The 72,089-nt window shown below is 41.0% G+C and overlaps 1 protein-coding gene, 2 long non-coding RNA genes and 1 other non-coding gene across 5 annotated transcripts; 2 read left to right on the forward strand and 2 right to left on the reverse strand.

The window, feature by feature from the left end:
- Positions 1-287: 287 nt before the first annotated feature.
- Positions 288-32,832, reverse strand: LTA4H (leukotriene A4 hydrolase). Its single transcript, XM_004451530.4, has 19 exons — positions 32,567-32,832; positions 25,203-25,333; positions 23,841-23,961; positions 21,521-21,589; positions 20,472-20,576; positions 19,609-19,661; positions 17,668-17,740; positions 17,274-17,414; positions 16,403-16,426; positions 15,550-15,620; positions 14,962-15,073; positions 14,223-14,367; positions 12,676-12,779; positions 12,168-12,238; positions 9,163-9,217; positions 6,222-6,317; positions 3,997-4,079; positions 3,220-3,324; positions 288-678 (listed from the first exon to the last, which is right to left on the reverse strand). The coding sequence occupies exons 1-19, from the start codon at positions 32,723-32,725 to the stop codon at positions 561-563; spliced, it is 1,836 nt and encodes a 611-aa protein (XP_004451587.1). The 5' UTR covers positions 32,726-32,832; the 3' UTR covers positions 288-560.
- A 387-nt stretch (positions 32,833-33,219) lies between these two features.
- Positions 33,220-33,291, forward strand: TRNAD-GUC (transfer RNA aspartic acid (anticodon GUC)). Its single transcript has one exon. It is a non-coding gene; the product is annotated as a tRNA-Asp (tRNA).
- A 6,328-nt stretch (positions 33,292-39,619) lies between these two features.
- On the reverse strand, positions 39,620-66,086 carry LOC131280638 (uncharacterized). The gene is made up of 3 exons (XR_011650287.1): positions 65,771-66,086; positions 50,948-51,121; positions 39,620-41,083 (listed from the first exon to the last, which is right to left on the reverse strand). It is a non-coding gene; the product is annotated as an uncharacterized lncRNA (long non-coding RNA).
- Positions 66,087-68,474: 2,388 nt separating this feature from the next.
- LOC111762567 (uncharacterized) lies at positions 68,475-70,572 on the forward strand. 2 transcript variants are annotated; one of them, XR_011650286.1, is made up of 3 exons: positions 68,475-69,111; positions 69,751-69,937; positions 70,385-70,572. It is a non-coding gene; the product is annotated as an uncharacterized lncRNA (long non-coding RNA). The 2 variants fall into 2 exon arrangements; XR_002795659.3 differs by having other exon boundaries at positions 68,477-68,684.
- Positions 70,573-72,089: the final 1,517 nt, after the last annotated feature.

Raw genomic sequence — 72,089 nt, forward strand, 5'->3', positions numbered from 1 at the left:
ATTAGTTTATGCATTTCAGTGAGGGTGCTGATCCTATGTCCACTAGGCGGATGGGAAACAAATCCAACCAAGTGCTCATGTTTAAAGTCCTTTTAAAAAGCAAAACCCTTATCATATTGAATTTTTGGTTTGCAGAACATTCAAATTAAAGAGCTTAAATAAAACCTCAGGTCAGTAATGTGCTGACATTTTGTGATCATACTGGGGAAAAAACGAACATGAAGCTAACAATTTAAATCTGTGAAACAAACAATTATACTTTGCTAAAATTCATCTTACGAAGAATGTACCATGTAAAAAAATGTAGCTCAGCTTTATTTTAGCAAAACCACTGATACAATAAAAAGCCCAAACTAAAAAGACATTTTTAATTACAATGTGAGACAAAGTTTCATATTTTTTTATGAATTCACTTTTAAAAAGAGAAATTTCCAAAATCAGCAGTCAGCAGGTCCTTAATCCACTTTTTTTTTTCCTCTTCAGGAGGTACCAGAGATTGAATCTGGGACCTCGTGCATGCGAAGCAGATGCTCAACCACTGAGCTACACCCACTCCTCCCCTAATCCACCTGTAAATCTTTCCCCACCAGCATTGCGGTCACGGGATGCATGCATGCTTTGTGCTGTTGGTAGGTACGGATAGCTTGATCACGAGATTTGTCAAATGCAGCAAGATCCCTGTAAAGAAAAGAAAAGAAAGGAGAATGTAAGTCAACACCCCAGCTTAGGTTAATGAGTGTGGGCATGGGTAACAGTCAAATTATTTAACCATCCTTAAAGCAGGGGTCCAAACATCAGATGGCCATCGTCCCACAGCAGGGTCCTAGAGGACATGGGAGCTATGGGAGGATTCTGAATAGAGGAGTGGCATGACTAACAGGATTACTTTAACTGCTGTGAGGAGAACAGACTGAAGCAGGCAAGGGTAGGGAAACAAGCTGGAAGCTACTGCAATAATTCAGGCAAGAAATGATGCTGATTTGGATCAGGGTAGAGGTGGTGAGAAATGATCAGATTCTAGATATATATACAGATATATGTCTTCCAATTCAATAAAAACTTGTCAAGGAAATTTTCAAACAAACACAAAGGTGGAAAGAATATCATTTATAATGAACCTCTGTGGATTCTCACCTAGCTTCAACAGTTACTAACCTTGTGTCAATCTTACTTATCTGTCCTCCACTTTTCTTTTTCTTAAAGTACTTTATTATTATTTTTTAAATATTTATTTTATTTATTTCTCTCCCTGTGACCTCCCCATCCCCCATTTCCCCTGGTGTCTACTCTCTGTGTCCATTTGCGGTGTATTCTTCTGTGTCTGCCTGTATTCTCATTAGGCAGCTCTGGGAACTGATCCTGGGACCTTCCGGAGTGGGAGTGAGGCAATTACTCTCTTGTGCCACCTCAGCTCCATTTTCTGCTACGTCTTCTTATTTTCTCTCATCTCTTTGAATGCATCAATGATGTCTTTTGGTCTGAAGTTCAGGGGAGAGTTCCAGCTGGGAAAGACAATTCGGGAGCCCTCAGCAAACAGATGGCATTTAAAGTGCTGAAGTGCAATCAAATCAAGGGAGTAGGTATAAAGAGTAAAAGAAAGAGCTTCAAGGACTGAGTCCTGGGTCTTGGAGACTGAGAAGGAGCGTCTACCAGGCAGGAGGAAACCAGGCTTATAGGAGTAAGCCAGAGGAAAGGAGTGTTTCAAAGAGGGTTTCAAGTAGGAAGATGATGAAGAATTGTAAATTGTATTCTGCAACTGAAAGGTCACTGGGGATTTGACGAGGTAGTTTTTGATAGAGTAGTGGGGACTAAGACTTAATTGGAATGTATTCAATACAGAATGGGAGGAGAGGGATCGAAGTTAATGAAAAGAAATGATACTTTTTAGGAGTGGTGTCATAAAAGGAAGGAGAAAATTAACACAGTAACTGGGGAGGGAAATGGTCAAGATGTGTCATGTGTAAAGTGACTGAGTGATTGATATCCCAATGGAATAATCCAGTGGAGAAAGAAAAAATACTGCTTCAAGAGTAAGAGGGAAGGGCAAGCTTGCTGGAGCAAGGTATCAAGAAGCGGGCCAAATGGAAAGAAACCTAATGCAGAAGAGGGATGGCCTTAACTGGGAGGATGGACAGTTCATTCAGAGTTCATTACCACACATTAGGCACAAATTCAACAAACCCCATCTGTATTTCCAGAGGGTATGGGGGATTAAAGGTAAAGAAAATAACACCACAAATCCACAGTGTGAGATTAAAAATAAAGTACTTTCCATTCTGTGCTGTCCAGTATGGTAATCACTAGCCACCCGTGACAACTTAAATTAGGTAACAAGCGAAATTAGAAATTTTTTTTTTCATACTAGTCACATTTCAATGATTGGTTGCTACATGTGGTTAGCGGTAGCCCTCCTGGACAATGCAGGTACACAACATTTCCACCATCACAGGAAGTTCTGTTGGACAGTGCTATTTCAGACAGACTTTCAGATCCATTGGGCAGACTGTTCTTATTCCTATTCCTAAGTAATCTTTGGAATTCATTTAGGAATTCCAGAAGATTGGGTCCCTAATATCATTCTTTTTTTTTTTTTTTTTAAAGATTTATTTATTTATTTAATTCCCCCCCCCTCCCCTGGTTGTCTGTTCTTGGTGTCTATTTGCTGCGTCTTGTTTCTTTGTCTGCTTTTTTTTTTGTTTCTTTGTCCGCTTCTGTTGTCGTCAGCAGCACGGGAAGTGTGGGCGGCTCCATTCCTGGGCAGGCTGCTCTTTCCTTTCACGCTGGGCGGCCCTCCCCACGGGCGCACTCCTTGCGCATGGGGCTCCCCCACGCGGGGGACACCCCTGCGTGGCACGGCACTCCCTGCGCGCATCAGCACTGCGCATGGCCAGCTCCACACGGGTCAAGGAGGCCCGGGGTTTGAACCGCGGACCTCCCATATGGTAGACGGACGCCCCAACCACTGGGCCAAAGTCCGTTTCCCCCTAATATCATTCTTTATTCACTTTCTATATATTTCTAAAAAAATATCTCAAATTTAAGATTTAGAAGTGTTAATTCCTGTTTCACAAATATATCTATAAACTCTTAAAATTTTAAAAATATTTATTATATAGCTTGCATTTTACAAAGTAGCTTATCAACAAAAAATCTGATTAAGATTCTTTTTCCTCAACTCTTATTATGCATTCATAGCACAGACTTTGACTTGGCTCTTACTTGAATAAGGGTCGTGTAAACTTCATTCTTCCTTGTTCAGTAGCCATTTTTAGAGCCAATGGAATTGCTTCCTCCCACTTCGATTGAATGCAGAGCCGTAACCACCTGAAAGGAAGATTTTTAGGGGGGATAGGGTAGGAAGTAAGGAGGAAGGGGAGGGTATGACTTAAATATCTGAAATTATTTGTGTAATGATGACCAATCCCACAATAGCTACATTTTACATCACTTTATGTTATATCTTTATTCTGAGAATCTCAATTCCTTATATATATAGCTACAATTTTATAATTGGAGAAGAGAAGGAAAAAGAGTTTGTTCTTAAAAAAGATCATAAATTTTAAAAAGGTTTGGATTAGGTCAGTGCTTATGTACCTTATAAATGCAATTTCTAGAGGAATTAAACTTTAAGTCCCCCACCGCAAATTTGAATTACAAAAGATTAACACAAAACAGAACTGAAGATTTCGAACTATTCCCAAGTCAGAGTTGATTTGGGTAATTATGGAAGCCTGTTTACCACCAAATTATTAATCCTAATTTTTTTAAGGCAAGAGAAGTTTAGAACAAATTCTAACAAAAAGATTAAGAGTATGCCCTTACCCTTACAGATTTTACAAATATTCCTTAAATACCATCAGAATTACTTACATAGACACAGTAAATTTGACAAAGATTTCTTAAGACTGAAATATGTCTCACACTCTGCTTTCCCTTTCTTCACCTTTTAAATTCGTTTTCTACTTTCTTCCACAGAGACAAGTTAAAATGATGTACCTGAATCGTATTTCAGAATTGTAAATGGCATTGAAGTTGTACACCTCTTGCATTCGCTTTATGTGTCCCAATGGAAGAGGTGCCTAAGAGCAAAATAAAGAAATATATAACTTATCATTTCAACAGGATTCCTTGGAAGAAAGGAGGAGAGAAATTCTTAGCCAGATTAAAAGGTTATATATTTTATATATGGAAATAAGTTATATAAAAATAAAAGAAACAAATACACTCTAAAGTAAATTTTGTGCCAACTTATTCTGGATAATGGTGTTCTACTTGGGAGCAAAGGGAGACTTTAATTCATGAGTTACTTAAGAGAATTAAAGGAGTACACTATGTTTACTACCGTCCTCAAACTTTTTGGTATTAACTTTCAGACCCTTTCCAGAGGATTTTTCCTTTTACCTTACATGACTTAAATTTATTTCCATTCTCCAGATTAAATTACAGTTCCATATTTTTTTTCCCTCATTGATTCTCCCCTTTATCTTTGTACATATTCCCTGAAATCCCTTTTAAATTACATCCTACAAAATAGCAGTTCTTATACCACAGACCTTGAGAATCTGATGAATAACAGAGACACTTTCTGTTAGGAAAAAAATACATTTGCCACATAGACACAAACTTCTATCTATACAATTTCAGGGAGTTAAGAAAACTCCTATCCCCATCTTAGCACTTGCTAAAAGGGAGGACAAGTTTGAGAGAGGGAAGAAAAGAAAGAAGATGAGTTCCGTTTGGATGAGTCAGAGGTGCCTAGGGGTGCTGAGAGGGGGGGCCACGAGAAGAGGATAACTCTGCGCCCCAGCCCCAGCCCCTTTCCCTGACTACGCTCTCCCCCATGCGCACCAACCATCTGTGTGCTCATTAACTGCTTGACCCTTCCCGCATGTTTTAGCATATTAGCCCCCTTATGGATCATTCAACTCCAAGGACACCCTGGTAGGTCAACCAGCTGAGGGTACCCCACAGGCTCCCTTCATTCCCCAATTTCTGCTGTGCCCACTCCTGAGTCATCCCCATCGTGTTTTCTCCTTTCCTGCTCCTAGGCCACAGCCCAGTTTTAAGATTGTAACGTCCTGACCCTGAGCTCAATCCACGTGCCCAAATGCAGAACACTCCCTTCCCACTCCTGCTCTTCTCACACCCCCGCGGAGCCACAGAACACTCTGTCCCCGCACGAAAGGCAGTTCTCAGAAAGTCACACCCTATGCTGAGGACGGCAAGCACGGTCCTTTTCCATCCCATATCTTCGCACCCCTCTCTAACCCCCCAACTCCGCCAGTTCAAAAGGTATCCCCCAGCTCAGTCAGAGGGCTGGAGGCTCTCTTCAGGCCCCCGCCGTGCAGGTGACCTGATAAACAAACGTCTCTGCCTGAACTTTGGTCTGTCTCTGAGCCTCACTGAAGTGGGATCTAACACGAGTACTGCCAAAATCTGTGAAACTAGGATGCCCTCCTTCACTAAAAATTGATTCTCTTACTTTGACTGGGTCCTGTTGCCTTAAAATCCTTATCCTCATTTTGTATCAATTCCATAGGAAATTCTTTTCCAATTCTTTTCCATCTCTTTCAAGGTCCTGATACTAAAGGGTTCCCTTTAAGCTAATACTTAAAGATGCAGTCATCATCTGCCTCTCAAAATGCAGCATTTCCTTGCAGCTCTGCATAGTCTTTCAATTACCTGGGTTTGGAATCTTAAAATGTACTAGGATTCTTTCCCATTAACTCTCTAGTGTTATCTTCCACTAACTTCTTTCCCTTGCTTGACTACGTAATTCTGTAACACTGGGCAAACTCCTTCATGTGCTGCTCCTTACAGCTTGAATTTCCTCACCCTAACAATGCTCCACTCAAATTATAGCCCCATTCTCCCAAAAATCCTTCCTTGATTATGCCAGTTGATTATCTTCTCTAATTAACTCTTTTTCTCAAACAATACCTAAAACATACCTCATTTTATTACTAAATTTTGCATCTCTCCTTTCCTACTTAGATTATAAGAATCCTGATGACAAGAACTATTCCTTTTATGTATCTTTATTTCAGCACAATATTAAGCAGAGCAGGCATTCGGCAAATGTTTTTTAAATTAATAGATGAATTTTATAAATTATCTTTCTTCTTTAGTTTTCACATTATAATTTTGTTCCAGTCAAGTTCAATGTAAATGCTATGGCTTTATGCCCTTTTCAATTTCTGCTATTTTGAGTTAGTACTTACTCTCTGGAGCATCTGTGCTAGAAATTCGTTCAACTGATGAGAAGAGAGATCTTTTAGGTCTGCTGAGCTGAATGAGTTTAAATCATCTTCTTTGGCCTAAAATAAAGGATCCTTGGTTATTTCCATTCTTGTACAATTTAGTAACATTTCCTGGCTTATCAGATATAAAAGTAATACATAAAAATTAACAAAAATATAGAAATGCATGGCTGCACGTGCAAGATTGGAAAAAATAAATTTAGTCCTCAGCTTCTTAAATAATCCTGAGATGAATCACTGTAATATAAAAAGCTGATAGGACTTCTAAAATCTGTATTACTAAGAAGAGTTAGACTATGAATAGTAAAAGAAGAGTTAGACCATTAATAGCAAGACAAAAGGACACTTTTGTCACCCTTTGTACCATTCAAGGTATATAGATTTCCAAAGTAAAGAAACATTATAAAAAACATGTCAACTATTTATAGGCCAATTAAAAAGAGGAGGAGGTAAAGAATCAAAATTTGGTAAAGTAATTGCATATTCTTTTTAATTATTATTATTTTTAAATATGCTTTAGATTCTTTTTAATTCATACTAACGAACTGATAAGGCCACACATTGATGTTTTCCTCCATTCCCACTCATTTTCCCACTTAATATTGATAGTTATCTAAGAAATAGAAAGGTGGGTCTATACTTGTTAAATTAGGACTCTGCCAAAAATATGTGAGTCTGTGATTAAGGAATACTAAACAGAACTTGCCAAAATAAGAACTTTAAAATCACAATAAAGCACACCCAAAAGAAATCCTGAAAACCTGTGGTACAGAGAAAAATCTTAAAAGCAGCCTGAAGAAAAAAGTTAACTATGTGATATCAAATATCAAATGGAAAAATGGAACAGAATAGAGAGCCCAGAAATACAATCACTTGCACATGTGCATGATCGCTTGATTTATAGCAGAGCTGACAGTGGAGTTGTGGGGAAAAGAAAGACCATTTAATGATTTGTGCCAGGATTACCTCCAGTGGTCATCCACATGTAAAAAGTGAAACAGGAACCCTACTTCTCACCACACACAAACATACATTTCAAGTGGATAAGACTGAAAGGTGAAATGGAAAACTATGCAACTTTTGCATAATGAATATGAAATTTTTTGTTTGTTTGCTTTGAGGCAGGGAAGAATTTCATAAGACACAGAGAATATAAATCATAATGGAAAAGACGGTAACTCAAATACATTAAGATCGTAACTGTTTTCTTCAAAAGATAACGTTTAAGAAAGCAAAAAGGCAAGGCACTGCTTACTAGTTCACTCACATTCACCTTTCTAAAGAGGAATCTGGATCCTGCCTTTCAGAAGTCAGGCATGGAATGAGGCTTGCTACAGCTAAGAAACTGAGTGGAAGTGATAAGTGCCACTTCTGAGCAGAAATTTTAAGAGTCAGAGTTTAGAATGCTCTGCTTTCTTCTGCTCTGCCAGGAGACAATGTCCCAGAGAGAATCTTCTCCATCAGCCAAGGTTCTGTAATGAGGAGATGGAGCAGAGCCAAAGAAGATTGAAGTGGCATGGCATGGACAACAAATCCTATTTTGAGGTAATTTAAATAGCACAGCAAAACCTAGCCTATCCTGACAAAAAATTAGCACTAGAATATATAAAGAACTCTTAAGAATCAATAAGAAAAAAATAAACCAAAAGAAAAATGAGCACAGATTATGAATAGGCAATTCATAGAAAAGGAAACCTAAATGGCCTGTAAACATGTGAAAAGATGTTCAACCATATTAGTAATCAGAGAAATAAAAATGTAAGTCAAAGTGAGATACCATATCCTCCAGATTGCAAACCATATTCAAACCTAGTTGAAATTAACTCTCTTACAAGAAGCCTTCCTTTATATTGCAGCCAATTCCAATTCCCCCACCCACCCCTGGTTCAAAATAATGGCTAATTCTGCTGGCCTCTTATTACTTCACCTGTATCTTCCTCATGTTGCTCATCACTTACTACTTAGCATTATAATTATTTATATATATTTCTGATTTCTCTTATTAAACTATAGGCACTTCAAAGGCAAGTCCATCCTTGTACATTTCATAGTCCAAGGCATAGAATTTTGTATGTAAGAGGATGCTAAGAAGCATTATTTCATAAACTTTTAGAGACAAGTTTCAAAAGGCAACACTTAAATTTGCTATGGATAATACAATTATTCCTAAATTTTGTTATTTTCCACTGAAGAATGATCCAGGATACATACTCAGTCTGATTTCTCTAAAGGGTTATGTTTCAGTATATACATAAAGAAGCTCCGCTATTTAGGAAATTTCAAAGCAGTAAATAAATCTATTGACAGAGCAAAAGTGCCATGGGGAATGGCTATAGCTCAAGTGGGTAAGCGCCTGCTTCCCATGTACGAGGTCCTGGGTTTGATCCCTGGTACCTGCTAAAAACAAAACAAACAAACAAGTAAACAAATGAAAAAAATCACCTCTACTTGGGGAGCAGCTGTAGCTCAGTGGCTGAGTGCCTGCTTCCCAGGTACAAGGTTCTGGGTTTGATCCCCAGTACCTCCTAAAAAAAAAAGTGCCCGAATTCTTCCCATATTAACAGTTGGCATTAGAAGTCACCTAAGATCACTTCAGAATTATCTGGTAGGTAGAGTTGCTACCTATGAAATAGTATTTTATAAAATGATTTATGAGGAAAAGAAGAAAAGTAAGAAGCAAATATTTTTGCATAATTTTTTAAAGAATTTCAAAGAAAAATCAGAACTAATGCCATCAACATCTATTTTTCTTTTCCCCATGAAACTTTACACATTAGGGGCTAGTATGATATCACTTTGGACAAACGACTTTCCAAATACATCTGCTGACCCTTCAACTTCATGAATAGAGACATAATTGTACAATTCAAAAAGGAGTTAAAAATTACACATTACTACTCACAGTAATCCATCTTTGACTTAAGGCAATACAGGCATTTGTCAGAGTCATATCATAACTGCAAAGATGAAAAAATATCCAAGATTAAGTCTTCTAAAAATGTACATGCTTTTGCATAAGTGAAATTTGAAAGCTACAGAACATACTTAAATTTCAAACTTCCTTTTAAATAATGGCAAAGAACTCTAAAGTGATAGAGATAGGAAATCTTCTACCTGACTTCATATTACTGGCATAACGAAGAACTAGGAAATGTACATGGATATCAAATTAATGGGCAACCCTTCTGAGAGAAGGCCAAAACATCTCAAATGGTTGTCACATGCTCAAGTAGCTGGGAAAGAATTAGCATATTTCGTATTTACTATATGGCAGGAGCAGTTCTAGGCAGTTAGGGCAATAGTGAAGAACAATACAAAGTCGTTGCTCATGGATTTTATACCCTCTTATTCCAACCATCCAACCACTTAGTCTTCTAATAAGACTGTGAGCATCTGCTATGTGGCAGGCACTGTTCTAGATGCTAGGAGTACAACAGCGTCACCAGGGACCCTTGGGAAATTCAGAAATCATGTGATGATTCCGTTCCTTTCTTTTCAAAAGAAAGTGAAATTATGAAACTGTGATAATTAAGCACAGCAAGTTATAACAAGATTTGTGTGTTCTACACTTACAATAAATCATGCACTTTGCAACAATGGAAGAGAACAGGAAGCATGTTCAAGATTCTTATAACCCCTCCCTTTCTGCCCATAACTCATGCTAACATGCCATTAAATGTTTCTACTGGAGAACAGTGGGGTGTACCTACCCCTCGGTGCCAAAATGAAAGCTTGACTAGAAGTTACTGCGGTACCTTCCTCAGAGGGAGATAAGTGAAGGGTTCAGGCAGCTCCCTCATTTGAAGCTGCCCCAGCTGATCTTCATGAATTCAGGCTGTGGATTGTAGGTAAAACCTTTTGTGTTTGCCCTCAAAACCAAGTGGGATCAAAAGTCTTGGGCTGCTCAGGCAATCAATTTCCTGCCACCTTCAACTAGAACATTATTTAGCATTGATTTCATAAATAATAATAATAGGACTGCGTGAAAACTTTCAGTTGGTCTCTGTTTCTTGATATCCTGAAACTTCCAAAGCAGCTAAGTAAGGGTTAGTCTAGGGAGGAGAAGCAACTCTTCTTTAAGCAAGTTCTGGGAAAAGTAGTGAGCAAAACCATATGTGAAGCCATGCTTAAAGTAGTGAGCAAAACCATATGTGAAGCCATGGTGCTTATAGTGTAGCAAAGGAGAAAGATTTTAATAATCACGCAAATAAATGTAAAATTTCCACTGTGGCAAAGGCTATAAAAAGGTGACGCTACACAGCACCAAGCAGCCCTATAATGGCGGCAGGTTTGACCGGGTCAGAGAGGTCAAGAAGGGCTTCCTGAGGTGAGATGGGATTAACTAAGTAAAGAATTTTCAAGGTGGAAGGAACAGCACCTTCAGAGGAAGTATGGAGAGCAAAAAAACTCCCTGAAACTGCCAGTCAGACTGAAGTGAAGAGAGCTTATTTGCCATGGGCCTTGCAGTCCCCAGCGAAAGGTTGTAGCCGAAGACCAATGGAATGGCAGGGAAGGTTTTTAAGCATGGTGATGACACGATGCCTTTGTGTGTCTGGTGTCTTATTCTAGCTTTAAGTGGAGGATGGCCTGGAGGGAGGCCAGAACAAAAGGATAAGTGCACAAAGGTAGAAGGCCAGGGCAGCCTGCCAAGGAAAAGCCATGAGCTAGCATAAACTAGAGTGGTGATGGTGTAGACAGAAGTGGATGAACTCAAGGGATATTTAAATAGGTACAAAAGATAAGAGCACTATAAAAATCAGAGGGACCTGGAGGCCAATATTTGTGTGGCAAAGGATCCAAGTATTTTCTGTGGTTTGGGATTTTCCAAGACACTCTCTCTTTAGAGGAAACCTGGGCATATACATTTTTCCAGAGTTCCTCCAGCAATTTGATATTGCTCAGGAGCAATCTAGAGTGAACCAAGGCTAAAAGGATCCTCAAGTCATGGCAATATCAAAGAAACAGTTTTTAAGAACTCACTTTTCACTCAGAGTTCCCTCAGTTCCAAAAGGGGATACAACTTTGACTTTCTGCAACTGTCTTTTGCCCTAGTCAGATCACTGAAATTAGAATCTTAGAAGACTCCTAACCTCAAATTCTAGCTAAGCCCCGTTTCCTTCTATGGAAGTAGAGATACTCACTCATAATACTGTTGCAATGATTAACATAATACTTAGAAAGTGTTAGCTTTTATTATTATTTTTCTTATTACAAAAGCTTTGAAGGAAGGGACAGTATCTTACTCTTCTCTATATCTCACACCATTCTTGTGCATAAAGAAGGCACTCAATGATTATTTGCCTTGAACTGAACTAGTTTACATATATTTTTAAAGATTTATTTATTTCTCACCCCTTCCCCCTCCACCCCAGTTGTCTGTTCTCTGTGTCTATTTGCTGCGTCTTCTTTGTCCGCATCTGTGGCTGTCAGCGGCAAGGGAATCTGTGTTTCTTTTTCTTGCGTCATCTTGCTGTGTCAGCTCTCCGTGTGTGCAGCGCCATTCCTGGGCAGGCTGAACTTTCCTCCGTGCTGGGCGGCTCTCCCCACGGGGCGCACTCCCTGCACTGGGGCTCCCCTACGCGGGGACACCCCTGCATGGCACAGGCGCTCCCTGCGCGCATCAACACTGTGCATGGGCCAGCTCCACATAGGTCAAGGAGGCCTGGGGTTTGGACTGCGGACCTCCCATGTGGTAGACAGATGCACTAACCACTGGGCCAAGTCCGCTTCCCTGTTTATATTTATAATAATATGGCAATTATTCTTTTGGCCTCAGGGTTAACACCTAAGAACTCTAGTCACTAACTAGTAACAGCCGAAGAAAGACCTAAAAATCCCTTCAAATATTTTGAGGAGGTCTGGGAATTAGGTGACTAAGAAGGAATGCATTAGCAAGTAAGTACTTACTTGGGCTTTACTGGGGGCAGGCCAGGAGAATAGAGCCAGGCATTCCAGTCAACTTGATTGAGAATATCAACCTGCGTCCAATAAGAAGAAGAGCCAGTTTGTTATAAAACCATCTTTTCTGTTGAGAAAAAGAATGTAAACAAGTTTTTAAGTCCTCAAATCTATCATTCTGCCTGCCTTGCCATGTCAAGAAAAAGTCTAAGCCTCTTTCCTAAAATAACTTCAGATTCATCAGCAGTGTTCTGTTAAATCATTAAAAACAAGAAAATTATGTATATATAAAAAATGAAATTCTGAAACATAGTACTGCAGATCTCTCTGAAATAGGAAAATTCTACACATTAGCTCATGTTGTTGAGATTACATTTTAAACAGGAAAAAACAACGAAAGATCAAGTCTTAAACTTTAGCCCAATATTACTATTAAGTAATTCAAATCAGTCTAACAAATAGCCAAAAAATAAAGATGCTTTTCACATGAAATATAAGAAAGCTTTTAAAATCCAACCTTCTCTTTAAAGTGGGAATACAGGAAATCTTTCCAGTCATCAGTGGTTATGCTCTTGTAGGAAAATTTCCCAACATAAGCCTTTAAAAATCCCAGGAAAACCTCTAAGAGTATGAAAAAAAAAAAAAAAAAAGGAAAGAAATTAATGGAAAGGTAATTCTTTAGCTTTTTTTTTCTTTTCTTTTCTTGCACTTGGCATTGGGCTATTAACCATGGAGAAGAGAGAACAGTCAAAGACTAGGGAAACCAAAAACCAATGGAGGGCTAAAGAGTCACAGAATGTTCAAAAGAAGGAAAGGAGGTAGGACTTAATTTGGGCCTTGAAGAATATATGTAATTTGGAGGAAGGGAGGAAAGAAATCCTAATTAAACGTGATGACACAGAATGGAACTCAGAAAAGGAATGCACAAAACAAGTTCTAAAAGTACTGACCCTAGCATAATTAGAAAGGAGGAAAATAAGATTGGAGCACGTTCACAAATCAAAGAACATCTAAACACCCATTAATAGGGGAAGATTACATAATTCAGTACACATACACAATGAGATACTATGATTGCACTAAAAATTTGAGATAGGTAAGTACTTACACGGAAGGATGTATGTTGAAATATTATTGAGCAAAATAAAATGCAGAACACATACGCAGTATGATCCTTTTTTAAAATTAAAATACTATTATATTTATTTGTTTGTTGACTTAACACAAAAAGATCTGGGGTCATACACACCAAACTGCTGTGTTTACCTGTGGGCAGTGGAAGGGGGTTGAGGGACTCTCTAGTTACTCTTACCCCTTCTGTACTGTACAAATTTTTTTCAATGAGCATGATTTTCAAATACTGTTTGTTTTTTAAGTCAACCAGCACATTTTATTTTATTTTTAAATTGCATCTAATGTGCTACTTAATTGAGCTTTACTAATTTTGACATTTGCTCTTTTTTTTTTTTTTTTTAATCTATTCATTTATTTCTCTCCCCTTCCTCCCATCCCGGTTGTCTGTTCTCTGTGTCTGTTTGCTGTGTCTTTTTTGTCCACTTCTGTTGTTGTCAGTGGCATGGGAATCTGTGTTTCTTTTTGCTGCATCATCTTGTTGTGTCATTTCTTTGTGTGGGCGGCGCCATTCTTAGGCAGGCTGCACTTTCTTTTGCACTGGGCGGCTCTCCTTACCAGGTGCACTCCTTGCGTGTGGGGTTCCCCTATGCGGGGGACACCCCTGCATGGCGCGGCACTCCTTGCGTGCATCAGTATTGCTCATGGGCCAGCTCCACACGGGTCAAGGAGGCCCGGGGTTTGAACCGTGGACCTCCCATGTGGTAGACGGACGCCCTAACCACTGGGCCAAGTCCGCCGCCCCAACCAGCACATTTTAGAACTCAGGTATTATTCAAGGTTTTAAGCAGAGAAGTGACAGAAAAAGAAATAGATTTTTTTCAGCAGCCAAATACAGAATGCATGGGAGGTATAAAATGAGTTTAAAACTCTCCCTCACACTTCAGATTACCCTCAGAAAGAAAAAGAAATCAAAATATGCCAACTACTTGCCTGGTCCTCCAAGAAGCTGTTCCAGGTAAAAGAGCAAAGCAAAGCCCTTCTCGTAGGGGACTGAAGAATATGCCACATCAGGGTCTACGCCTGTCAGGTCAACCACAAGTTTGGTGAAAGGATGTGTATCCCCAAAATTCTTTATCTGAAAAACACAAAATTAGACGGATGTTCGTATATGAAGACAGGAATCACCATGCAAGCAAGCTGACAGAGAAGTATTCACTTAGTGGCAGAACTTTCAGGGGGTCTAGAATTTGACCAAACATAGAAACTAGAAATAGTAGGACATGTTGGCATAAATTCCTGGAGGTCTGTTAATGGAATGGTGACCTGTAGTGCTCCCTGATGTCTCCTGCCCAAGAACGGGCTTTGTTCTTGTAAAAGACAAAGAAATTGTTTACAGTGCCTGGTGAACAAATTCAGCTTTTAGGCAAGAGCAGTTAGAAATGACAAATGTACATCAAATAAAATCCAGACAGAGTAACCAATGATTTAACAGTAAAGACATAAAAAGAGCCCATAGCTCCAAATTCAGACCAGCTCATGAACAACACTGCCTTCAGAAGGATTTATGGATGTTGTTTATCAGTATGGTATTATACTTACACCGGCATCTGCTTCAGTTTCCACATCTGTAAACACAACTTTCTTGATACTTCAGATAGATGCTTTATAAACTAAATATTTGAACAGCAAGGCAATTTTATACGAATCCTTTTAAAAATGACTCATTTACCGAATTCTGTAGCTCTCCCCATCCTCCCAGAGCATGGAAATGTCTGAACTTTTCCCCAAATAATCGTCCACAAATGTGGCGTTCCAAGTACACAGTATGTCCTTCATTTAACCTGGGGGGGCGGGGCAGGGAGAGGGAGAAATCAGAACACTGACACAGTTGAGAGGAAAAGGCATTTAAGTCAACAAGGCATTTTCTTTTTGGCTTTGCTACAGATCAAAGAAATTGTTAAAGCCCAAGCACCACAGTCTAAGCAGACTGCCCATGTGGCTTCCCTGCAGCCCGCCAGAACAACAGGGAGCCCGGCCCAGCAGAAGACAGCAGGATTTAAACGAAGCCATAGCTCTGGTTTTGTGTGGCCCTGGAGTAAAATGTGACTGTATGGGGAAATAAGTAAGAAGCATAAACTGAATACCTACAATATATACCACTGTGGGTCTAGAATTAAAAAAAAAAAATGCCCATCTACTAAAGCAATAAAAGAAAAAACAAGATATACTCACAAACACAAAACAATTAGGAGAGAGAGTGGGCGGGAAAGAAATCAATCAATAATAAGAACTAATATGAAATTCTTAAAAATCTTACCAAAAGTGGTCCCAAGTTTTGTTGGTCACTAGATTTCCTGTCCAACTATGGGATATTTCATGTGCAATAACCTAAAGGAGATAATAGAAGTGATTAGTGGTAAAATATTCCTTATTCTAAAATAATCCACTATTTAAGTACCCTAATTCTTTCAAATCTGTGCTTTTCCATTTTTTTTTTAAACATTAGCAGAGATATTTAGGGAATTGTCAGTTCAGCAAAAAATTTATAATTTAGGGAAGTGGGTGTGGCTCAAGCAATTGGGTTCCCATCTACCATCTAGGAGGTCCAGGGTTCGATACCCAGGGCCTTCTCATGAAGGCAAGCTGGGCCACGTGGAGTGCTGCCCTGCATAGGAGTGTTGCCTTGCACAGGGGTGCTGGCCCACGTGGAGAGCTGATGCATCAAGATGATGCGACAAAAAGAGACACAGAGGAGAGACAATAAAAGACACAACAGGCCAGGGAGCTGAGGTGGTGCAAGTGAATGATTGCCTCTCTCCCACTCCAGAAGGTCCCAGGATCGGTTCCCAGAGCCGCCTAATGAGAATACAAGCAGACACAGAAGAACACACAGAAAATAAACAGAGAGAGCAGACAATGGAGGCAGGGGGTAGAAATTTAAAAAAAAAAAAAAATTATAATTTAGCCAAAGAAAAAAGTAGTATGGCATAGTTAAAATAATTAGAAACAAAAAAATTTAGATAATATTAAATGGATATATCATTCCATTAAAAAATAACCCCGTTATCTTTTATAATCATAGCTTCAACATAAAAATATAATGGATATTCTAAAATCAGTTGACTTAATACTGCTTGAGAGGAAGACCAGAATAAGAAACTTTAACTTACATTGGAGAGTGACTTATCACCTGCCTAAAACACAAAAAGAAAATTACCTTAACATTTCAATAATAAAATTATATACTATATCTAAAAGACAGCCTACCTCAATATCTGGTATTTTGGCCTCAGGGAGCCACTATATTTCTACTATGGAACTCCAAGAGTTCAAAAGAGAAAGTACTAAGAAAATAAAACAAAACATACAGGAATAAAAAATAGAACAAAATTCTAGGGAATTTTTCCAATGCCAGGAGGGCCAGTATACTTGCCTCTTCCAGAAACATATGTCCTCCTTCCATCTTGTATATCTGTTCTTATTTACCCTTCTACTTCATTCTCTCATTATTCACAATATATTTAAGAAAAATTAATCATGTCCTATGTCTCCTGTGTTTTATTTATTTAGTTGCTAATGTATTACTCAGTTGGTTTTAGGAAGGACTTAAAGTTGCTTACAAAGGCACACAAACCAGAGCAATATGTGGTCCAATCCTTTCCTGTAGGTGACACACGGAGGTTTTCATTTTGCATTTTTTTTGCGTCTGTTTTTTCACTAGTACCTAAATGCCCAGTGTAAATGGTGTAGTTTCTTTGTCTGGAATCATAATTCATCAATGGGTCATTATTACCCAGGACGCTGCCCCTACCAGCCCCCAATATCCCCAAACACGTTGACCATTCTCTTTCCAAAATGGTCTTTTCTTTCCTTTTGAAAAATGACATATAATAATTAAAATAAATGAAAAGAAATTGAAAACAAGGGTTATGTGAACAAGATGAAAGATTTGTTTTATATTATTAGGAGTCTGAGGCTCTTAATATCTGGGTTTATTTTTGAGAAGGCCTTAATTTCAAATGAAGAAATATTTACACTTACCAGTAGGGTGGGCGTTACAAAAGTGAGGCAAGGGTTCTCCATGCCACCGTAAGGGAAGGACGGCGGCAGGACCAACAGGTCGTACTGCCCCCACACATACGGTCCTCCCAGATCTTCTGCAATTCTAAGCATAGACTCAGTCTGAAAAGTCAATGTGTAAATATTGTACACCTTAGTTATTACCACAATAAATTTATTAAGAGTGTATGTTGCTTTCTACAACGGTTACAAGTTGATGCTTATTTCAAATGAAAACGATAAGAAAAATGTAGCAATGGCACATTCACATAAAATAAGATATATTTGGTTCTTTTGTCACATTACTTAAAATGATTCGATTTCATACTCAAAATCTTAAACCTACTCTCTACCATAATTATTAAAAATAACTAACCTCAGAAAATTCATAAGCAGACTTTTCCACCTGCTCTTTCTCAGACCACACCAATGTTCTTGGGCCAATTTGCCTGCAAAATTAAAAGACTTCATAAAAGAGAAATTCAAGGCAATCTATTCAGCTGGTTTTCAGAAGGATTTAAAGTACTGCACACACACCCTTGCAGAAGGAGGGTATGGTTTACCCTGTGCTTGTGGGGAAAGTGATGAGGCTAAATGGCTTCTCTGGTATACAATCTGCTGTTTTATATGCAGCAACAGATAAACAGCTCTTAACTGAGAAATAGACCTAAACTGGTCCCGAAGATTAGCTTTTACTGGCTTTTGTAAGAGTTTGGAGATCTAGTTTCCTTCCCCAATCTCACTACTATAGAAACCGAGTCACAGCTCAGTAAAATTATTCCAGATATAAACCTTTCATGCACTTAAAGGTTGAACACTCTCAAAAAAGAAGAGACAAGTAGATCTATATATCATTTATACAGTGCTACAAAACTCAAAAATATCTTTTTATCTAAACATTTTTAAAAAATTTATGCAAAATCAACCCCAAACATTAAGACTTTGCTTGGTATCCTGCCCCCAAGAGCAGTGGCTTCTAAAGCAGGGCTTCTTAAACTTTAATGTGCATACATATGTCTTGGGATTGCCAAAATACAAATTTTGATTTAGTAGGTCTGGGTTAGGGCCCCAAGAATTTGCATGTCTAACCAACTCCTAAAGCTACTGGTCTGCAGACCACACTGTGAATAGCTAAGGTAACCCACACTGTCCAATGCAGATTTAATGAGAGGCACAAATGCTGAGCTAATATTTTAACATTTTAAATCGTCTGGTATCCATATTTTTAAAAAAGCAATAAGAAACAGATGAACTATATTTTAACCTGATATTACAAAATAGTATCATTTTGACATGTAATCCATAAAAAAATGTATTAATGACATAGTTTTCATTCATGGAAATCCAATTTGGACTACCCACATTTCAAGTGCTCAGTCACTGTGCATGGTTAGTGGCTGCTGTACCGGACAGTGCAGGTCTGCAGGGTGTGGGCTCTGATGTCAGACTGCCTAGGTTGGGGTCCTGACACTGCTGCTTCCAAGCTGCATGATTCTGATCAATTTAGTAAAACTCACTAAACCTCAGTTTCTTTGCTGGTAAACTAGGAAAACAAAGGTATGTACTCCACAGAGGTGTAGTGAGGATTCAATGAGCTCATGACTGTCAGCTGTTGCTGATCATTACTGTGATTATCACTAAGTGCCTGTTATAGGCCAGAATGAAGCTAGGTGCTTTATATGTTAGGAGTGTTAATCCTCACAAAAATCCTTTGAAGTATGTATTATTCTTTCTGTTTTTCTGGTGAAGAAAATGAAAACTCAAAGAGGCTGTCAATTGCCCAAGAATGTAGCTTGACATCTCTATCTCCATATTTCTGGCAACTTAAAGAATGAGGTGACTATATTCTTAAAATAAAGAAGGACGGACACTCTAGCAATTAGTAAATTTCAAAAAATATATATTACATTTTTGGTAATAATTATAGGCTTCGAGGTGCTTTAATATGTGTTTGGTTTAAGTTCCATTTGTTTTATGTAACCACTCTGTGAGGTAGAAAAGGCAGTCTTATAATTTCAAAGATGAGAAAAAATAGGTTACAGAGCATGACTTGTTCATGCTTACATTAGAACCCAGATTTCTAACTAAAGGTATGAACACACTCATACTATAATATTTAGAAAATCTAAAGGGTTTCTGGTAAAGATTTTTTAAATCTTTAAGTTCTTACTTACATTTCATGAGACTGGATTTTTCTCCACCTGTCAGTTTCACATCTTGAGGAATACATAAATGATCTACCAATTCATCCTGCCAGAGGTTCAGATGCCTATGCTTTGATCTTTTCATAAACCTCAAAATGTGTTAAAAAACTCACCTGCTTTCTAAAGCGCCAACAACTAAAGCAATCAAGTAGCAGGGTATTGGAACCTAAAAGGACAAATACACACCGCATGCTATTAAGTAAATTCCCTTTTAAGTTCCCAAACATTAGTACAGACATCCAACTTTCCTATTGCTCCTCTCAAATAGTTCATTTTTCTAAGGGGCCAAACAGTTTAAAATTGTTAAATTATGTAAAACATTCCAAACCATCTATTTCCCTAAATTCCACGAGAAGGGAAAAATTCCAGCATATGGAAATCTTAACTGCACACAGTACTACAGGGTACATTTTAAGCATTTTTCAAAAATTGTGTTTTTTCTTATGTTTTAAACCACCTCTGGTGTATTCTAGTGACATACAAAATAATCCAGCAATAAGTGAATTCTGAAGCTATGGAAGCTTCCTGGATTTTAAGAGGCTGGGGTGGGAGCAAAATTGTCTGCTGTGGCTCATTTAGTGTTCTATCAAGAAGGTTGATTACAACAAATATTTTATTAATTAGAGGTCAAAATATGAGTTAAATTACCAGCTGGGAATTTTTAACTTCTTTTGCTCTAAGTTAGTACTTCCATTTGTAAACATGCTACACAACCACAAGCCTGTGCTATGGTCCTGGGGCAGGCAAAACTGAAAGAGGAAACAGATTAGTGCTGGCTCCCTGCTAAGCCTATCCAGCTATCTCCTCTCGGTAAGCAGAGCACAATCGTTGAAAAGTATAGAAGAAAATGGAATGAAGAAAACAACAAAGGTGGCTTTTTTACTCTGACATATTTCAAAAGCAATTTTGCTCTTCAGGTGGGTACATTTGTAGTTTGGCACCAACTAAAACAAAAATCTAGACCCTGTGATCTTACCTTTTGGCTGAATCGATAGATTTTCCTGCTTGGGTCTGCCGGGTCAGGGGCTTCTCCATTGCGAACAGCACTCATAAGCGCCACCAATTCTTTAGGGACAGACACCTAATCGAGAAGGAAAGCCATTCCCAGTTGAAATAGGTTATATATTTTAAACCATTTAAAAATACATACGTAAAATAATTGATTTTCTCCCTTCACGACTACCTCTATAATGCAGACTGTGAACTCAGTGGGTACCTATACAGCAGTTTTGTAAATAAATTAGCAATATGTAAAACTGGCTTCGTTATAAATGAATGTGGAATGTCTGTTCATCCATTTATCCATCCATATGAAGACCAGTTTTGGAAGACACTGGGTTAAAACCTGGCTCTGCCACTTACTAACTGCATGACCTTGGGAAAACAACCTCTGTGGACTTGAGCTTCCCCACGGACTGAGGGTAAGACTTCAGAGATTTGATGCAAGGGAAAAATGCAAAGACTCGCACCATGCCTGACAATGGTTCCACCACCCCTGTTCCTCTCTACAGCTCTCCCCAGAGGATGCTACACTCACTGAAGGTCAGGGAGAACAGTTCTGAACAATTTTAAATTTGAAATATATACTTGGGAGTTACAAATAGGAGAACTTTTAAAGCATAATGACCGTGACAACTGAAAACCGTGAAATAACTTTCTCTGGAAACCTGTATGGAAAAGATCTTTATCGGGCAAACCATAGGGTCACTTAAGGGTGCATTCCAATTGCAGCTCCATGATTCTGATAGTTGTATTTCTAATAAATGTCAACATAAAGTACTAATCTCTGAGTAGGAATGATCTGGCAAGCACACATGGCAGTAAGTGCCAGAGTTTCATGTTCTTCTTGCACAGCTCAGGACTCAAAGCCATTACTCAGGTGGGCACAGAATTAGGGGCTCTAGGACCAGTGTCACAACAAGCACTGATCCTAGAATTAAAAGGCATTCAGGAAATAACTTGGTATAGCCTCCTCCCTTCATTTGGGCCACAAAATGTTTTAGAGATAAGACAACTGTGGTTCACCTCTGCACTGTAGGTTAACTTCACAGAAGGAGTGTCCTGGCATGGAAGAATTGCTCTGCAGTGGATGGCCTGGGAAGGAAAAAAAAAAGAAATAGCTATTCCCCTTTCTTAAAAATCAAGTCATTAACAAATCATTAAAATTGCAGCTTTATTCTTAGAGATGTTCTTTAGAAAAATACAGATTACATTTCACATTTCTTGGGATCTTTAAAGCAGCAAAGATGACTTGTGGATAAAAAATCTGATTTTCCACTTTAATGTATGGTTCAAGCCTCACATTTCAGTTGCAGCATGAAGCAAACTGTTAAGCAGCATTTCCTACTCTGTGCTCCAAGGAACAGTGTCCAAGGAGAAGCACTTAGGAACCCTGAGAAAAAAGGGTTCTTTAGTCAAATAAATTTGAGAATCATGGTGTACTATATCACTAGTTGGAGAGTCACTAGGACCATCAGCCTTCTGAAGGCTCTGAAAAGACCTTAAGTAAAGACACCTGTTTTATTTCTTGCACTTATTTTAACATAAAACTCATTTTTCTCTGATTCATGATTAGCATCTAATAGGACATCACTGTCCTGAGGAACACAGCTTTGGAAACGTGGCTATCGCCTTGATGTTTTCAGTCCTGCAGCAAACTAAAATCAAGGAAGAAAAGGAAAGAAAAAGAACAGTCTCTCTCAATCCCATCTGGACATATTCATTCATATAATAATCTATAATTAAAATTAACATTTTTAGATGAAAATAATTTTATAAACCAGGGAAAATTAACATTAGTTAGAGGTCGTGGCAGTTTGAGAATATTTTTTAAATCCCAAAAAGGGAAAGATTATGTTTGTAAACTAATCTGTTCTTATGGGTGAGAGACCCTTTGACTGCATTAAAATCAGCCGAGGTGTCTTGTTAGGACTGAGTTACAGCTTTTTTGATTTGACTACTCAGTGGGTGTGACTCGGGCTGAGTCCCGCTCCCCTTGCTGGGTCTGATATAACTGGATACTCACACAGATAGCCAGACACAGGGAAGAGAGCGCTCAGTCATTTTTGATCCAGCCATGTGACAGAAGGAAGGCTCAAACAGCTGAAAAGCCCCGGGGAAAGATGTGCTATTTGGCCTGACAGCTTATAGCTGAGATTAGGAAGAACAGACTGCTGTAAGAAGCCCTGTGCCAGCCTGCAGCTGAAATCAGGAAGAAGCTGGGCCCACGGAGCCTCAAGAGGAAGAGGAAGCCCAGAGGGGAAGGCAGAGACCAGCCAGAGATCCACGGCCATCTTGCTTCAACATGTGGCAACTGACTTGGTGAGAAAACAACCTTGAGCTGGACTTTTTACAGCCTTTTAACTGTAAGCTTTTACCCCAAATAAATAGCCTTTATAAAAGCCAACAGATTTCTGGTACTTTGTATCGGCAGCCCTTTGGCAGACTAATACAGCATTATTCTATGAGACCAAACCCAGGCAAATATGCACAGAGAACAACCAAAAGCAAAGTCATTCAAACAAAATCGCATCTATGTTTCTTATCAACTGTAATAATTCAATTAATTTAACCACATTTGAAACATTGCTACTAATAAGAAATGGAATAATATACTTAAAATTCACATGTGATTCATAAGTTTTGCACTTTGTGTGTAAGAAAGGCTGAAAATCAGAGCTTAAGCGATAAAGAGCACACAATTTGTGCATTCTTGTCCAGAATATTACATCTCTTCCAGATTAATGAATTAAGTTTCTTAGACTGAGATATTTTGATTGGCAATAAAAGTAAACATGATTAATGAATGTGCTAAAATTGCTTCCTTTTTTTTGGCTTACATTCAAATTTGAGCCTAACATATCTATCACGCAGGAATATCAGGAGGATTAAATGCTCAAAGTATCTAGCATAATGCTTAGTATAATAAATGTTTGATGAAGTAATTCCTCTCATTTTCAATTATCTGATTACCAACAAAATTGTCTTTTTTTCTTTCAGAAGACAAATTAACTCAATATGGTTCTTTATCCTTAGTTTTTAAATTTATTTTTACCTTTCTTTTTATGACCATTTATTGTGCTAGGTACTATGCTAGCTGTTGGGGATATAAATATGATTAAGACATAGTACATGCCTAGATGGTGGACATGTTCTCCTTTGAGAGAAGTTTATTATGTGCTAATGCCAAAATGAAAAAAATGTTTTGCTTTTATAATATAAAACAAATGGAAATGTTACATTAGGTAAGACCCACATATCCATAAGACTGCTGCTCATTTTGCTTCTTCAAACTGCATGGGCTAGAAGTTTTCTGTAAAATCAGTCATTCCAGAATCCTTTTTACCTGGCACTGACTAAAGAGAAATGGGTGTTCCTTCCCAGAAGTTTGCTCAGGAGTGAGCCACTGAAGAGCAGAAGATTTTGGAGATGTCTCAAAAGAAATTTCTATCACCACCTCTTGATTTCTGTTTGAAATAAATAAATGTATTAGTAGAGTACAATTCCATCTTTGTGGACCATAAAAAGGCACCTAAGATTTGACTTCATAACATACACTGAATCATGTAAATAATAGTGTATAAAGTTTCAAGGCTGTTGAAGCACTTGTTATAGATAGAACAAGCTCTGGGAATGCTGCATCCTAACGTGGGCAAGACTGCCTCTCTCCTAATAATAGGGTGGTATATGGGAACTCTGTATTTTATATATTTCATACATGGTATTTCCATAAACCTACAATTTCTCTAATAAAAATTATTAATAAATATGTGTGCATGTATTTTCTTTTTTAATCTCTTTCTAATAACTTACTTTTATTGTATTTCACAAAATTATCAGTCTGTGAGACTGGAAATAACAAAAACCGATCCTTCACTCAAGATAATTTGAAACACTGATAATATAGAAAAAGAAGGTGTCTTGGAGACCAGCAGCCATGCCTGTGTTTGAATTCTGACTCTACATTTATGGCACTGCGAACTTGGGCAAATTATTTGCCTCCCTTTGCCATAGTTTCTTCATTTGCAGAACAAGGTTAATAAAATCCACCTTGCAAGTTATGATGGGGTGTTTCTTCTCCCTTTCCTAAAGGAGAAGGCACGAAAATATTGGCCCACTGAAGGGGAGGGGGGACATAAATTACCCTTGTTCTAGGCCAATGGTTTTCCATTTTTTTCCTCCTCCCCAAAATCCCCAGGGGGTATGATATACCCCCAGTCTGACCATTCTTGCCACCTCTTTCTTGAGTAAGTACATTATTTCTCTGATCACAGCTGTAAAATGTGGATCATACCACACAGAGCTGCTGGAAGGATTAGATAAAAGAATGCATCTAAAGCACTTATCCTAAGCCTGGCACACAGTAATGACTCTATGTGTGGCATTGTTATTAGCTCATGAGTAAAAGTGGCTGGTTTCTGCAGCAAGGGGGAAGGCTGTGCAGCTTGTAAGCATTTCCCAGGTTGTTCTGAAATGATAGCATTACTAGACATTAGTAAAAAAACAAGTAAAAGCTACCCAAAGTCCTCTTCTTAAATATTTTAATTTCTTTAGTATCTTAAGTACACTTTTCACTACAAGCTTCAGTGTGAACATATCAGTAGGAGTGTACAGATTACTACAAAGTAAAAAAGGGGGAAAATCTTCTAAAGTAATTAAAAAATACTTTCCCTGTTGCTCAGCTATAAGAGAAGGATGACATTCATACTTGCTCAGAGCAATAGGAAGAGAGATTTCCAACGGAGATCCTTTGTAGGTTTGTCTTTCTCCAAGAGCATAGTTGACTTCTTGTCCACTGATTACCACTTTTTCTATTGTAAGGTCCTTTGTATCCAAAACCTATAATTAAATTAATATTTTTAAATAAAAAGAAAATAATTTTATACACCAGGGAAAATTAATATTACTTACAGGTTGTGGCAGCTTGAGATTATTTTACAAATCCCCAAAACAGGAAGATTACGTTTGCAGATTAATATATCCCTCTGGATATGAGACTCTTTGGTTGCATTAAATTCAGCTGCGGGAGCTTTGATTAGATTACTTGATCAGACTGCTTTAGGGCTTTGATTCCCTTGCTGGGTCTGATATAAATGGACTCACACGGACGGACAGACAGACATAGCAAGAAATAATTTTTTTTCAAGATTTATTTAAGATTTTGTTTTTTTAAAGATTTATTCCCCTCCCCCTTTCCCCTGTTGTCTGATCTCTGTGTCCATTCGCTGTGTGTTCTTCTGTGTCTCCTTGTATTCTCATTAGGCGTCTCTGGGAACTGATCCTGGGACCTTCCAGAGTGGGAGAGAGACGAGTACTCTTTTGTCACCTCAGGTTCCTGTTCTCATCTTATTTTTTCTCCTGTCTCTTGTTGAGTCATCTTGCTGCACCAGCTCTCCGCGTTGGCCGGCACTCCTGCGCAGGGCAGCTTTCCTGCATAGGGCAGCATTCCCACGTGGGCTGGTACTCTATGTGGGCCAGCTTGCTCTCACCAGGAGGCCCTAGGCATCAAACCCTGGGACCTCCTATATGGTAGATAGGAGCCCTATTGGTTGACCCACATCCATTTCCCAAGATTGTATTTATTTACCCCACCCTCCTCTCATTCTTTGCATTCACTGTCTGCTCGTCTTCTTTTTCCGAGTCACGGAGAACTGAACCCAGGACCTCCCATGTGGGAGGGAGGTGCCCAATCACTTAAGCCACATCCACTCCCTGCCTGTTGTATCTCTTGTGTCACCTTATTGCATCATTTTGTTGTGCCAGCTCGCTGTCTTGCTTATCTTCTTTAGGAGGCACTGGGAACTGAACCTGGGACCTCCCATGTGGTAGGTGGATTCCCAACTGCTTGAGCCACATCAGCTTCCCTCTGCATTTCTGATCCTGCCATGTGACAGAAAGGAAAAGGCACCAGAAGAGATGAGCCATTTTGCCTGTTAGCTTACGGCTGAAATTGGGAAGAACAACCAAAACTGATAGAGAAGGCCTGGAAGAAACAAGCCCTATGCCAGGAGAAAGAGGACTACAGGATCACTTAAGCACAAAGCCTCAAGAGGCTGGGCCCACGGGGCTTAAGAGGAAGAGGAAGCCCAGATGGTAAGGAGAAACCAGGCAGAGATCGCCTACCATCTTCTTCAACATGTGGCAGCTGACTCTGGTGAGAAAACAACCTGAGCTGGACATTCCACAGCCTTGGGACAGCAAGCTTTTACCTCAAATAAATACCCATTATAAAAGCCAACAGACTCCTGGTACTTTGCATCGGAATCCCTTTGGCAGACTAATACACAGGTTAACTCCAATGATTACAAAGTAGAATTAGCTGCTTATGGAGAGTAAAATACAAAGTAAAGTTATAGGAATTAAATCGGTCAAAAGTTGGTCCAGCTCCTATCCTCAGGACCCTAAGGCTCCTGAAAAATTTTAGGTCCTAAGATTTGCATGTATTTTGATAGTTAATTCTGGGATGGTCCCACAAGTTTTGGGCTTTAAGTAAAAGTTAAATCTAAATTAAAATGCCTTTGCTTCTGTTTCCTAAAACTTACATTCTCTGTTATGAAAAACTCACCTATAACTTAGTTTCTTTCACTCTGACTCCTCAATGTTTCTCATCATCTATTTCTCCCTAGAATTCATATAGTCCCAACTCTTATATCCTTTCGTGGTCCAAAAATTAAAATAAACCTTGGCCCTTGTTAGACAAACATTATTGTTGTGCCTCTAGAAAATGCAAATTTGGTATAGCAATTCTGACCAAATGACCCCAAAAGCATTGTCTGCTGTCCATGGCTGATTAAGGTCAATTGCTTTGGGCAGGAGAGGGAGTGGCAGCACATATTTGTTATGGATTGCATCATGTCCCCACAAAGGCAAGTTCAAGTCCTAATTCCCAGACTCATTTGTTAACAGGATATTTGAAGATTCTATTAGTTAAGGTGAGGCGAAACTGAATCAGGATGGGCCTTAATACCGTATGACTGGATTCCTTGTAGGGAGAGGAAATTTGGAGGCGGAATAGTAGGAGAGAAGGAGGCAGATGGCCATGTGACACAGTCAGAGACTGAGTTACAGATTGTCAGCAAGCCACCACCAGAACTCTGTAGACTTCAGAGAGCATACACCTACTGTCACCTTGATTTTGAACCCCACCCTTCCATTATCTCAATGAGTATCTTGTTCCAGAACTTTCTTTTGCCACAATACTGTTTCCAAACATGAACAAACCTCCCACGTTATTTTTAAAACTTTACTTGATCCTTCTGCCCACTCTATTCCATTTTTCTCCTTCCTTTCTTAAACTTTAAGGACAAACGCCATCAATCACGCCTCCCTTCGCCCTGTTCAATCTGTCCTCTGGCTCCTCTGAAAGAACTGCTACTGACAGGGCAGTTCTCTTGGCCGGCAAGGTCTTTTCTGTCCAATCATTTTGAATTCGGTCCTCTCATCATCCTTATGGACCACACCTTCTGTTGGAAACACCTCTCTTGGCTTCTTGGCTTTACACTGAAATGGTTCTACTACTTGTCTAATTACTCTCACTCTACCTCTCCTTTCTAACTCCTAAACGTTGGTATGTCCCATTGACCCTTGATCCTCCCACTTTCTTACCACATTCTTCCTCAGTCTTACACCCCCCTTACACATCTTCAGCTAATACATTCGTGCAGATGACTGCCCATCTATTTCTACAGTTGTGTTCCCCTCCCAGACTTCAGCCCAGCATCCCTAATTGCCTGCTCAACATTTCCATTGGAAATATCACCTTACACTAACGAGCTTCAAAAACTTCTACAAGTCAATCCACCATTACACCCCCTAAATCAGCAATCCTGATTTCTCTAGTCTGTTAACGACTCAACCATCCAGGTACTTCAGGTGTGAAATACCCAAGTAATCCACAATTGATCCCAACTCCTAACCCCACATATCCAATCAGCAAGTTTTTCTTTGACAGTCTTCAAGCTTTTTCCTGTTACCACCCTAAATCAGGCTGTGGGCTGTTGTAGCTGCCTACTATTCCACCTTCCTACTCTGGCATCCTTCTCTTCCTTGAAATCTCGCCTGGATGATGGAGGAGTTAGAAGGCCAAGAAACAGTCATTTCCATTTCCAGTTACCTCTCTTTTATGATATATTAGTTATTAACCTTAATTGATTAGCTCAGAAAAAGTCACAAGGTAATCACTAATTGAGTCTCACTGCTCTCAACCTAGAATTTCCCTTCCTGGTATAGTCTTTTCTCCTTTTCATTTCTGGTTTAGTTGTCTCTTTTTTCTTTTCTAGAGCAGCCAAATGGGTTATAGGTACCATCTGCTTCCCTCCTAAAGAGCAATCATTCCTTTCAGGGGACTCTCTTTTTAGCGTACCTCAACCAGTGCCTGTGCTTTTATCTAGTAGAAATGGCTTATTTTCCTACACTTGCATATTCAGAATATATGGTTTTATTATGTTTATATTTTATGAAGAATATCATTAGTCCTCTCTTAACATTCTAGTAATTATTTCTGAATATTTGACTTGTTTTAGCACTTGGTTTGAATATTCATTTTTGTAACAACTCATGTTTATACCGACCTTATAACCACTAACATGAATTAACTGAGTCATTTCCCAGGGGAACATATTTTGTTTTCCATATTTGCTGAAACTTTTGATCTGTTCAGAATCAGGAAAGCCAGGTTATTGTTATCATTATTTTTGTAGAACCTTTTACATAACCCTTGTACTTGTGTATGTGGTAGCAATTGGCCCCATCCTCTTCTACAGCACCTATCATACTGCACTATAATGATCTGTTCTCTAGACTGGGAGTTCTTAAAAAGACCAGGGTGTCACTCAGGTTTGCAGTCCCAGGATTTAGCAGTGTCTGAAAAACAGCAGGTGTCAATTACTGCAGGAAGTAAGTCCTGGACAAGAGAAAATAGAAAAAGCAATGCTTAAGCAATATATCTCAAGTCCTAAGACTCAGCTACTATTCCCAAATCACTTAAATTCCCCTTCAAATTTCACTAATAAATGTACTATACAATTGGACAAAAACAATAAGAAAGAAAAATAAAGTAACCCGGAATAGTCTACAAGGTGAAGTTTGTACTTTCAACAAACATTTATTGAGCAACGCCAAGCTATGCATATATAGCTATAGTTAAAAAGTTCTACTAATAGTAAGAAGTTACTGAGGATATAATTTACTGTATCTCACAGTATCCTCTTTGAATAAAATCCCCAAAAAGATTTCTATGTAGCAGGACAGTTACTGGTTCCCCTTTTGCATAGGCTTCTGGAAAGTTCCATACGAACCTTGCAGTCAACTTCTTTTTTATGTGTGTACTGTACGTTATGACATGTATTTTGTTTCTCCTTGCCTTATTTTCTCTCCTTCCAAATTCAATTATTTTTACTTTATATGGCATATGTTGTTTTAAGCAGTCTCAAATTCTTTCTAGAACAAAGCAGGGTTAAAAAAAAAAGGCCTTATGCCTCACTCTTACATCCTTAATTACATATTCTACTTGTTATTTGCAAGGTGCTATAATGAAAAAACCATTGGCTTAAATGTGTTAAAAAAACAAATCTTGATTTAATTCCCAGTTCAGGCATTACTTGGTGAAGCAGCCTTTCTGACCTGTGTTCAACTCCTGGCTTCTGCCACTTACTAGTTACATGATCTTGGGCAAGCCAGCCACCACACCTAAAAACTCGAAAATGTCAATAACAGAAGTGCTGGAAAGTTATCATAAATTTAAGTACCAAACTTCAGTGTAAACAAACCAAAACCTCACAAGAAATTACAGAAAATCTGGGAATTAGTCCTGTGGGAGCACCTTGAGCATCCCCCAGTATCCCAGGCTCCAAGAATTGAGAGGAAAAGGCACACATGACGTTTCCTCACCCAGCAGCGGCAGCGGGATCTTCTTTATGGTTACTGGTTAGTTAGGTGAGAAGGTGCTGCCATCTCCCCTTCAACATACACGTAAAACTATTACCACGTCAGATGATATTAAGATTAGGCTCTGTTTTCTAATTGAATTCATCCATTAATTAAATGATAGAGCGCTTGAGTGCCCTCTATAGGTCAGTGCTGTACCAGGAGCCTGCTATTCCCATTCAAAGAAGACAGGAGGAAATACAGACCCTACCTTCAAGAGTCCATAATCTAGTGAAGGAAACTAGATAAATACAAATAAATACAAATTAATAAATTAACCCAAGTTCTTGGCCCCAGAATATTATTATAAATAAGCAAACGATTCTAAACATGTCACTTTGTACTACAATTAGGGAGCCTTGTATAAAATCCAGTATTATTACAGGCTCTAACTACACAGATCAAACAAATAGTTTTAAAAATCTTACTTTTCTCTGGATTTGGGGAATACAAAAATGGGCAGGTTTTTAGAGTACAAGGGACATTGAAGGACCATCTCTTTAAAAAATTTAAGCATCCTGACTATTGCTTTCTCATGGAACAGAGGTACAACTTTTTATCTGTACTCAACAGATGAGAGTACAAGGTCATATTAAACAATGATAAGCTATCAAAAGTCAATTTCTTGTAATAAAGGGAGAGATTGCATTGAAACTGGACTTCAGGCAAAGCTGCCAGTGCAATAAGTCAGTACTGTATTTCCAATTGACCAAAGTACAACCTATAGGGAAATATTTTTTGCTTGTAATATTTTTATTTCTTTTCCTTCTTATGTTACTTTTGGTGACTACATAGCAATACCTAGAGGGATCGACCTATTTTTCAAATCAAAATTAGTGTAGTAAAATGTTAATGGACAAAGAATAAGAAAGTAAAGTGCTATTTTAGCTCATATTAATGAACCCAAAATGCAGATCTATTACACAAATAGGAAAAAGAGGCATGGAAACTACCAGCTGAAGCCACCAATCTCTAACTTAGCATTTTCCCCAATTCTCTGAGCTAATTTCCCTCAGTCAAGTCTACAACAGATCTGATCTTCTGCCTACTTATTGCTGTGCTTGAGTAGGTAGCTTGGAGCTAAACTGAACAAAATAACCACATCCTGACTGGTGAGGAGGCCAAATATGGCAGGCTTTTCATGTCCCTCTTATTTCTAAAACGCTCTTCTATGAATCCTTCTGGTAAAATGTTCAATCCAAACACTGTCAGACAATTTTAATAACAATGAAAACAGGTTATGTTATACAGATAAAATAACTGAATAGCATTCCATAAATCCACACAAATTTGTAGTTATTCAAATAGCTGGAGAGCTTGTAGAAGTATGTATTTTCCAAGAAGCACTACAGTAACTACCTGCCCCTGGGAACCAACTACTAATAAACATATTGAGTCCCTCTTAGGAAGCTGGCATCCCAACCCGTCTTTAAATCACTAGAGGCTAGGGCTTCTAAGAACTGAAGATAGGAAGGACCATGACCCCAGAAAGAGTGGTGCCAAGTGTTAGAAGGCAGAGACTTCTGGACGTAGCAAAGCAGGGCAGAAGAGAGGTCTGGAAATCCTAAGGGGTTTAAAAATGACTGGGAGGGAGATCGATTAAGTAGGACAATCGGTCGTATTCTGCTGACCTGCGGATAGAAATAAAGGCGTCTGGTTAAGAAGAACAGGATCCGGGAAGGGCGGGATATAGGATCTCAGATTTGGGTGCGACTGCGGACTGAGGAAGCACCGGGGCCGGAGAGAAGCGGGGGACTGACTGCAGAAGGAGGAGATCGGTCGGCCGCACGGGCTTTAGCGCTGGCAGCGAGGCTTGTGGGGAAAGGGGGAACTGGTGCAGAGGGCTGAGCGAAGGACGGGCGGGAATGGGGCACTAGGATGAGCGAAGGGACTGGGGAGGGGACGGGGAAGAAAGGGAAGCTTAAAGATACTTGAGGGGTGCAGAGACCGAAGTGGGGTTGAGAAGGGGGCGTTAAGGGGTGAACGGGGGCTGCAGAGGGGGCGCAGGGCAGGGCTCGGGGCGGAGGAAGGGCAACGAGGGATGGGTGGAGCAGGCAGATGCGTGGGGCTGCGGCGGGCTGAGTCGGCGGCCGGAGCGAGACGCGCGCGGCGGAGAGACGCGGGCACCGGCGCGCGTTCCCACCGTACCAGGCTGCGCAGATTGTCCTCCTGGGACTGGACGGTGAGCGCGGCGGTCCCGGTCAGCGTCCGGCGAGTAAAGTCGACGCTGCAGCGCAAGTGCAGGTTCTTGGTCAAGCAGACAGAAGCCGGGGAGGCCAAAGAGCACGTATCCACCACGTCCGGCATGGCTCCGGGCAGTCAGCAGCACGCGAGCGCACAGCCCGCCTCGGCTCGCAGACTGCTCGACTGAGAGCGAACCGAGGAGCGAGGGAGGGAGAGAAGAGGAACGGCTCGCGGAGCACTCTGGGTAAGGAAGTTTCTTCGAGTCCGTGGCGAGCGGGGGATGGAGGGGATCGAACTACAAGTTCCGTGTGTAGCACGACAAGGTGTGCGCGTTGCTGCTTGGGAGTGTGTGTGTCTGGGGAAGTGCTGGTCTGAGATTGCTTTTGGAGGAGGAGCAGGGCGGGGGAGGGCAGTTAGAAATTAGAAGGGTGGGCTGAGGGAAATGGTAAGTGGAGCGGACGTGTTTTACCGAAATCTTCCCCTTTAGCTTCGTTCGAGTTCAAGGGAAGCAACAGCAGTGGCAACAAAGAAAGTCAAACCTATTGGTAATTGCTAATGATGACGGGGATGGGTGGAAAACGACAAAGAGCTTATCAGAAGGCGTGTGTTCGTGCAGTTCCTCGTTAGTATAGTGGTAAGTATCCCCGCCTGTCACGCGGGAGACCGGGGTTCGATTCCCCGACGGGGAGGCACACAGCTCATTTTTCCAACCTTTTTTCCACCCATGCAAGCATTTAAAAAGCTAATATAGGAAAAGTAATCACCCTCAAATTGATCTGTAGGTTTTATAGTTTGAAGAACTGCTTTGTTGCTGGCCTGCCATATTAACAACGCAATACAGATAATCTCAGTTCCACCAATTTAAAAAGTACTTATTTAAATAGTGCTTATTACGTGAACATCCAGATGTTCAGGTAGTAAAACACAATAAGGCAACATTCCCATTTTAGGAACATGGGCCGATTATTTAAATAGTCCGTAATGAGAAAATTTTCTGATGTGTGTATGTTTTGGCAGGAATGGAAATGCGGAACTGAGCCATCTCACACAGCTCTGGAGTCTTCCCGGAGAAGATAACAGAGGATTAAGGAATGATCTGCCTTTGAGGGGGAAAAAAAGGAAGGGGAGGAAAAGAGGGGTCTGGAGAAATTGGGAAGTGGCCAGGTCTTAGAGGACCTTGAACAACTGGACCTTTTATCTTGAAAGCATGAATGGGGAATCCATTGAAGAATTTTAATCAAGGGAGTGACATGGTCAGATTCATGTTACAAAGAGAACACTGGTAGAATTCAGAGGATGGGTATAAATTATCAAAATTGGAGGCAGGAGAGTTAGGAAACTGTTAGAACAGTCCAGGAAGAAGATGGGGTGGGGTGGGGGTGAGGCTGACATAAATTACTGTAAGTATGAATAGAAAGGAAGAGATCCATGAAGCAAATATTTGATAGGTAACTGGGATTCCCAGGAATTGGTGATTGAGTGACTCCACCTTTTGATATCAGCGTCTGGGAAATCATTAACCAGAGATAGAGGCTGCAAGAGAGAGGACAGATTTAGGTGGGAAGATACTAAGTTCAATTTTGGACATATTGAGTTGGAGAACCTGTAGAAGTCAAAGTGCAGATGTCCATGAGTCAGTGGGATATTTAAGTCCATAGCTCTGAGGAAATATTAGGTAGATATGAGAATCATCACATGATGTGGTGGATGATTCCATGACAATAGGTAAGCTCAACCCAAGTAGAGTGTGCAAAGAGAAGAGCAATGGAACACAGTGGAAGCCAGGAGAACACCAGAACTTAGTGAAAAGATGTAGCGGAAAAAGGAGCCCATGAAAGAGTCTAGAAAGAGCCAACCAGCAATGTCTAAAGCACTGAGAGGTCCTTTAAAGTAAGGAGTGAAAGTGTCGCTTGAATTTGGCAGTGGAATAGGGGTAGAAAGATGGTGGTTTTACTGACTTTTGCAGTTCGGTTGAAGGTGAAAGGCAGAGAGCAATGAGTTGAGCAATGAAAGAGAAGTGGGGAAGTAGAACATCATTCACTCTTTCAAGATGCTTGGCCAATGTGAAAAGGGAAGATAAAAAAGGGAAGATAAAAAAATTCCTAAAGAGGAATTCAGCACTGAGAAAGTGTTTTTATTTTATTTTATTTATATATATATATATATATTTTTTTTTTAGGAGGGAAGAAACTTGACCATGTTCAGAGGCAGAGGTTAAAGAGTTTTTAGAGAAGAAAAAGTTGAAGATTTAAGGGGGGATAATTGATGGATTGAGCTTGGGCAAGTGCTGGCACAGCTTAATTCTGTATTAAAAGTGATCTAACAATTAAATTTGGCTCTAGCAACAGAAAAATATGTTATACGTTTGGGTGTCCTTGTGTTGCCCTTGCAAGCCAAAGGAAAACAAAAACATCCCAAACTATGAAATTCAGTACCTTACATGTGCTTAGGTCCTATGGAATTCATGGCATGATCATCATGTTTAAATAATTTTTGAGCCTTTAAAGTGTTCTGGGTGTTACCAAATCTAGGAAGACAGATCTGATACAATAGAATTCATTTAGTCAACGAATATATAACCAAATTATCTTCCTTACCTAGTATGGAGAAAAGGTTGTTTGTATTAATTAAAAGAATGTCTATTTCATCATCTTTCATTATTTATTACTAACAACCCATGGGGTTTGTATTGCTCTGTTCAAGAAAAGATTTCCACAGATAATTATAAATAAATTCCTCAAATTCATTACAGGTCAGCTAAAAGAAAGATATATAGTAGGATTTGTTACCCCTGTTACCACTGACCCTAAATATTAGACTGTACAATATTAGTAACTCACAAACAGTGGGCGTGCTCCTTATTTCCAATGGAGGGTTGGAAATAGTTTTAAAAATGAGGTGTTCCATTGCTTCTACAAAATGAGGATAATAGGATCTCCCTTTTAAAGGAGCCTTTAGTAAAGATGAAAACAATGATCTGTATATAGTTTTATGAAAATAAATAGTTCATATATTTACAGGGCCATATGAACAGGAAGTACTCCAGCTCTGCTGCTCACCTGGCAAAGTTACTCCAGCCCCCTAAGCCTTGGGCCCCCTAGGATAATTGAGGTACCTATGCCTTATGGTTTGCTGAAAGGATAAAATGAGATCATCTATGTGAAGTGCTTAGCACTAGGCTTGGCATCAAGTGAACATTCATTACATAGTAGCTTATATTTTTATTGCTGTTGGCTTTTATTTTGCAGGTTTTGGTCATTTTAATATTTTAAGATGAAATATTTTGTTGGAAGGAGCTTTCAGGAAAATCTGGGGAATAAGAAGCAACCAGCAAAGCAGGTCAGGCTGAATTAGCCATCTAAAAAGGGTTTGCCACATTCATAATGAGCACATGCTTTAAAATGCACTTACCTTTAGGAAATCTGGGAAATTGCAATTGGTGCATTAACACTTTTCTTAAAAGGCTATGAAGGCTGCTCATTTTTTCCCTCCTTACTTCACATAGACCTTTCCTTTCTTTAACAGTCAATGCAATTTGCAGATATTTATCAAGTGTGTTCTCCTATACCGTCCTACCTACATAGAGTTGACATTCTGTCAAGAGAATTTACACTCCAGTACACAGCTCTATCAATGACCAAGATAGAAGGGTGTAAGAGGTAGGACAAGGCCCAGGAAGAACTACAAAGGAAGTTCCAGAGGGACAAGTCCTAGCCCTTTAGGAAGCATCAGGAATAACTTCATGGCTGAGACAGTATTTGAGAGGGAGCTTGAAAGATAATCAGAATTTCAATAGGCAAATTGAGTGTGAGGAATGGGGGACGAGCAGCTTTCCAGGTAGACATGGTAGTCAGAATCAAGACATGGGGTCAAAATCTGGGATGTGTTTGGGAAAGAACAATTCTGTTACCTGGAACTCGGATGTGATGGCTATCATATTGTCATCACGAGGTTGAAGCCATGTATCGAGGGTGGCAGAGAAATAAGATAGTGGAACCATGAATTGTAAGTAGCCTGGTTTCTGGGGATCATGGAGCCTGCAATTGGACTACCTAGCCCTGGATTTCTTTTTTCATAAGAGAGAAATAAACTTCCACTTTGTTTAAAACAGCATTATTTGGGGCTTTCCGTCATTCACAAGGAACTCAGTCATTACTACAACACCAGATCTCAGTTGGATGGACTGACCAATTTTGCCATGCATACTTGCCCTTGTCTATCGGTTTGCCACTTTATTGCATGATACTGCATTAGTTTGGAAAAAAATGTTATTTATCAAATAGGTCTTTCTTCCCTTAATCTTGTGTTATCTGCTAGCAAATTCTTTATAAATTAATCATCTCACTACTCTGCTTAAAATCCTTCAGTTTCCAATATTTCTAGCAGATATTCTCTACTTTTTTGGGGGTAGGGGCAGCAGTCTCAAATACCAGAATTTTTGTCATATAGTCAAGGGACTAAAAGGTAAATGTAGGTGGTTGAGATTTTTTTTAAGCAAACTTTGACAAAATTTTAAAAAATATCCTATTATTCACAGTATGTAATTATATTTAGTACATTTGGATGCTTTCAGAATTTTTTAAAATATGAAAGTTATATTGAAATGAAGATCTCATTTCTTATTGTGTTCACTTTTTTAAATTTGATTTTTATAAGAGTAGAGAATCCTAATTTGTCAGAAATGACACAGAACACTGCAGTAGCACATCTGAACTCTTCAGTTGGGTGTGCTTCAAGAACGTGTCACCATTTAAACAGAATGGCTTTCTCGTTGGGCTGTGCCTGCTTCCATGGTCTGGTAATCCTTGGGAGCTAGCTCTCCTTAAAATCTGCCTCTTGCCTCTTTCTTGCAGAAATGTGTACCCTGCTTTACAAAAAGTTACTTTAGTCACTCAGCTTAATATTTCATCTGACCGACATGGCCAGGGCAGTATAATGCCCCAGGTTTAAATCAAGCATAATTCTGTGCATGGGTCAACAGGTGTGCTCTTGATCACTGAACAGCTTAGAAATGCCAGAGCCTTATCAGGGCGATGGACTCCTCCATAAATCTTGCTCTGCTTACCTTTCCTCCTCATCCCCTCTTCTTCCCCTATACGCACCCGACTCTGACTACAGCTGAATTCCTGCCTCATCCATCAGATGCTACCCTATCCCACAACTCTACTTTTTCACATATGCATTATTTCTCCAGGAACATTTTGCTCCCCTTCCTTTCCTCCACATTCTGCCTGGAAAAGTCCCTGTCTGGCAATTCGAGGTAGTTTGTAAGGTGAGAACATGGAGGCTAAACCTGGGAGGTGAAGAGGAGAGGACGGCAGGGGTTGGAACTGCAAGAACCTATTATGCCCTGAGAAGGAGCTTGGACCTTAACCCCAAGGGTGAGAAGCTGCTGAAGGATTGTAAACTGGAATATGCATGATCAGGATTTACCTTTGAAAAGATTTCTCTGTGGCAGTGTGGAAGATGGATTGCAGGGGTGTGTCAATTGGAGGGTGGGAGGGAGGAAGAAAGAAAATGAACTCCCAGGCTCACCTCTCCTACTGCCCTCTGTCTCTGCTGCTTTTGAAGACAAACACACAGGTCTTTTCAGTTTTGAGAGTTCTCTTGGTAATTCTTACAGGAAAGCAGACTATAGGAGACCAGGGTAGAAGCCGGGAGACCAATTCTAAGGCTTTTGCAATGATCTAGGTGAGAGATGATGGTGGCTTGGGCCAAGGAATTAGCAGTAGCACTGATAAGTAGTGATCAAATTCAGCATAATTTCTGAAGGTAGAGCCTCTAGGCAGATTAGATATGGACCGTGAGATAAAGAGAGGAGTCAAAGATGATGCCAAGACTTTTGGCCTGAGAACCTGGAAGAATGTAGTTTGGTGAATGAGAGGCGAAGATCATGGGAAAAGCAGGCTTGGGGGTAAGGTAAGGTAAGGTAACTTCAGGAGTTTAGTCTTTTACACATGAAATTTGAAGTGAAAAACCTGGGCTGGAGATAAAAATTTGGGAGTTCAGCATATAGATGATATTTCAAACTATGAAACAAGAATAGCTCACCTAGGAAATGAGCATCACTAGAGACAGAAAAAGGTCCAAGGACTCACCCCTGGGCACAGGAAGAGGAGGAGAACATGACATTGGAGAATGAGAAGGAATCTGATGATTGAGAAGGAATACAAAGGGAGTACGTGCCTTGGAAGACAAGTGAAGAAACTATTTCAAAGAGGGAGAAGTGATCAGCCATGTCAAATGCTCCTGATACTTCAGATGAGGGCTGAGAATTGACCACTGGGTTTAGCAACATGGGTTTAGTGGCCATGATGAAAGTAATTTTGGTAGTTGGGGGTGGGGAGTGAAAACCTGACTGAAGTAGCTTCAATAAAGAATATTCAAAAGAATATTCAATAAAGAATACTCTTTTGAAGAATATTGCTGTGAAGGGGATCAAGAAAATGGGATGGTAGCTGGAAAGAAAAGTAGGATCAAGAGAGGGCTTTTTGCTAAGAGAGAAGAAATAAAAGCTTGTTTGTATGTTGCTGGGAATGATCCCATAGAGATGGAACCTTTGATGATATAGGAAAGAAGTGGGGGAATTGCTGGAGCAATGCTCTTGACTGGGCCTTAGTGGATGAGATAAAGGCTAGCAGTGAGGTCTGCTTTGGATAGGAACATATTCACCCCTAATCCCAGGAGGGAAGGTAGAGTGTATAGGCACAGATGCAGGTAGGTGGGTGGATGAGGTGAGGAGGATTCGTGGAATTTCTCTCCTAATTGCTTCCATTTTCTCCACGAAGTAGGAAGCAAAGCCATCCATTGAGAGAAAAGATGGAAAGAATGAGGGTTTGGAGGGGGCGTAGAGAAGGCATAAAATAGTTATGCAGGAGAGAGGGAGAGTGGATGAACTGAGAAATGTATTTTGGTTGCTAGGCAGCTCTAAGGGTCCACCAGAGGTTCTTGGTCATTGTCTTAGTCAGCCAAAAGAATGCTGATGCAAAATACCAGAAATCTGTTGGCTTTTATAAAGAGCATTTATTTGGAGTAGAAGCTTACAGTTACCAGGCCATAAAGCGTAAATTACTTCCCACACCAAAGTCTGTTGCCACATGTTGGAGCAAGATGGCTGTCAACATCTGTGACGGTTCAGGCTTCCTGGGTTTCTCGCTTCCTGGGGCTTGTTTCTTTCTGGGCTCAGCTGCCCTGGTCTCTCCACAAGGCCAGCTGTAGACTCTCAGGTGACCGGCTCTGTCTCTTTCCCCAGGGCTCAATCTCTCTGGGCTCAGCTGCTCTGCTCCTCTGTGTGCTTACTTCCCAGGGTCCAGCTCAAAGCTGCAACTTCCCATCACTGCAGTGTGGTTTTCCTTGGTGGGCAGGGATGCAATGTCCTACTGATGTGGCACAATTGAAGCCTTAATCATTATTTAATCAAGTAAAAGTGAAACCTCTGAATCCAATATAATCTAATATGCCCAGAGGGACAGACCAGTTTACAAACATAATCCAATATCTATGTTTGGAATTCATAAACAATACCAAACTGCCACAGTCATGGATAAAAAGTGAGCTGGGTCACCATTATTATGTGATTTTTCTCTAGACAGGTGCAGCTACCTGGGGACAGGTGTAGCACAGGTAAGGTTGGGGTTAGCCAAGAAAGTATGCAAGGAGGGGAGAGGGAACACCCGGGGATTGAGAGACAGTGAAGAGGTAGTGTCAACAGATTGGACTTTCTGTGGGGCCAAAGAATAACTGGAATTAAGATATAAAATCTGCAAAGATAAGAGACAGTGTAGTCAGGAGTATAATACAATTGTGTGAAATTTGCTTATATCTACATAAAGTATTTCTGGGAGGATTCTCAAGAAACTCATAATATCATCTATCTGTGAGACGGGGATGTAGAGTGGCTCAGGGACAAAGGGGAGAAGTAGATATTTCAACTGAATACATTTTTAATTAATCCTTTTGGATTTTACCTATAGCTTTTTTTTTTTTTTTTTTTTAAGAAGGTACTGGGGATTGAATTCAGGAGCTCATTTGTGGGAATTTAGTAGGGTCTCTTTCCCTCGTGCAGGGCTTCTTAACCTTTTTAGTTTCACAGATCCCTTTGCCACTCAGGTGAAAACCACAGAACCCTTATTAAGTCCATACCGTACTGCAGATTATTTAATAAATAAATCACACCCACACCAACTCGTCCCCTCAAGAACAATGATTTCTTGACTTCAAGCTCATGGACCCCTTGTTAAGAACCCCTGCTTACAGAACCGTGTGATGCCTTTCACTTCCTCCTTCCCATGTGTGAGAAAACAGAGGAAGTAATTCCAGCCACCTTTTATTTTTAAATGTTTAGCTCGCAAAATGGTTGAGGCAGCCCTGACACGTTTCCCCATTTTCCCATCAAATTGGTTTTTGCTCATGCAGCCTCGTGCAAGAATTTAATATTCACATCTCCAGTCTGTTCTTCACATCAAGAAAAGATGGGGGCATCTGTGGAAGCCAGAAATGAAAGGTGTGTAAGACAGAGTTCTGGCAATTCTGAGAATACCATAAGCATTCCCCCTTCTGCCCCCACCCCACCCCAGGGCTGGAGGGCCTTGCCAGGCACCCGAATCTGCTCCCACACGGGGCGGCCTGCCTTCTGTTTCCCTGCTGGTATCTCTGGAGGGACCGACCTGAACAAGACAGGTAGATGGTCGACCTGCCCTGGGCTGGAGAAGAATCACTGCGGTCACCCCACTTCTCTAGGAAGATCCGAGGCCCAGCACCGGTGGCCTCACCTGGAGGCCTGTAAGACATGCAGAATCTCAGGCCCCTCCGGCGAGCTACTGGAGCAGAATCTGCATTTTAACCAGAACCCCAGGTGATTCGTGCCTGCCTTAAAATTTAACCAACGCCTTAAAGGCTCAAGGATTACTTTTGGGATTGGAGGAAATTCGGTTCGAGAGTTCGTCACGTAAATCAGGGTCTTGGAGTCCATGCACTGGACCTCCCAGTTCGTCCTCCCTGAGACCCTGATGTTACCGCGCGGGGCATAACGGTCAGTTTACCTGCCAGTCTCCCCTGCTAGACGGAGTGTTCTTAAGTCCTGGACTGTTTGTTTTCCCACTGAGCATGTTGTTGGAAGAATCAACACGTGTGTAAATGAATGGATGAGATTTTGCCTGGGGTTCCAGACATCCTTGTATTTGTTGCTCTATTCCTTATTGACTCTGGAACAAAGAGAAAGCCACCCTCTGCCCCCTTCATTCTCCTCTAATGTCTCCTCTGATGCTTGCTTATAACAGAGAATGCCCTTGCCACCCTCCTGCGAATTAGAAACACTTTTATACTTATTAAACACCTCATGAACATTAGAAGTCTCATGTTCTTCCTAATCATGATTTACATACTCATTATTTTATTTCCTTATTTTTAGAATTTCTTTATGTGTTTGTTTTTAGAAGGTGCTGGGCACTGAATCCAGGACCTCATATATGCAAAGCAGGTGCTCTACCACTGAGCTACATCTGCTCTGCTGTAAACACTTCGAAAAGCATTTTCACTCAAGTATAAAAGACGTTCATAGCAGTGCACACATCCTGAGTGCACAGCTTGCTGAATTTTCATAAACTGAACACACCAGTGCAATCAATTCCCAGATTAGGAACAGAACATTACTACCCCAAACACTCACACACCCAGATGTTTTGCTCAAGTTCTCTTCCAGTCTCTGTAAATCGTTTCTCTTGGGAGTAACCACTGTCTGACTTGCATTAGCATATGACTTTAACCTGTTTTCTATTTATATTTCCTTTATATAAACAGACACATAATATGTAGTCTTGTGCCTGGCTTCCTTTGTACAACATACCGTTTGCGAGATTTTCCTCCGAATTGTTTGCACAATTCCTGGTTGTTCCTTCTCTTTGCTGTAGAGTATTACATGTGTGGGGATACCACGATACATCTATCTGTTCTACTGTGGATGGACATTTTGGTACTTTCCACTTTGAGGCTATTACAGATGGTTTCTGCTATGGACATTCCAGTACATGTATTTTGGTGAATTATATATCGTAGCCAGATTTTGACGTGCTGGTTTGATGTTTGGACAGCTTAGCACATGCCAGGAAATTTCCTTTAGGAACCATTGCACGGAGCCAGAATCATTCATTGCAGTAACCCATATTCTGTAGATATTGACGCAAGTTCCAAAAACCTCCCAGCTTGAGTAAGGGGAGGATGGATGAAGCAAGTAAGGATACTGATTTCAAGTCATAAGAAAAAATTCTTTGCAACTGCTGGTCCAGATCATACTTTATTTTCCTTTTAGTCACTTCTGTTTCTTTTCTAGGCATGCCTGGCAATGGGGTTTGGACGTACCGGGTCTTCTCCGACTCAGAGATTTCAGCTCTATTTATATTTTTCTTACTAAGTAGCCATAGATGTTTCATCATAGCAGATAAGTACACCTTTTGTTCTGCTTGCCTAAGGCATGAGAGAATTTGACAAGTGTCTACAGGGTTTCATTTTTCCAAAGCAATCTTTCTGTCTCATGTTAGTTGTTGTGGAGCCCAAGTTATCTTGTTTTGCCTGCAGAACAGGTAATTGCTATTTGCTCATGAAATACGTTTTTGTGAGCAAATACGAACCTCAAAGATGTTCCTCCTAAACATTCTCGTCTACAAATACCTGTTTGAGGAACTAACTACGGTTGCGTCGCTTCTTACAAAAGGCCCGTCTTAACTTTGTACTCTTGGTATTTGGGGTTGAGCAAACCTGTGTAAGTGCCTTATTTTCTCTACCTTTTCCCACGGGTGTGGCTCAACATAGCTCGAGCGGGTCCCTGTGCTTTCGCACTCCTCCTTGACTTGCCCTCCACCTTCCTCCCAAGCTGCTTCCCCTTTGCTGCCCTCCCCAGGTGGCCTCGACTTCCTTTCTCACCGCACCTCACCACGCTGACCTGCAAGCTTCACTCAGTCCAGTCACCCCCTGGCAGCCACCCCCGCCCCCCACCCCACTGCTCTAACCTCTCAGGCCTGCTCACCGCCCCTCTCCTCCATAAAGAGTTTTCCTGATCTATTTCTTCTTTCTGTTTTGGCTCTTGATTTTTCGAACATGAATTTTCATGTAATTTTATCTATTGTCCTTCCTGTTAGTTTGCATTTGTGTCTTTCTCTCTCTCTCCGTTCCCAAAGGATTGAAGGAGGCAGGTTCCTTCTGGGAATACCTTACATTTCCCTTAAATCTCCCATACCATCCAACTCAGAATAAAGAATGCAGTAGCTCCTCTATAGATGCAAAATGGGTAAAAGAAGAGAAGGTAGGGGAGAAGGAAACAGAGGTGGAAGGAATGGCAGCAAGAAGAGACACACACTGAGGCATACGCTGAGGCTGTCGCTTTGTCTAAGAGGTTGAGGGGTCCCAGAATTTCTTAATCTCTCACTCCCCATATGCTTCCTCTTTATTTCTTAGAGGAATCATTGATGAGAATGATATAAAATTAGAAACAAGGTGATATTTTGTGATAGATTTGGCTTCCATTTCTGCTCTTTGAGGAATCAAACAGAGCAAACCTTCCATATTCTTTTTTTTTTTTTTTAGGATTTTTAAATTTCTTTCTCTCCCCTTCCCCGCACCCTCCCCCCACCCCCACCCAGTTGTCTGCTCTCTGTGTCCATTCACCGTGTGTTCTTCTGCATCCACTTGTATTCTTGTCAGCAGCACTGGGAATCTGCATCACTTTTGCAGCTCTCCATGTGTGCATCATCTTGCTGCAGCTCTCCATGTGTGCGGCACCACTCCTGGGCAGGCTGTACTTTATTCACGCAGGGCAGCTCTTCTTATGGGGTGTACTCCTTGCACGTGAAGCTCCCCTACGTGGGGGACACCCTTGCGTGGCACAGCACTCCTTGCGTGCATCAGCACTGCGCGTGGGCCAGCTCTACATGGGTCAGGAGGCCCTGGGTTTGAACCCTGCCATCCATATTCTTTTGAGTTTCTCTTTGATCTCCGCCCTCTCCCCACCTTCCACCCATAAGAGAGGGAAAACTCTAGAACTCCAGACCAGAAGGAAAGAGGACACCCATGGTAGACATAAACACACCCACATGGTGTTAACAGACACCTCTAGTGGATACCAAGTTGCATGGGATGCCTTCTTGCCCCTGGGAAGTTTTTGTAAATTTATTGGGAATATGAAACCAGAAAGTGAAACAGCTACAGATCAGTGCAGGAGACTAAATAATTAAAAGGTAACTAGTGGAACATTCCGCAAATGCTGTAGGAATTCAGTGGTGACGTCAGAGCACATCTTCTTAGAAGTAGGGGTCTCCAATTTTTAAAAATTGCTCATTAATGCCAGTAAAAAATTGGGGACACACTCCCAATAAATGTTCATTTGTTTATAAATTCTCTATATATGTTAATAGAACTCATATCTTAAGGTACAAAATACATTGAGGGCAAGGTACAAAATACATTGTCAATGATAGTGAATATAAATCTTTAAGTAACCTTAATTTTGATTCGCATGGGGAGGGACTAATTTCTTGGCAGATCTTATTTGATGATCACTGTTTTACTTTATTTTTAAAATCAACGTGCCCACCTCATCTTGGAGTAGCGGAATTATCGCCTGCCAGTTTCTTATTACTCACATATGCTTGCATTACTTGTAGTGTACTCAACCTGCAATTTCTTTGAAGAAGCCTTCTTAAAATGCTTGTCCATTTTATAAGGGAGTGTTGTTAAAATTAAATTAAAACAGTCCTCAAGAATGGCCCTATGCCATAATATGAGAAAGCAAGCCAGTTTGACTTCTCTGGATTGTGAAATTCCCCTCTTCCCTCAGGATAATTTCATTGCTGAAGTTGACCTTCATGCCTGTGGACCAAGGGAGGTCTCCATGGTAAATAGTCATGAAACTGAATTTCTTTCTTATTTTTTAAAATTAAAAATAAATGTGACAGGATGTTGACAGCTATGATTAAGACTTTAAGATGAAAGACACCATATGATGAAGTGTCATAAGGTAATCACACTGGAGAATTCACACAAACAGATGGCCAAGAACCAGTTAGTGATTTTTAACCCTTCACTTACATGGAGAATATAAATGAACTAGAAGACGAGGATTTGTAAGGAGGAATTACAGGGAGAAAGCTATGCTGTGAACCCTCTGTCTACCCAAGGAGGAGAGAGTTCATTATATCACACCTCAGGTTAAGAGAGAGAAGCTTCAAGGGGTCAATCTGGACAGTTGATCTGAATCTCTGACTGTGGGCAGGTAGGCACAGGGGATTGAAGCTACCAGATGAGCTGGCCGTCTATTAATGAATGAGCCGTAGGGGTAGTGGTTGTGTCAGATGGCTTGCATTCCCAGAATTTGTTCAGGAAATGGATATGTGGGAGTTTCCCATAGACCAGAGGTGTTTCACTGATGACAGAGAGCTGGAGTGGAGTTATGAAAGGTCCTGTCCAGTAAGGGTCACTTGAAGGTGTGATGTGATCTCAGCAGAAAGAAGCTGAGAACATGACCACATTCCTATGGATTGTGGAAGGAGTGACAACCTCTGCAATTAGGATGTGTCCACCCTTATTAAAGAGACTTCAGGAGGGATGTGCTTACAGAGAGGTTAGAAGGCTTAGCATCGAGTGAAGACTGACATGTTGATTATGAGAAGGGATTGGACATTCTGCAGTTTGGACAGGCTGCAATTTGTGAAAGGTAACCACAGAACTCTGAATTACCAGAGTGTCCAGAAAAGTTATGAGCCTGCACCAAGTTTTATCCAGTGGCAGGGGGAAAACTAGCTCACTGAGAATAGTTCAAGGGTCAATAGAACAAAATATAGTTACTTTGATTACATCACACAAGCCATGCTTGTGAAGCAGACCAGTTAACATAAATACAGTGATTTAATGTTTTCTGCCTGCACCCAAATGACTGCTGTATGCTTGTGTCCATCCCACTTTGGAAGCCCCTCCTGAAAGAACATGTAAAGTTTGGATGCATAACTGGAAGGGAAAATACTTCCAATGATGCTGACCAGTAAGAGCAAAATCAGAAACCAAAAGCAAATTCAGGAAAATAATTCACACCTCTTTATCCCCCAGATGTGCGTCCAAAGAAGAATGAATCTATCACATTTGACAGGAGATCCCTGTGTGCACTGGAGCTGTCTACTCCACCCTGGCCTGGTGGTCAGGGTGGAGACTCATGAGCAGTCCTGTCCCATAGAGGCGAAGTAAATGGCAGCCACTGGAAAGCTACCCATCTAGCCTTAAGCTAACATTACTGGGCCTTGAAATGTCCTACTGTTTCTGCCAGGTTCTATTTATTGGTCACTTAGACCAACCCTGATACAATGGAGGGAACTACACAAAGAAGAAAAGGAGCTGGTGATCTTTGGGAGCCTTCTTTGGGGCTGGCTACTATTTTCCAGAGAAGGAAACCGAGGTTCAGAAAAGTAATTTGCTCAAGTCACTCAGCTAGGAACTGGCAGAGCTCCTCCTTACTGCCCTGTGTCCTGGCCTCACAACAGCCTTTTTTTTTCTTCCAACTTCCTTTCTTCCCCCCACTGTGTGAAACATTACGAATGAGATCTACTTCCTTTTGCTTAGACCATTTCGAAAGTCACTTACTTAAGGGTAGAGGTTGGAGAGTCTCCAGAGAGTCAAATATAACAAGAACATCTGGCCAAAGCCCTAACATTTACACAACTAAGAAAATGTAACACCGACCTAGGAAGAGCAAGATGGTTGACCCAATTTCAGAACTGACATTTACAAAATTAACAGAAGGCAGAGTGGGCCTGTGCACATTCTGGGAAATTCCTCTCCCCTGTGGTTGTTTGGGTCTCTGTGCACTAAGATGAGCAGTGTTTTGCTAAAATAAGCCTGGCAAGATTAGACCTTAGGAAACAACAGCCGGAAAGAGTAACTATATTTTCCTTAAAATGTGGAATTGTGGTTTAACAGTTTGACAACAGTATCACTAGATAGAGGGCAATTTATATATGAGAAGGAATTGGATTGTCCATGCTCTATGTTACCCATTTAAATTACCACGAGGAGAAAGGCAAAGTGGTATTGTTCTTTAGTGGTGTTTTTTTTCCCCTTTTAACAAAATTTGTACTGCATTGCACCAAACCATTATGGGCCATTTTTTCAATCTGGTGATAACACAGCATTAATCAATAAACTTATTTTCTTTTACTTTATTATATTTTTGAAAACAATGTTGAAAGTACTTTCTGTGTGCCAGGCCCTGTTCTAAGTGCTTTAGACATATTAACTCATTTTTATTAATCCTGATAACAAACCTTGTGTGGTAGGTACCATTACCCTTTCCATTTTACAGATAAGGAAGCGGAAATCCTGAGAGGTTAAGTAACTGGCCAAGATTACTCACAGCAACTTGGAATTTGAACCAGGCAGTTTGGCTCCAGAGTCTAGCTTTTAATCACTTACTAGGTTAAAAAATATCGCTATTATACATAGTTCATTCTCCTTTGGGACTCTGCATAGGCCATTCTGGAGGTTGGGATCCCCTCCCTCCCATTCTCACCCTTTCCCCACCTGCCTAGCACCTTACTCTTTTTTCCAAGGGTCCACCGGCGTTTACCCTCTGCTACCAAGTCTTCTGTGACTTGCAGACAGTGTTAGGCACCTAGTTGTCCACGTTCTCCATGTGTTAGACTTTTACTCTATAGGGGCACTGGCTAGTTCTGTTTGTTTGTTTTTTGTCTACCCAGCTTTCTTCTCCCTTCTCTGGCAACAGTTCCATGAGCCACCCCTTCCCCATTTCAGGGACATCCGTATTATCCAAGTCTAGCCAATCAGAGCACTAAATGCCCAGATCCACTTGTCAGGGTGATCATGTGATCCATATCGATCCAATCAGAGTGAACCCTGGGATGCCAGCAGGGAAGAGATGTGCATGGCAGCCTTTTTGTCTTCATTCAGTGGCCAAGAATGAGACCACAATGAAGAAAGCAAGAAGGAGATGAAGAGAGTGGGGCGTTGGTTGAACCTCTAGGTCATGCCCCATATAAATCCAAGATATACCCTTGGAATTCATGAGCTAAGAAACCCCCTCTTCCAGCTTAAGCCAGTTTGAGTTTCCAGTCATTTGGTATATTTCCTTATACCAATGCACCTCCCTACTGGACTATAATTCTTTGAGGGCAGTAGATGCTTAATAACTATTTGTTGCATGAATTTAGCTGCAGTGTGGTTTAGAGGAAATTGAACCTAGATCTGGGACATCTTTAGGGAGGCTAATGGACAGTCTAATAAGGAAAAAGACAAAAATGAAAAAAGAAAAAAAAATTTTTTTTAATGAATATAAAAAAAGAAGAAGAAGAAAGAGAGGTGATCAAGGGACTCAGTCAGTTTGAAGAGAAGGGATAGAAGACTGGATGGAGAAAGAATTAACAGTGCAATGATAGAGAATGGGGTGGGTACAGCTGGGTGCCACCTTGTTTTGCGTTATTTGTGTCTATGTGTGTTTTAAAAAGCTTCCCGTTAGGAGTTAGCCTGAATTAAAATTTTATTTTTCTAGCTGTGATTGCCTGTCTAAATCTCCCAGCTCTGCCAATTTACTGCAAGTGGAAAAATAAATGTTAGAAAAACAGAGACTCATGTATGAGCTAATAAGCCTGGATTATTACCAAAAAAAAAGAGCTTTTATTAAGCAACATGCTCAGGTCTTCATAGAGAGAAGGCTGGGAGTTCAGTGGTCTACCTAAATCAGCTTGCAGGGACTGGCAACTACTGGGCAAAGATCCTGAGAGAGATGGAAATCGGGAGGTAAAGCTGTCCTTGTTGTCTTCTCTCCCTGCAGCCAAGAGGAAACCCCTAAGATACCCTCAGAGGGATGAGCAGCAGCACCCAACAACCAGCTCCAGGACCCAGGGGCAGGGAGAAGCAAAGCCCCTCTTAGATGCCCATCACCTTATCCAGAAAAGGAGCCCTGTCCTTAACACCTCCAAATCCAGCAGGTCCGTGGAATGGGTCAGAAGGGAAGAGAGACTCCGTCTGTTTTGCTCTGGGTCACTGCATTTCTGCGCTACAATTTTGTCACTGACCTGCAGACCCCCCGGCTTCGGGGTGTCTCTGGGCAACTTCTTTGTCTAGACCATCTGGAGGGAGACCCCTTTCTCCAGGATAAGGGATCTAGAGCAGTGCTGTCCAATAGAACTTTCTGCAATGATGGAAATGTTCTGTGTCCACACTGCAATATGATGGCAGTAGCTCTACGTGTGGCTTTTGAGCACTCACGATGTAGCTAGTGTAATTGAGGAGCTGAATTTTAAGTTTATTTAATTTTAATCAGTTAAATGTTAAACAACTACATGTGACTAGCCCAGGTCTATGGTTTTTTTTCTCTCTCTCTTTCTTCTCCTGTTCTGCCTTCTACTTATTATTTAACCCAGTTAAGGTACTTAGACCAGTGCTTTAATTTATATTCAGTCAATTGAATGTGGCCTCTTTTAGCTGAAAGATTCCTAAAGCTGAACTAAAAATAGAATCCATAAGGAATAAAATGGTACGCTGCCATTTCATGTTATTAGTTTTTGTTTGTTTTGGTTTTTACACAATTCCTTTAAACTAGTTATTGACTTCTAATTAAAAAAGAAACCATAAGATCCTTGAGGGAGAGAACATTTCTATAAAGAGGGTTCTGACCAAGACTCCCTGGTTCGAGATATGACTCTCTCACTCACTAGCTGTGGGCTCTTCTTGAGCAAGTTATTTAACTTCTCAGTAGCTCAGTTTCTTCCTCTGTAAAACAGAGATAATATATCCCTCCACAGGGTTGTGGTGAAGCTTAAATAATTTCCACATATAAAGCAGAGTTTAGTACATTGCAAAGTGTACACTCAATTTTCACCAGTATTGGTCTCTTTGCTTAGCACAATGCCTTGCAGAGAGTAGTGGATTGATAGATGTTTGTTGAGTGAATGAGTGAACAAATGGATTAAGTATGTGGCCACCAGGTGGCAGTAGAACCTCACTCATAAGCTCCAAACCAAAACACTGGACTTTGGTGGAGATTTGCCTGAAACTCCCTCAAGTCTTAAATGCACAGAGGGAAGAAAGAAACAGTCTTACTTAGGCCCTGAAGAAAACATCCTCTTCTCTTCTGCCCTTTCTTTCTGTCCCCTCACTGCCCTCAAACTATTGTGACAAACCTTTTCTCTTTTCCAGCTTTATCTCTAAACCCAATTCTTACCCTGATTATGGCCTTGCTTTCTTATTCTCCATTCCCCACCCCACCACCTTTGTATGACTTTTCTGGGACTGGTTACATAGGTTGGAAACAGAATAATTCTAGGGGGTGCCATTCAGATTATGTATGTGTACCTTATGATAATGCTGTGGCAGATGGCAGTAGCATGTCTTGAGGAAGAAGAGCTTTTTTCTAATTCACACCAAGATGCCAGATCGCTCCTTTTTCTCCTTTGTCTTCCTTTTCTTCCTCCCATTGTTCTCTTCCTTCAGCTTCTCTCCTTCCTTACTCTTCTCTCCAGGCTGAGCCTGAATTATTTAATTCATCATAAAAAGATTACTTAATTCATTACAACGCACATTTCTTACCTCCTTTTAGTGGGCCAGCCCCTGTGTGGGTGGCAGATGGTCCACTTTATCCTTGCACCTTTTTGCAGCTAATCCATCTGCACCCAGGAGGCCAGTACCCCCTGGAATGTGTCTTCTAAATCCTCGGGCCATTCATGGTCTACATGTTCCTTGGAGCAGACATTAGGCCTCAAGCACAGAGGGGAATTGGTGAGAGATGTGGTATATAATATCAGCTAACATTTATTAAACACTTACTGTGGGCTGCACACAGTTTAATCCCTCTGTATTACATTTAATCATCAAAACTACTCTCTCATTTTATAGACAGAAAACTAGCCACAGAGAATGCGGCAGAGACTCCTAAGTGTTCCCTAACTTCTGTTTTCTCTTCTTATCATTAAGCAAAGAAGCCCATGAATGTTAGCTAGGCACACAGCTGCACAAGGATACTCTACATTTCTCAGACTCCCTCGCGCTTCAGTGTGGACATGTGACTAAATTCTGGCCAATGGGATGTGAGTAGAAACGATGGCTGCAATTTCAGGGTTCCACCCTTAAAAGAAGTTACTTGTCCTCCTTTTTTATCTTATTTTTTAAAAGATTTATTTTATTTATTTCTCTCCCCTTCCCTGCCCTCCCCCTACATTGTCTGCTCTCTTGTGTCCAGTCCCTGTGTGTTCTTTTGTGTCCTCTTGCATTCTCAGCGGCACTAGGGATCTGTGTCTGTTTTTCTTGCCTCATCTTGCTGCAGCAGCTCTCTATGTGTGCAGCGCAAACTCCTGGGTGGGCTGCGCTGTCCCGCGGGGCAGCTCTCCTTGCACGTGGGGCACCTCCTATGCGGGGAGCATCCCTGCGTGGCAGGGCACTCTTTGCGCGTGGCAGTGCCACTCATGGGCCAGCTCCACAAGGGCCAGGATGCCCTGGGTTTGAACCCTGGACCTCCTATATGGTAGGCAGATGCTCTATCAGTTGAGCCACATCTGCTTCCCTCCTCGTCCTCCTTGACCTTAATGGCCTCTAATCCTTGTCCCCAGGCTGGGACAGTGGTGCAACAGTAGTGAGCCAGTTTTGACCACGAGGATGGGGACAACAGGCAGGGGAAGAGCAGAACAACAGCATAGAAGAAAAGCCACCTGCCTACCCTGAGTCAATCTCCAGGATATTATATGAATGAGAAATAAACCCCTTTCTTGTTTGAATCATAATATTTTGGTTATATCTTTGTTATAGAATCTTGGCCTAAATTCTAACCAATGTGAAGAAGTTAAGTAACATACCCAAGACAGCACAACTAGTACATGGAAGTGAAAGGATTTAAACCCAGGTAGGATTTGAATCCAGAGCCCAAGCAACTCATCACTAACTGTGCAATGGCGATGACTTATTCCTCAAGAAGTTTATAATCTCCAGGCAAGACAGCACCAATATCCACAATCTCCTCCCTAACAGTCTATAAGCCCCATCATTTCCTTCCTTGGGGCATTAGGGATCCAGTTAAAATGGAAACACAGCATGGGAGGAACAACACCAGAAAACATTATCAACCTTGGACCTATTGGTACTAGTTAATTTTTCATAATAACTGCCCTGTCAGGGTTGAGAAAAAGAGAAACATGAGGCAGATAAAACTTGAGAATGCTCTGAGGGAGACAGGCAAAATACAGAGTATGGAGGAATGGAGTATTGGGAAAGAAAGCAGAAGGCTACCTTGCTTTGAAGTTGTGATAGACAACATAATGGCCTTCCAAAGATGTCCACTTCCTAATCCCAGGAATGTATACATGGCAAAAGGGATTTTGCAGCTATGGTTAAGGATCTTGAGGTGGGGAGGTTATCCTGGACTATTCAGGTCAGTCTGCTAACATCACAAGGGTCCTTAAAAGAAAGAGGGAGGAAAGAGAATGAGAGTCTGAGAAGGCAATGGGACAATGGAGGTAGAGGTCAGAGAGATTTGAAGATGCTACATTGCTGGCTCTGAAGTTGTAGGAGGGGCCACATGTCAAGGAATGCAGGCAGCTTTGAGCAGCTGGAAAAGGTAAGAAAACAGTCTCCCCTGACGCCTCCAGGAGGAGGGAAGCTCGCTGACATTTTAATTTTTGTTAAACCCATTTTGGACTCTTGAATTTCAGAACTGTAAGATGGTGAGTGTGTCTTGTTTTAAGCCATCAGGTTTGTGGTGCTCTGTTACAGCAGTGATGGGAAAATAAGGCAGGCAGTGCCGCAGTAAAGGCACTGGTGGGAAACAGGCGACACACACACAGGCCCTAACTGGTGAAAACTTAATAATGACACTGTGTTTAACAGATGTATGGGCAGGATTAAGGACATAAGAACAAAGACGAGGAAGTACTACTGGCTAAACAATAGCAGGAAGCCAGTTCCAGCCTGCAGGACTAGGGGGAAGGAATGGTATTTCTGGAGACCAGTGAGGGTTGGAACCTCAGAAGGGACCGCCTGGAGGAAGTGATGTCCGAGAGGAATGCCACCAGATCAGGTGGCAGGGAGGGACCTGGGGGAATAAATACCCAGACCCTCCTCTCTTCCCATCCTCCAGTCTCTTACTGGTAACTCACATTCACTAAAGTCACCTGGAAGCCAGAACGAGGGAGTCTGGGTGATGTGGTCCACAGTGAAGTTAAAGTACAGAAGGAGGGGGAGGATGGAAAACAACCAGCACAGCAGAGATGAGGGCAATGCCAGAAAAGACAGAGGCTGGCACGTGTGTGTAGCTGGGCAGCCATGTACCCAAGAACAGGGGGAGAATGAAGATTTAGGGGACAATAAGTAGCCTGCACATCACCAAAAAATGGCTTAACTAAACAAGCAATTGGATGGGATAGTGGGGTCATGAAGTGACAGGGGTATGCCATGGAAACTGTGAAGTTCACTGGGCCTCAATAATGGACAGGAGAAGAAATTTGAAAATGGCCAAACAGCCAATTTCAGGCTCTTTCTATCTGGACCCCTGGGTCTCCCATCGTGACTCTGTCTATAACTCTGTTTCATTCTCTCTGCATGTTGGCTTTATCGGATTCTCCTGTGTGGGGTTGACCTACCTCTCAAGTTTGCAGGTCCTCAGGCCCAGACAGAGGCAGACAGCATCCAGGGAGAGAAAGTCAGATTGTCCCAGCTTGCGTCAGGGGTCTTCCCTGGTCTACTCCACCAGGGTCAGAGGTGCCAAGGCAGCATCCCAGTCATGGCTGACCCCCAAAGGTGGGACTGGGATTTTATGTCTGTTACATACGTTAAGCTCTGATGCTGAAGAATTCCTTTAAAAAAAGAGTTTTGCCCCTGGACCAAAATGAAATCATATAGAAACTTCGAACAACCAGCAAAAACTGGCAAAGCCAGCTTCCTCAAAATGCTGGAGAACAGTTAAAGGACTGCAATAGTTTGTCAAAAGCTGAATAAAAATGCAGGTTTTAAAGTGGTAGGAGAAACTTGTGGTGCCCTGGTATGGTGTGGAGTCAGCCTGCACTCCCATTGTGGGAGTCTAACTCGTAGGAGGTAGAGGGGGCATTCAAATTCCTGTAAACAGGTGTTTTCTGAAGGTCATAAGCAAGCACAAGAACAGGACAAGGAGCAGGTTCAGGAAAGATGGAGAGGACCCAGCACTTCACATTCACCTAGGGCTGATTTTCTTGCTAGTAGGGCAAAACTCTGAAGGAGTGCACCAGCCAGTGCAGAGCCAATTTGCAAAGACTACGAAAGATGATTTTTTTATTTGGTTTGTTTGTTTTAGTCGGCTCCTGGCACTTAAGGAAATCTTTTGTGTCACTAGCTGGATACAAACTGGAGAAACAGACAGCTCAGGGACTAAATCCCAGAGAAACACTTTAAAATTTTTAACTGTACAGCATGCAACAAAAGATTACAAGACAAACAGAGAAACAGGAAATGATGGCTTATCCAAAGGAAGAAGATAAAAATCTGGAAACCATTAATGAATGCCAGGCAACGACTTTAAAAAAGTAATCTTTGATATGCTCAAAGAGATGAAGACAAAGAGAAAGGACTAAAGAATATCAGGAAAACAATCAGTGAACAATATTAGGATCTCAATAATGGCAGAAATTTTTAAAAGGAACCAAACAAACATACTGAAGTTGAAGGCCACAAGGACTGAAATGAAAAACTTTCTAAATGGGTTCAAGCAGATTGGAGCTGGCAGAATAATCAGTGGACTTGAAGACAGACAATTGAAATGATTCAGACTGAGGAGTCGAAAGAAAAGAGAATTTAAAAAAAGCAAAAGAACTTTAGAGACCTGCAGTACACTATCAAGCAAATCAATGTATGCATTATGGCAATCATAAAAGGAGAAGAGAGAAAAGGACAGAAGAAATATTCAAAGAAATAATGGCAGAAAACTTCCCAAATTTAATAAAAGACCTGAATATGCACATGAAAGAAGCCCAACAAACCCCAAACAGGATAAACTTGAAGAAATATGACCAGACACATAGTCTAACTGTTGAATACCTATTATAAGGAGAGATTCTGAAAGATGCAAAAGAAAAGCAATGTGTTATAAACAATGGAATCTAAATAAAATCAAATGTTGATTTCTCATCAGAAAACACACAGGCAAGAAAGCAGTAGGATACAATATTTAAAGTGCTGCAAGAAACATTTGCCAACCAAGAATTTTATATATGGGAGACTGTCTTCCAAAAATAAGGGAGTGATTAAGACATTCCCAGATAAACAAAAGCTGAGGAAGTTTGTCACCAATAGATCTGCCCTATATACAATGATAAAGGTAGTTCTTCAGATTTTAAGGACACTAGATAGTATTTCAAAGTGGCATAAAGAAATTAAGAACTCTAGTAAAGGTAACTATATAGGTAAGTATAAATGTGAGTACTATTGTATTGTATTTTTTGTTATGTAACTTTTTACTTTTTACAGATTTTAAAATGCAAATGCATAATAACTAATGTTAAATATATGGTTTTAGACATACAATGTATAAAGATACAATTTGTAACAAGTGCAACAAAAGTGGTGGGATGAAGGAATATATATGTTTGCGATTGAGGTTAAGTAGGTATCAAATCAAACATGATTGTTATAGATTTAGAATTTTATATATAAGCCCTATGGTAAACCACAAATTAAGTATAGGAAAAATATATATTGAAAGAAATTTCATGGGGACTCAAAATGGTACAATATAAAAAATAAAATAAATATGGAAGTGGGCACCAATGGAAGACATGAGGAACAAAAATGGCATAAGACTTATGAAGACCAAATAGCAAAATGGCAGTTACTTTACATGTAAATGGATTAAACTCTCCAGTCAAAAGGCAGAGATTGCAGAATAGATTTTAAAAGCATGATCCAATTTAATGCTGTCTATAGGAGAATCATATTAAGTTCAAAGACAAAAGTAGTTTAGAAGAGGGTAGGAAAAAAGAACTATACCATGCAAATAGTAACCAAATGAGAACTGGGCTAGTATACTAATGTCAGATAAAATAGACCTCAAATAAAAAAACTTACAAGCAATAAATAATGTCACTATATACTGATAAAGGGGACAATTCAACAAGAAAGACATAACAATTATAAATATATTTTGAAGCTCTGCACCTAATAGCAGAGCTCCAAAATATATGAAGCAATATTGTCAGATTGAAGGGAGAAATAGACAATTCCACATACATAGTAGGAGACTTCAATACGTCACTTTCAATAATGGATAGAACATCTAGACAGAAAATCAAAAAGGAAATAGAAGACTTGAACTATACTATAAATCAACTAGACCCAACAGACATATATAGAACACTTCACCCAACAGCAACAGAATACACACTCTTCTCTAGGGCACATGGGTCATTCTCTAGGATAGACCACATGTTAGGTCACATAACAAGTCCCAAAAAGTTCAAAAATATTGAAATAATACAGTATTGCTGTTAATGATATAGCCAATCAAGTTTTTACTAGTGCCGAGTGCACTCAATTGGGAAAGAATATTCTCTTCAACAAATGTTGATAAGAAAACTGTATATTTGTATGCAAAATAATGAAAATGGACCTGTACCTCATACCATATACAGTATAAAAATTAACTCAAAATGGATCAAAGACCTAAATATAAAAACCAAAACTATAATGCTCCTAGAAAAAAAGTATGGAAGCCTTGTCATATCTTTGTGTTAGGCTATGGTTTCTTTGACTTTACATCAAAAGCATGAGCATCCAAATGAAAAAATAGATAAATGAGAGTTCATCAAAATTAAAAACTTTTCTGCATCAAGGGATTCATCTTGAAGTAAAATGAAAACCTTTAGAATGGGAGAAAGTATTTGGAAATCACATAACTGATAAGGGTTTAGGAACCAGAATATTTGAAGAAATCCCACAACACAGCAATAAAAAGAGAAACAACCCAATTAAAACATGTACAAAAGACCTGAATTGACACCTCTCTACAGAAGTTATGTAAACATCCAAAAAGCACATGAAAAGTTGCTCGGTATCATTAACTTGAGGAAATGCAAATCAAAACCACAAGATTTCATACCCACTAGAATGGCTACTATTAAAAAAAAAATCCAAAAAACAGAAAGTAACTAGTGTTGGAGAAGATGTGGAGAAATAGGAACATTCATTTGCTGTTGGTGGGATGCAAAATGGTCTAGTCACTGTGGAAGACAGGCAGTTCCTGAGACATTTAACTATAGAATTATTAGCAATCCCACTTCTAGGTATAAATGCAAAAGAATTGAAAGCACAGACTCAATAGATATTTGTACCGATGTTCATAGTGGCATTATTTACAATTGCCAGAAGATGGAAGCAACTCAAGTGTTCATCAACAGATGAATGGAAATGTGGCATGTACATACAATGGGATATTGTTCTGCCATAAAAAGGAATGAAGTTCTGATACATGTGACAACATGGATAAACCTTGAAGATACCACGTTGAGTGAAATAAGCCAGACACAAAAGGACAAACACTGAATGATCTCACTGATAAGAAATAATTAGAATACGTAAATTCATAGAATCAGAAATGAGAACACAGGTTAACAGAGACCAGGGTGAGGGGTAGTGAATGAGGAATTCATGCTTAATTAGTACAGAATTTTTGTTTGGGGTGATGGAAAAGTTTTGGTAATAGTAGTTGATGATGATAGTAGCACAACATTGTGAATGTAATTAACACCATTGCATTATATGTTTGAATATGGTTAAAGGGGGAAATTTCAGGTTGTATACATGTTAACTAGAAAAACATTTTAAAAACACCCGTAGGACTATACAACACAGTGAACCTTGATGTAATCTTTGGGCTATAGCTAATAGTGCAATTATCATAATATTCTTTCATCAATTGTAACAAAGATATGATACTAATCCAAATGCTAGTAATGAGTGTGTGTGTGTATGAACTCTGTATTTTCTGCATGATTTTTCTGTAAACCTACAACTTCCTTAAAAATTTTTAAAAAAGACTTTTGTCCCTAAGAAAAGATTCATGATGAATTCCTCATTGAACCTCTGAGGTCAGGTTATGATTTGGTAGGCAGGTACATAGGTATATTAATGGCTTAATGAGGAAGGAACTTGGCTGTACCTACTTGCAGGTCTTTAACTCTTGTTCTAGTTCTTACTTTGTTTTCATTATGTAAAAATGTTTTTGCTGGAATTATTTATGCCTGCTATTTCAAAAGATCTTTTTAATGGAGAAAACATGTAATTGGGCCATAGGGTATAAGCAGAAATGCAGTTATCACTAGATCCAAAGCCTAGCTAATTGACAAAAGCTATAAGATGGATACCACCATTCACCTTGGGGCAGTGAACCATATTTCGGCAGAGCAATTTTAAGATAACAGTGGTTACACTAATCTCGTAAGCCATGACCAGAATCTATTCAGAGAACCTGTGAGGAGGGGGGGATTCATAGTTTTCTTCTTAGTAATATTAAGCCAAATCTCATCTTGCAATTTCCTGCCAATTTTAGTTTTCTTTAAAGCTTACCTTTGCTTTTTCTACCTCTGCCCTCAGGCATTCAACAAACCACTTCACCTTTTTATTTTTCCAGGTTTAAATGAAACATTTTAGAGAAATGAGGCATGAGATAACAGTCCCTGCAGCCCTTCCCTTCAGCATTACATTATTTGGGGTCTCTGTTTTCTCTCAAACTTTTCAATGGCTCCCTGTTTTATATTAAATTATATCCACACTCAAATATACAAAATTTAAGTACAAACAGCTTGATTTTATCTTACAAAAAGTCATGCCATAATAGTTGTAAGCAATCTGGTAAAATAGAGTCCATTTTGTCACCACTAATTTCTAAAATTTGTTAGCGTTTTGTTTGTTATTTCTCTGTTTCCACTTTCCAGCCAAAACAAAAGGGCTCTAAGCAAATGTAAATCTATTTTATAGATGAAGTCAATGAATTTAAACCTGTAACAAGAAATTTAACTCAGAAAAATTATCTAGTAAATTCCCATTCATTTTGATCTCACAATTATTTGCCATGATTTGGATATAAATTGGCTTAAAGTTTACTTTTAGAGTCATTCAGGGAAAGTGTTTGACTAGGAAAATTATGTAAACAAGATTGATTTCAGTCTATTTAAGACATAAGGCTTCCAAGTTCTTAAAACAGCTTTAGCATTATTAATTTACATGTAAATCTGTTACATGATTTAGAAATGATTTTGTATTGGTAAATGATTTTCAAGGGTCCTAATTTTGCTGGAATACACATAAGACTTTGCAGTTTACAAAATATTTGTTGGTCAGAATTTTTATTCTCACTGTATGAATACAGTCAATAATTTCCTCATTCAATAAATATTTTATTGATTACTTGCTATATGCCAAGCATTGTTCCAGGTGCTGAAAAAAAGTTAGTCTTTAAGTCAGTATATATACCTAGGTTACATTCCTCTTCCCACCCCCACCCCAGCACCATCTCACTAGATAGTGAATGCTGAGGGCTCTTTAAGGACAGAGTTATCCAAATCTCTATAATGCTTAGGATCTACATCTGAGATTGACACAAAGTATATGCTCAACAAATGCTCATTGAATGAATAACTTCTAATTCCACACTCAGTGTCTTTTGCCATAACACAGCTAACCCTTATTTAGAGACAGTTATGTTCTGGGTATTGGGCAGTAAAGAGTGTAACTCAATTAATCCTCATAATAACCTTGAGGTGGGTAGTTGTATTTTCATTTAATAGGTAAAGAAAAATGCCCAGGATCATGTTCCTAATAAGTAGTATAACCAGCATTTGGGTCCAGGAATATTTCATTCCAATGCCTGGCTGTCTTCCATCTATTAGCTAACTATGTGCTAAAATGCAAGATCCATGAAGACAGGAATTTTTGCTTTGTTACTACTGTATCTCCAGAGCCTGGAATACCTGGAACTCTTTGGCACTTGGTAATGCTCTTAATACAAATATACTGAATAAATAAACAATTGTTTGTAACAAGTGGGGGGAGGCAGGCAGGATTGTACTACTGGCCTCTATTGGTTAGAGGCCAGGGGTGCTGCTAAGCATCCTACCGTGCACAAGACCGTGCCCCATAAAAAAGAAAGATGAAATATCTGGTCCAAAATGTTAATAGTGCTGATGTTGAGAAATTCTAGTCTAAGCTAATCATGGTGGTTCCATTCCCCATGCAGCGAATAGTTTAGGCCTGAAGCAATTCTGGCCAGTGAGCCGTAAGTACAAATCAGTGATGAAGTATAGAAGAGAATGTAAATCACCTCCCTTGATTCATTTTCCCTTTCTGTTTAGTAAAATAATTCCTCCAGTGTGACTGGTCACCTGGCTGCCCAACTGCAGATGACACCTTCCAGCATCCCTTGCAGTTAGGTGTGGCCCTAAGACTAAGGCTTGATCAAAGATTTGAGAGGAAATGAGGTGTCTAATTTCCAATGTCCTTACAATGACCTTTAAGGCTCTTCTCCAGAATCACTCACCTTTATCAGACTCAAGGCCCCCATTTAGTAGTGAATAATGTATAGTACTTTTTATGATCCAGAAAACAAATTTACAAATAACATAAGAAGTATTCCTTCACACAAAGTTAAAAAATAAAATCTACATAATACCCTGTCTACAGTATAAAGCTTAAATAATAAGACCATAATCCATAATAAAATGATATGCATTTTAATATGTAACCCGATCAGGCACAATCCACTAGAAGAAAAAAACATCTCCATGAATTTTTAAAACCACCACTATCTGCTGGCACTGCTCCATTGAAAACCATGGACCTCTACCATCCAGTGTACCTTCTCTCTGACCTCAACACCAACCATCACACACTTCACTCATTCTGCTGCAGTCATACTTGGCTTTCCTACTGTTTCTGCATCATGCAAGGCATGTTCTTGCCTGGGGTCGTTGCGATTGCATCTTCCTTCAATTTTTAATAAGGAAATTGCTTATACTCCACTTTCTCTCTTTCCCCTCCTTTTTTGGACTAAAAGGTGGTCCTGGTGATCCAGCTTCAAGCAAGTGGATTAGTCTAGGGAATGGCAAAGCAAAATGACAGAAAGATTAATACATGAGAGGAAAATAAACTCTCTTGTTTGAACCATTGTGTTTTTGAATCTGTTATAGCAGTTTAACCTGTACCCTAACTAACATGGTATGCTTTGAGAAAGGTTTTCGTTTCTGATAAAACACACACAAGCACACATACATACATAGGAAAGGACTGTTGTTCCTGAAGATGTTGTGATATTTGGGTGGGATGTTTGGAACCATGGCTGCCAGCCATCTTGAGACCATGAGGGGAGCTAGCCAGAGTGTCAAAGTTGACCTGCTAAGTGAGAATGGCATGGGAAGGTTTTAAAGAACCTGCTACCTTCTTAACATTGTTGAGACATTGACTTAACCAAATTTTCAGCTGCCCTATCTTGGGATTTCTTGTTAAGCAAGATAATAAAGTAGAAGTTTTTTTCCCCCATCCATTGCCCTTTCCTAAAGGATTTACTCTATATACCCAAGCATAACAAAGTTACAAGTCATTATGAGTATGTTCAGGCTTTATATTAACTCATATTGCCTTCCTCTCTTCTTCTTCCTCCCCACCAAGTTCATATGAAATCTGTGAGGTTTTACTCATTTTCTATTGACATATCTAGGGATTTCTAAACCCGAAGCAAGTATTTTGGAAAAACACGTAGTACCAACCCCTTATGGAAATGACGTTGCACCCACTTCTATTTCTTTAAACAAATGGCTTCTTTCTACTTTGCTTCCACTAAAACCTCTTTAGCCTTACTCTAGTTATCTGCTGCCTGGACGTTCCCTGAAACCACTAAGCTCATACTAACAAGTTTGCCATGTGGGCAAACTCCTTAGATGATTTTGAAATGAAAGCAAAGACAGTTCCCCCGAGGCCGTAGCAAATCTCCTTTGTTCCCCTCCTGGCAGATGATTTAGAGACCCGGGCCTTTGCTTTCTCCCTAAGGGTTCTGCTTTTCACCATCTGTGCATCCACCACTGAAGGGCCAGAGCGAAGGTGAATTTCCATTTACTTCCTGCCAGCAGCTGTCTCTTCCTTTTGGACTTATCTCGAATTGTTTGCCAGACCAGCCAATTAGTCTCCTCACCGTTTCTGAAACATCCCAGGGAAGCCATATCCTAACCAGCAGCCCTCTCATTATCCTACTTCTTCTAAGCACTGTGATTCTAAGTGCCTGCCTTGGGAGAGAAGCTAATTTGCACAGTGCTCTTTAACCCTTCCTTGGAAGACTTCAATTCAACACACACACACACAGATTATTTACAAGCTGTACAACTTGACCCAAAATGGGAAACAAGGTGAGAATGTGCGGCAGTCAAGAATAGATTTAAAAGTGAGACTAATTTCAGATGGAATGTGTTTTAAAGGGATCACCCTTCAACTTAAATACAATGTGGAAGGAAAAGGCACTAGATTTTCTAATCACCACCAAAGGACACAATCAAGACTTTTCCCTCATTTATAAGAAGTCTTACAAGAGTATAAAATAAAATTGCATTGTTATACATTCAACAAATTATCATAATAGCAAAGAGTATGATTATATTGGTGAAACCCTTCAATTCTCCTTATCCGGATGAATGGTTACCGATCAGGCTGACCCAAGGGCAATCGCCCAGCTCTGTTCATGAAAACATCAACTGGGGCCCTTGTCCCTTGCATTAGGGATTTCCACCATCAGGCATGCTTGCTTGATGCCCAAAGTAGACATATTTATTCAAGGCATTCTTTAAATACTGTATCTTCTCTGATACCTGAGCAAAGTGTCTGCAAGGCTGGGCAGGGTGGGTAGCTGCTTCAACCCCATGGAGCATGGAGGCAAATGAAGAGAAGATGCACAGAGGGGAAAGATACTACTGGGGTGGGCACAGTATGTGCAGAGGGGGTGGAGGTATTTTTGTTTCACCATTTCTCCTCTGATGTTCCCACTATTTTGCATCCCATGATTACTGTCTATGGGGCAGGGGGTGGGGAAGAATGGAGGTTGAGTTCCCCTTGATGGATGGGATGGTGGATAAGGCCTGGACACAGGAAAAACCACGCCCCATCCTGAGCAGGTGGTGGAGAACATGAAAGGCAATCAGCAGAGAAGGCAATTCATCAAGCTCAACAAGCAGAGAGCCTAGGAGGAGTGGGGAGGGGAGACTTCCATCGCCTTGCCTGGTGGTAGAGGGTCACAGGTTGGCTGCTCCGTTGTACCAGAGTGCTTTTAAAGCCACAGTTGGTAGAAACCACCTCTGCTTTCCTCATTGGTGTCCCTGCCCTACTGCCACCACTGTGGACTGGAGCAGTTCTTAATGGCCACAGCCTAGAGATGACTGCGCGGGAATGGCTCCCCACCCCCACTGTTCCTGATTCCGCCCCCAATTTGGCTTGTTCCGAGGCCTCTTCCTGACCTCCATTTTGGAAGGCAACAACACTTCCAGACGTTTTTTCCCCCACAACCAAAGTTCCCTGACCTCTGATTACAAACTGATTCGAGAATTTTGTAGTTTCTCACAACTGTTGCCAGTTTCACAATCTACGAATTTCTGGTTATTTCAAATCAATTTCCTTGCTTCTCTTTTCAAAAAGAATTATGCCCTTTTTTCAAAAGTGCCCTTCCCTGCAGCAGACCCTTGGGGAGCCTTCGCTCTGCGTGGGGCTTAGTCTTGGGCTCAAAGACAGCAGTGGCAGCCACAATCCCTTCTCTCAAGGGGATCTCAGTCTAATTCCAAGCTTCCCAAAGAACCTCTGGCTCTCTGCAGTGCTTGTTTAAAATGCACAGTTCCTGGCTCCACTTTAGACCTACAGACTCTTGAGTATGGGGGCCGGGGGGCCGGGAATCTGCATTTGTAAGCACTCTGTACAAGAGAGTTTGAGAGACCTTAGTCTTGAGTGTAAAGGACTAAGGATTAAGTTTAGTCTCTGAACTGTGATGGATATATCACCTTACATAGCAAAAGGGACTTTGCAGATGTGATTAAACTGAGAATCTTGAGATGGGGAGATTATCCTGGATTATCCAGGTGGGCCTAATATAATCCCAAGGGTCCTTATAAGAAGAGGGTAAGAGGGTCAGGGTGAGAGAGGAGTTAGGATGAGGGAAGCAGCGGTTGGAGTGACTGTGCTTTGAACACGGAGCAAAGGGTCGCAGCCAAGGAATGCAGGTAGCCTCCAAAGGCTGGAAAATGCAAGGAAACAGATGCTCCTCTAGAGCCCCCAGAAGGAATGCAGACCTATGGACACCTAATTACTTCTGACTTCCGGAACCATCAGATAATAAATTTGTATTGTTTTACGCCGAGTTTGTGGTAATTTATTATAGCAACAATAGAAAACGAATACAGAGCCTAAGGATGAAGTCTTATTAATTTTCACGTTAATAATCACAGGGCTTGCAATTCAGTGAGTCAATATAAGTAAATCACTTACATTGCCCGGACATCCTATGTCCCACCTAAGCTGTTCTCATTTGCGTCCTTCTAGCCCGGCACCTATGCAAGGATGCATTTAATGATTGTGAAGAGAATGACCATGACACTGCCGCCCCAACACCTCAAACAGTCGCGCGTAGATCTTTAGCCAATTTCTTCCTCTTGGTTTGCGCTCTTGCATCCTTTGCAAAAAGGGGGCAGTGGCTCCCCACCCCACCGTGAGCCTTGAGCAAGGGGACAACCACTGCAACAACGTTCAAAGCTGGAAAGCTTCTGGCTTTTGGTGAGCTGGAGACCCTGTCGGCAGCACGAGAATAAAGGCAGCTGCATCCAGCTGGATAATGAAGCCTTTTCCACGCAATTCACTGCAGGAAGTAGCAGTTGTGTCCCCCCCCCCCCCCCCCCCAAAATGCAATCACACCAGATCTTATAAACAATACAGAGAGGGCTGGTGGCCCTAGGGAGGATAGAGTGGAGGGCTCTTTTGAGAACGAGCTGGCTCCCTCCGACCCCAAGGGCACGCTGTGTAAGTCGGAAAATCTTTCGGCTCTTACTGGCCAAGAAGAGAACCAGCACCTCCCCAAAGTGATTCACCTGCTCCCTCTGAACCAGGAAGCTCAAGCTCAGTTGTGCACATTTTTGGTACCTCTTCCTTTACCTTATTCCCTGAGAACGTCATCTGCTTGCAGGTTTACGCTTTCACAAGACAGCCTTTCATGCCCTGCCGCCTCCCTTCCCCTCTGTTTGCACAGCCTGGCAGCTTCTGCTGCTCTTCCTGGTAAGCCTTTGCCCTGAAGCTCACCCTCATCTGTGGCACACCTGTCTTTCCTGAGTCCTTTTATTGCGAAACCTTCAATTTTGCAAATAAATGAAAGGTGTGCGGGGAAACTGGCAAACCAGTCCTGTCCGTTGGTTCAGCCTTAGAGTTGCCGTTTCATTTCTCACTCTTCCCTTGCTCTGGCCTTGTGGGGGAAGCATCCCGGTTTTTTTTTTGTTTGTTTGTTTGTTTTTTAAAGATTTATTTATTTTATTTCTCTCCCCTCCCCGCCCCCAGCCCCAGTTGTCTGTTCTCTGTGTCTATTTGCTGCATGTTCTTCTTTGTCCACTCCTGTTGTTGTCAGAGGCACAGGAATCTGTGTTTCTTTTTGTTGCATCATCTTGCTGTGTCAACTCTCCATGTGTGCGGCGCCTTCATGGGCAGGCTGCGCTTTCTTTGGCGCCAGGTGGTTCTCCTTACGGGGCGCACTCCTTGCGCGTGGGGCTCCCCTACATAGGGGCACCCCTGGGTGGCATGGCACTCCTTGCGTGCATCAGCACTGCGCATGCGCCAGCTCCACACCGGTCAAGGAGGCCTGGGGTTTGAACCGCGGACCTCTCATGTGGTAGGTGGACTCCCTAACCACTGAGCCAAGTCCGCTTCCCACACCCCATTTTTTAAAGAGAACAAAAGTAAATTGCTTTTTCACTGAATACTGGCCTGTATTCTCAGCAAGCACATCCAGGGAAACGCTCTAAAGACCTAACAGCTACGAGGTCAATGGAAGCAGGGAGAACCGCCGAGCTGCTAAGGGGCACACATATTCCCAACTGCGCAGAATATGCATGGGCTGGGACGGGCGCTTCGCCCCCATGGAGTGGCGTCTCATCAGGAAGGTACCACCCTGCCATTGAGATCAAACTATCTGAAGGTTTAATTACTATAGAACAACAAACTACATTTCCTTTTTGTGAAGAGTCCCTTTGGCTGGGTTGGTGACAACTGGCCTTTCAGGTTCCCTGCCTTAAGCTGTTCATCCCATAAGCAAACACTGCTCCCACATCTGACAACGAACCCCTAGAAGAGTTCAAAGGCTTATTAGCAAATAAAGAAGGCAGCATTCACAGAATGTTTCTTTTCACTACTGACTTCAACAGAGGCTTCTGGAGGCATTCTGCCTCTGGGTAGGGCTGCCAGATAAAATACAGTATGCCCCCTTACCCTTCAAGTTCAGATAAAGAACAAATACTTTTAAAATATAAGTATGTCCCATACAACATACGAGATATACTAAATCTTTTTTTTTTTAATCTGAGATACAAATTTAACAGGGTGCCTTGTATTTTTATTTGCCAAGCCTGGCAGCCCTAGGAAGAAACCTCTGACATTTCCACTAGTAGGTTTACAAACTTTGCCCAGGTTGTGAGCTCAGGGAATGATTGGTCTATTCTGGTACACACACCATCCTGATCAGCTTTTCCCCCTGTGGACTACTCAGCCTCCCAAAGGATTATGCTGCTTCGAATACGCAAGCCTCACATTTGTATCAAATGGTTTTGGGCCTGTTTTCCTTTGTGGATAGCCTGCTGGTGGCAGCAGCAGCCCCTCTGATTTATATACCGGGTGAGAAACTGCCTGCAGCAGCAAACCTTCCAACTGGAATCAAGCTGTGAGCAGATGGAGTGTGCAAAGGGCCACGCTCAACCCATTCGCCAGCAACCTGGCTCCTTAAGAAGACTTGAGCGCTGGCGGGACCTGTTTTGGCACAAAGTTTCCCCAGAGAGTTGGCTTAGAGGTTGGCCATTCTGGATTCTGACATTTTCTTCCTGCCTTTCCAGGGTTTTCCCAGGCCAGGGAGAGCTATGTGAGGAAGAAGTCAGAACGTCAGGGAAGAGAGCTGTTATAGACAGAGGCACTCGACCCACCCTGAGGGTTCGCCCCTGGCTGCAAGCTGGATGGCCGAGGTTAGCTCTCACCTGCCTCTGCTAAGAGCTAGACACCCTGGACAATAGCAAGAAAAGAACTCTCTTTTAATTTCTAACCCCCTGGAAAGAATTGGCAAGACTGGTAATAAACAGTACCCGTGGCTTCATTTGCTTGACGACGTGAAGGAGAAAAAGTAAAAGTTTGGCCCTCGCGATCCTGGGAACCACACCTGTGTCCAGCCTACCCTGCAAAGTTCCAGCAGCCCTGCAGTCGGCTGGGGTGGCGGTCCCTGTTATGCAGCCTCCCCAGGGGAGGCAGTCTGCCAGGTCCCCCTGAAACACACAATGCTCTGGCTCCTGCTCAAAAAAACCACCACTCACGGCCGACAATGTCCCCACCCACCGACCACCCGTCCCTAACCACCCCTTCCTGGAAAATGTGATGGAGGAGGGGGCCAATTTCAGCACCACCTGGACTTCAGGGTGGACCTGGACCCTGGCCCGGAAGCGGCTCTGGCCCCGGTCACAGACAGCTCCTCCGGGATGTGCAGGAGCGGCCCGTCCTTATTCTCACAGCTTCAGCTTCCTGTTAGTCTGTGGAGTCACTTTCAGACCCTGCTGGAAAGCAAGGCCAGCAGTCCTTTGTTGGCTTGGGTCTCACTGACCTTGGATGATATGGGAAATGGAGGCCAGTGGGTGAGATTGGGAGGCCGAGCTGGGATACGCCACCATCCGGCTTGGGGTGGGACGCAATGTCCCTGAAGAGGGAGGGGAACTTCCCACCACACCCGGCCACAGCACAGCCTTTTCCAGAAGCCACCAGCCTGCCCCTTCTTCCCACCTGGCTCTGAAACTATGCGCTAGGGACCGTGGCCCAGTTGCTGTTGGAGGTAATCTGAACCTGACCCAGGAGCTAACACTCAATTCTTTGTCTACTGCTTTAGGAAGTCTTAACTCCCTTTAGATTAGCTGGGTTTTGAAGTGTTTTTTTTTCTTTTTTGGACAGGGGAGGGGATGTAAAAGCAGACTTTCAGAGGTTTGCTCACTAAATAATACCATGATGAGAATTCAAAATGATTCATCCCAGCAGGCACTAACTGAAATTGTACACGCTAATCAATTTTCACTAATCCAGAAATCTTGTAAACAACATGTTTTTCTCAAACATTTCGAACTGGAAGTGATTCTATCACTTTTGCCTGGTCTGACACAAAACCCGGCAGCCTCCGCCAGATCCCAGAGGGATAAGAGCATAAACGAAATTTGGCTCACTCAACATGGTCCTTGAAAAGACTAAACAAAACCACCGCTTAAAGAGTAAGAGAACCTGACGATAAGTAAGACCTTCCTTCTTTCATTGACTCGGACTAACTGAATCTGACACACAACAGTTTGGGGCTGTTCAGGTTGCTGAAATGACACAAGAGAGACTATTTTTCTTCAGGTTTTCTTTAGCTGCCCTTTGTGGAGGTCTTTTATGTGCTACTCGTCAAATTTCTCCTCAGCTTGGGGCTGCCTCTTTGTGGTTCCCCTGGTATGGAATGTTCTTTCACTCGCCTTGGTCTGGAAACCCTGCAGGTCGCAGCTTGAATGTCACTTCTTCAGAGAACTTTTCCTGACCACCCCCTTAACCTCAGCTTCACTTCTGTTGTAACCTCGTACTGTTCTTGTTAATATCAAAGGCATTTTCATACTTACCTGCATGATGATGTATTTAATAGGTGGTTCCTTCCTAGACTGTGCTTCATAAGAGTAGGGATCGTGCCAAAGTGTTCACTGCTGTACCTTTAGTGTCTAGCCCCCTGCATAGCACAAGGCACATAGCAGACACCCAGTAAATCTTGTTGAATGAGTGAAGAGCAACCTGAGGATTCACTTCTTTTTTTTTAAGGATGTCCCTCAGGTTGCTAACTGTTCCTGAGGTCAATTAACATGGTCTTGTTTTGCACTCCTCAGTGGAAAGGTCTCATTCTAGAAACAACAAAACCAAAACAAGCATAAAAACCAGAAAAACTTCCTCTTCCATCCTGTACCTGTCAGCTCTCAGCAAGAGGAGCACCAAAGTTATGGATGAAATGTGGCTAGAATTTCAAGTTGAACGCAATGTTTTAAATTCTTGCTTCATGAAGAAGGGGGTGACTGGGTGAGTATGTCAGCAGGATTGATTATGGAGTACCCAAGACAAGTCATGAGTTAGGTGTCAGGGCCCAGGGAGGTATAGAATGCCAAAATAAGTTTTCCTCAAGGGGCCCACATGGTTTAGTGGTGTATGTATTGATAGGATTAGCACAGACATGACTCTTGTATTGTTCAGAACCCATTCATTCCTCACGAAGGGTCCCTGCTGTTTTGTTTAATACAATTTAATATAAAATTAGTGTATGCGTGGTGCATTGACTTGTGTACCCCAATTTGGACATGTTCTTGAACTTGGTCTGCCTTCCAGTGGGTGTGGACCCATTGCAAATAGGATCTCTTGAAGATGTTACTTCAGTCAAGGTGTGGCCCAAATGAATCAGGTTGGGTTTTAATCTGGATTCCTGGACTCCTTTGTAAGGAGAATGAAATTCATATATATGTATGTCAACAGAATCTGGATGAGAAAGGAGAAGACATCGCCATATGCTTTGCCATGTGAAAGAAAAAACAAGGACCAAGGATCGCTGGCCCAGAATGTCACAGTCTTTGGGGAGAAAGCATTGCCTTGCTGACACCTCAATTGTGGATTTCTTCTAGCCTCAAAAGCGTGAGCCAGTAAATTCCTGTTGTTTAAACCAACTCATTGTATGGTATTTGTTTTAGCAGCAGGGAAACTACGACAAATGGAATCACAGATGTTAGAATAACTACTTCTGCCTGAGGGAGTCGGTGAGGTGTTTACAGAGGAGGTGACTTTTGAACTGGTACATGGTTGGCACTCAATATATGTCACGCTTAGTACAAGCAGTTTCAATAGTGATAAGGGTGGAAACCAAATTATAATGAGTTGAGAAAATATTTAGTGAGAGTAAATAGTACTTCTAGAGTAGTGCTAGTCAAGATGTGGTTCACAGTGAACACATCTTGTGGATAGTGAACTCTTTGTTATCAGTCTGTGACAAAGTAAGAACAGAAGTTGAGTCTTTAGAAATTTAAGTTTGACAATTTGACAGAATAATTTTAGGTCTTTTGGATCTAATCATAAAAAAATAGAATTGGGCTCATATGTGTCTTTTTTCACTTTTCCAGTAATTTATATTTATTGTTTTGTACAAAAGTATCAGGCTCTGATGAATTAGAAACTTAAAAAAAAAAAAAAGATCCTTCAGCACAGGATCTTCTAAGGCCTGAGCCTCAGAGTCTTGGATCCTCTGCACTGGCTCAGCAGAGAAAGTAGGAAAGGACACATACAGGACTTGGTGGGAGGCTGGAGGCCTGGAAATGGCCCAACTTCTGCCAGCCAGAGTTGTCACATGTCATCACCTGACTGCAAGGAAGTCCAGGATATGTGGTCTTCTTGTGGGCCCAGGAAGAAGAGAAAATGGGATTTGGTAAACACAGAGTATTGTCTGCCATACCCTAGAGCCATCCTTAAGTCCGTTCTTTCCCTCATTGCTCACACCCAATCCACGGGCTATTACAGTCAGTTCTGCCTCCACAACATATCCCCCATACGTCCATTTCTCTTTTTTCCCTTTCTGCCATCCTAGTTCAAGCCCCCTCTTTGGTTTCCTTCCTTCCACTCTGCCCCACTTCCCCACACCTCCACCACCACTTCCCACAACACTTCTCTGCAGGACATCAAGGGTGAAGTTTTTATTTAACATTGATAGGATGATGCCTGGGATCTGCATCTAATAGTCCGGTGGGTGAGGGGATTGGTAGGAAGATAAATGAAACAAGGATAGTTTTGTATTGATAATTATTGAAGCTAGGTGATGGGCACATTGAAGTTCATTATCCTCTTCTACTTTTACATTTGCTTGAAATTTCAGTAATAAAAACATAAAATTAATTTCTTAAAAACATTAAAGAGATCATATCCAGGGCCACTGTCCATGGCTGTGCAGTTGTGTCCTGTCCAGGGGTGCCAGGCCAGTGGGGTAAGTGGGAGCTGAGATCTGCAGGAAGGCCTCTATCCAGAGGTGCCATCATTCTCGAAAGGCGTTTCAGAGGCAAGTGGCACCCTTACCATGCCCGACCTCTATGGAAAGCCTGCCGATGGCTGGCCATTGTAATTGATGTGTGGTAACTTTTTAATGTACTTCCTTAAACTAGTCAGCAATCTGATGTCAGTCTTCTTGTTATTATTACTA

Source organism: Dasypus novemcinctus, chromosome 12 (genome assembly GCF_030445035.2).
Source record: "Dasypus novemcinctus isolate mDasNov1 chromosome 12, mDasNov1.1.hap2, whole genome shotgun sequence".
NCBI classification, from domain to species: Eukaryota; Metazoa; Chordata; class Mammalia; order Cingulata; family Dasypodidae; genus Dasypus; species Dasypus novemcinctus.

Coding starts and splice junctions, on each gene's coding strand:
- LTA4H (XM_004451530.4), bottom strand. CDS start 32,725: ATGCCGGACGTGGTGGATACGTGCTCTTTGGCCTCCCCGGCTTCTGTC. Junction 23,962..25,202: donor CTTCCTATTGCTCTGAGCAA/GTATGAATGTCA, acceptor TATTTCAAACAG/AAATCAAGAGGTGGTGATAG. Junction 17,741..19,608: donor GTTGGCGCTTTAGAAAGCAG/GTGAGTTTTTTA, acceptor TTAATTTTGCAG/GCAAATTGGCCCAAGAACAT.